This window comes from Somniosus microcephalus, chromosome 12 (genome assembly GCF_052327205.1).
Source record: "Somniosus microcephalus isolate GS21.2 chromosome 12, FLI_Smic_1.0, whole genome shotgun sequence".
Lineage (NCBI taxonomy): Eukaryota > Metazoa > Chordata > Chondrichthyes > Squaliformes > Somniosidae > Somniosus > Somniosus microcephalus.
In genome coordinates, this window is record NC_140998.1 from 193,354,329 (window position 1) to 193,426,417 (window position 72,089).

A 72,089-nucleotide genomic window follows, 5' to 3' on the forward strand; every position below is an offset into this window, starting at 1 on the left:
ATCCAATATGTACCTCTGAGTAACTAAATATAGATACACATAAATTGGAAAGAAAAAGGTTCATTTGTAATTGTGTTCATTGATAGCATGCCTTCGGCAGGGAAAAAATCTACACCGCTTCTTATTTGATTTGGAATAAATATTCATTTGTCATGACTTTTAGCCTGTGATAGATAGATAGATAGCTTTATCACTCCTGTGCAGTATTCGCGTTGATCAGTCACTTGGCAGCCATTTTCAGGAATTATGCAACTGTAGGAGTCTCTGCACTCCTAGCAAAGATACTATAAACTCACTGGTAGTTAACAAACTGGCCTAGAAATTCATTAAGGCGCTGCCAGCTTTGCGCCCAGTTAACGCCTAAAGGGTGAGTTTGCGCCAAAAATGAGTTTGCGCAGATATTCAGCGCAGCGGTATTGGCGGCGGTAGCCGTTAGCGCTGCGCCGGCACCGATGATGTCATCGGTGTGCGCAGTGCCCCGGTTCCGCCCCGAAACCGCGCCGATCCCCATATTTAGTTGCGGCCGCCTCCTCCGAAGCGGCCGCAAACAGCGACCAGAAAACGGGGCCGTCCTGCTGCCTTAGTGGGGCGCTTTCAAGCGGAAGGTGCGGCCGGCCGCTTTTGCGGCGGCAGCCTGCCCTCACCTCCTTCCCCGGCCTCCTCCAGCCCCCCCCCGGCGGCATTGCCGGCTGCTTTCCGCGAGCCCGGCACTTCTCCGTGGTGCCGGGCTCATTTGCCGGCACTATCCAGCGGCGATCTCCCCGTTGCAGGCAGCTCCCCCTTAAGAGAAGGAGGAGGCCTGCAGTACCGCAGCCTGCCGCTGCGCAGCGCCTGGCGCAGCGGCGCCAAGAGCGGTGATATTCAGTGTCAGTGCACCAAGCGGAGGCGGGCACACCCTCGTATAGCGCCCGCTTCCGAATTGGGGCGCTAACAATGAATATCTGGCGATCGCTATAGGCTTCCCGCCCAGCACTAACTTTTGGGCGCTAGCCAGCTGGCGGGGCCATAGTGAATTTCTAGGCCACTGAGTTTAATGCACTAAAACTTTAACAAAACAAGAAAATGCAGGAGAAGCTCTAAACAGGTCTATACACTATCACTCCCCACGAGGACTAACTGGAAATGCCCTCTAACCCTGACGTCATGACGTCATCACGTTTCCCGCCGTTGGGAACGTCACATGACCCACGTGATGACGCCATTGCGTCAAATTGCGATTTTGTCGATCTAGCTCTGTTTAACCAGAGCCAACATTAAAAGGCAATAAACATGATTAAAGGCAATTGTACAAGTTACTGTGAGAGTCTCTTAGTGGCTTTGCCACACAACCCTGTTTTTAAATAATGTGCATGTCTCTTGTCATTACTGTAAAAGTTGTAGAGCTATTATTTACTCTGCATTAAAATTTAAAAAAAATAACAAAATAATTTCATCCATCTACCTTCTGTCCTAAATTAAACTGCAACTTCCTTCATAAGACCCTAACCTCAAACTAAAAGATTTCACTAAACTTCTAAAGATAAATTAAGAGTAGGAATAAATGCTTCTGTAATTGAGGCAATCAAGCTTCATTTGCAATAAAAACAGAAAATTCCCGAAATACTCAGCCGGTCAGGCAGCATCTGTGGAGAGAGAAACAGAATTAATGTTTTAGGTCGATGACCTTTTGTCAGAACTGAAAAAAGTTTTCGAGATATAACAGGTTTTAAGCAAGTGTAGAGACAGGGAAAGGGGGGAGGGGAGGAAAGAACAAAAGGGAAGGTCTGTGATAGGGTGGAAGGCAGGAGAGATTCAAAGACAAAAGGGATGATGGTACAAGGCAAAAGGAGATGGTAATGGGACAAGCAAAAGAACAAAAGATGGGTCTAGAAGAAGAGTAAATGGGAATAAGAAAATCATCAACAGCTGTTGTTGGAAAAAATGGGGGCAGAGGTTATGATCTGAAATTGTTGAAGTCAATGTTGGCTGTAAAGTGCCTCATCGAAAGACGAGGTGCTCTTCCTTGAGCTTACGTTGAGCTTCATTGGAACAGTGTAGGAGGCCGAGGACAGAGAAGTCAGAGTGGGAATGGAGCGGAGAGTTAAAGTGACAGGCGACCGGAAGCTCGGGGTCACGCTTGCGGACTGAACACAGGTGTTCTGCAAAGTGGTCATTCAATCTGCGTTTGGTCTCCCCAATGTAGAGGAGACTGCATCATGAGCAGTGAATACAGTCTACTAAATTGCAAGAAGTACAAGTAAATCACTGTTTCACCTGGAAGGAGTGTTTGGGGCCCTGGACAGTGGGAAGAGAGGAAGTAAAAGGGCAGGTGTAGCATCTCCAGCACTTGCATGGGAAGGTGCCGTGGGAAGAGGAGGGGCTTTTGGGGGTGATAGAGGAGTGGATCAGGTTGTGGCGGAGGGAGTTGTCCCTTTTGGAATGCTGAAAGGGGAGGGGAGGGGAAGATGTGTTTGGTGGTGGGATCACGCTGGAGGTGGCGGAAATGGCGGAGAATGATCCGTTGAATGTGGAGGCTGGTGGGGTGGAAAGTGAGGACAAGGGGAACCCTATCATGGTTCTGGGAGGGAGGGGAAGGGGTGAGGGCAGAAGTGCGGGAAATGGAACAGAAACGGTCGAGGGCCATGTCAAGCGCGGTGGAGGGGAATCCTCGGTTGAGGGAAAAGGAAGACATATCGGATGCACTTGTGTGGAAGATGGCATTGTCAGAACAGAGGCAACGGAGATGAAGAAACTGGGAGAATGGAATAGAGTCCTTACAGGAAGCAGGGTGGGAGTCAGCGGGCTTATAGTGAATATTGGTTGATAGCCTATCCCCAGAAATGGAGACAGAGAAGTCAAGGAAGGGAAGGGAAGCTTCATTTGCACATTCTTAATTCTCTACATTGAAGTTAAGTCAGCATATGTTGCATAAATCAAGCATACAATGCCTTTAATGGTGCAAAATAAATTTCTCTGAATACTTTCCAGGTTACACGGGTAGTATTACTGTGGGTAAACAGTCACTTCAATGATTTTGAAGGCAATCCTGCAATGACCGCATTTCTAGAAGAATTTGAAAACAATTTGGAACGAGAGGTTAGTTATCTCATTTAAGGTAGTTAACACCTGATTATTTTTGAAGCCCCCTCTCTTAAGAAACATTAAACAACTATCATCAGAAGTTGAATTTCAGTTTGTAAATGATATTTTTTTTATGTGGTGTAGAAAATGGGTCGTCAGCTCAGACTGTTGAAAATCGCTTGTACAGTTAAGGCCAAACAGTGGCTAATAACTCTAATGAAGCCATCACAAGAAGCCACTTTGCCATTTATCCTGTTGGGAGGCACTGAGAAAGGTTTTGGGATTTTCCTAGACAGCGTAGAGCCTGGTAGCAAAGCTACTGAAGCTGGGTTGAAATGTGGTGATCAGGTTTGTCTTGCTTTTTCTTTAAATAATTTTTATGGAAAAAAATAATTTCTGCCAACAAATGTATTAAATGTCTGCACAGAATGTCAGCGGCAAAACTTCACACCTCATTGCTGTTGACTGTTGAATAGTCTCTCAGACCTTGTTGTCTGGAGCTCTGAGCTTTTCTGATGCAGAATTAAATATTCCATTGATGAACCAGAATTACTGGAATATGCATCAGTCTATAAGATAACTGTGACAGCCCATTGATACCCAAGCATAATTTTACCACAAGTTTCTGTGCTCCTGCTAACTGTAAGTATGAGATTTGAAAGACGTCATCCCTTGTTATCATTTTCTCCAGGGATGGTGTGGTGAGCTTGTGAAGGAATAAGCCATAAAACCTATTCAGAAAAATACACCATTCGATGAAAGAATTCTGGTCTTATTAAAACATGACAAACTGGGTTTGGAAATCTAGAAACCTTAACTATGGAAAAGCTGTGATAGCATTCTGGCTATAGAGACAAGACAGTTGTTGACACTGAAACAGAAGGTTAAAGGGTCCTGACAGTCTGAATCTTTGGAAACAAACAATGGTTCACCCTGTACAAGGTGTTCTAATTTACACTTCGTAAAGAAGCACAAACATCTGCCTTAGTAAAAATGACATCAAATAAAACGCACCTGCTGTTAAACCATTTTTTATGGTAAACTTAGAACACCTAGAGAAGAGACATGATTCTGTATTGCTACCAGCTGAGGTGACTAAGAATTGCAGAAGTCAGCAGAAAAATGACGAAAGATAATTAGCTTACATCAGCAGAAAACCTTAAAGGAAATACCGCTGGAAAAGGGTATAAATATTGAACTCTCAAATGGGATAGTAGACTCGCTGTAAAGGGGCAAAGTGATTCTCGACTTCAGAGGCAGGCTCTGTAAGTCTACAACTCTTTGTACCTTGGGGATCAAAGGTACTGTATTTGATTTTGGTGGATATCCTGAATAAAACGAAGAACTACAAAGCTGTAGCAAAGTTAAGATCTGAGAGTAAGGATCTCTGATAAGATTGTAAAGCTTTCTCTTTTTGGAACTGTTAATGTTGTGATTGATTCACCAACTGTAAATTACATGCCGGTTCTTTAATAAATCTATATATTTTTAGAATTGTCTCATATAATACTTCTCTATCAAACTCGTGAACTCAATCTCTGTACACTCTTTGGTGAGGAGTTACAGAATTCTGGGGGAGTTTTCCGGACCCTCATAATATCTGGAACGTTATAGTCTAGCTAAACTTATTAAAAGTGTCAGGACGGTAACATTTTCAGGTTGTTCCTTTAGGGAGAGATAGTCTGGACCTTTAGACCCAATTAAGCGTCTTTAGGATTTGGCGAGCACAAACTTTAGTTGAAAGTGAACATCCGAGGAATATGCCTGATCCGGGGTATGACTAGTAATTATCCCTTCAAGCTGACCATTCACTTATCAATACAGGAAACTTTTTTTATCCGGCACGGACGGGACCGACGTGGTGCCGGTTCATCAAAAATTCCGGATAACCGAAAGCTATAGTAAAAGATACGGAGCTGAGAGCTCTGTATAAAGCAACAAACCCTGTTGCTTCAACAGGTTCAAAACAATGGCCACAAGTTGCAAGCGTCTCTGTAGCTTAGCAACAGCTGCAGCCACACCTTTGCACAGCAACACATGGAGGAAGGCAAGTAATAAAAGTTACCTGAACCTACTCCTGAATTTTGCCGGTTGACCGACATTTCCTGTTATTTAGGTGCCGGTTAATCGAAAGTTTCCTGTATATGTTTCCCTATCAGAAAGGTGTCAGCATCGACTATAGGCTCCTGCGCGCCATGTCAAGTCTTCATTTACTAAAGGTCATTTACAAAAGAATAAATGCCAGGGCAAATGCCCAGGAGGATACAAATGGTTGAAGGTCTGGCAAATTTTGGGACTTTTTGGTTGCTGGCATTGAGAAAGATTGGGAGACCACTGATTTGAAAAAGAAATTCTTTGTTTCATTTATGAAAAGGCCTACTATCTCTTGAGGGTCGATTTTCATCTCGTCAACTTCCTTTGTGCACCAGTTCACAGTGCTATGGCACAGAAAAAGGCTCAGAGATCTGCAATGCTGGGTGTCTGCCCCTTTTGCATGTGACATGCATGGCCAGGCAGTGGGTGGTATAATAATGCCTCCCATGTCTTTTTAAAGCCTTCACACTGGGTGCATGGCACTTCCAAATTTTGCTTATATAAATAGACATCCACAGTTCCTAGGGAACTGAATTGCACAGGAAAATAAGTAGAAAGAGCCAGTAAGAGAATTCATTCAGCAGTTTTTAGACCGTTTCTGGCCTGTTTTATTTTCCTTTTTGGCACTTAGCTTGTCATAAGTCTTTGTGCCATTTATTCTATTTTTGTTTCCCCCAGTACCATTACTGGTACTAATGGAGGAAAACCACTGAAGTGATGCAAAGAAGGAAAGTCTGCACAAACGATGATCTGTGCTCACCCACCTATGCAGCTACATCCTCCAAGATGCAGCAAAAGATTGGCGCAGCCATTAGTGCCAGTCTGGTGCAACTTCAGACTTACCTCTAACACCTTTCAGGCATGCTGCAATATGAACTTTAAAGGATGCTGCTGTGGAGTGGCACAGTAGGCAATCCTTCCTTCCTACCATCTTATGCAGTGCTATTTCCAATTAGCAGCCATTAAACAGAGAGTTGGGTGTTGGCTGCTCTTTCACTTGCCTGCAGATTCCTGCCTGTGTATGGGGTTTCTTTTCCTTTCAATTTTCCCTGTCATTTCTTAATCTTCTGTTGGTTAAGTCTTGGCAAAAGTCTGTTAATGGGTTGAAATCATTTCAAGATCGGATGGCCTCGATTTTACAATTCTCCTCCTTGTTTCCAAATCCCTCCATGGCCTTGCCACTCCCTATCTCTGTAATCTCTTTCAGCCCCTGATGCGCTATCAATAACTCAAAAGACTGAGATTAAGCGAGTAATTAACAGGCTTTTATTAACAAGAGAATGAAGGTGTGCCTCGAGTGGTCGACCGGTCCAGAATACAAAGGGGCTGTGGAGCAGTCACCTTTATACCTGGATTCGTGGGAGGAGTCAGCCGAGGCATGTACAGGCATGTACACAGTGGAATACAAACAGTGGTTTACCACAGCCCCACAACCCTCCCGAGAGATCTGTGCTCCTCTAATTCTGGCCTCTTGAGTATCCCCGATTTTAACCACTCAACTATTGGTAGCCGTGCCTTCAGCTGCCTAGGCCCTAAACTCTGGAATTCCCCCCCTAAATCTCTCTGGCTCTCTACCACTCTTCCCTCCTTTAAGATGCTCCTTAAAACCTACTTTTTTGACCAAGCTTTTGGTCATCTGCCCTAATATGCTCTTATATGGCTCGGTGTCCAATTTTGTTTTATAACGCTCCTGTGGAGTGCCTTGGGACGTTTTATTATGTGAAAGGCACTATATAAATACAAGTTGGTATTGAGATATTTTTGAGCCTTTCTAAAGCCTTTCAGAATTTTGTCTCCCTATTGTGACATTTACCTTGAATTGTCCTGTTCCTTTAAAATTCATTTGCATGCAGTTTTCTGCTTCCTAGAATGCTCCATGCACCTGCCCAAAATCTGCATTTGAATCTGTGAATAATTATGCAAATGTGGATCTATGAAACTTGAGTGCTATTAGCACAATCCCAGTCTGGCACCATTAGTACCAATTCCTAACCATTTAAAACTGATTTAGATCAGTAGGCCCTATGTCCCTGCACTCATGAAATGAAAGCTGGAAATTAATTGTTGATTTTATCTTTTGTTTCTAGCAGTAGTGGTGTTTAGAATTATATTTTTGTAAGTACAACCATCACAATCACAAAGTGACATCATAAATCAGATTTTCTTGGGTGACAAAATTGAAAAAGCACTAATTGAAGCATGTTGTGTTTGGAAACATACAAGAAGTATTATGAAGAGAATATATCACGTAGCCGACCATTTGATGTAATTCTGTCACTACCTTCACACTGACTTTTTCACTAATCAACTAGAAGAATTTTGTTCCCATAAAGTAACAGCTACAATAAGCTTCACTTGTGAAGTTATTCATTGTATTGCATGGTGAGCTATGACTTGTCCTCTCTTTATGATACATTTTAAGTTAGGGTCAGTCTTTATTACCTTCTTGAGGAGCCAATGGGCCCTATTTTCCGATTGGAGGCTTCCCGCGTGCGGAAGCCTCCAATCTGGAAAAAATCTATGCACTTACCTGAGGGCTCCCGAGGTTTGTATAGTTCCGATGCTGGGCCTCTCGAACTCCAAGTGTGCAGGGCCCACGTATCCCAGGGGTGCATGTGGTTCGCAAGTGTCCCTGGGATCACGTGGGCCATGGGGAGACAATCAAAGAAGGGAATCTCCCTTCATACACTTGACAGATAGACCTGTCAAATATATGAATGGAGATCACCCCAAAAACACTTCAAAACATTAAATACATTTTTTTTAAAGCACATTTTTAAAATTAATTGAAATTACAATAAATTAAATATTTTAAACAAATAATTAAAGTTTTTTACAGGGCTAAAAATAAATTTAACTTTTTTTTAAAGTATTTTTAAATGATAAATCACTGAAATTTAAAAAAAAAAAAATGTAATCTCTTACCCTGGTAAAATGAGGCCTTACGCCTGCTTTTACCAGGCGTAAGAATTCTAAAGGTTATCTGCGGGCAGAGGGGCTCCAGAAAACTATTTGCCCGCAGAGGCCCTTCTCCAGGGCAGGCGTCCGATCTGTCGAGAGCAGTCTGCATGCCTGAAACAGGCATTTCCGATGTCCCTACGGGTGGGTATACAGCGTGTACCCACCTGTAGGGATCGGAATGTCTGGGCCAATGTTTTTAGAATTATGCTTTTGGGATTTTCTCGCTGACCTATAACAGTTCTGAAGGAGAAAATGGAATGCAGGAATGGCAATGTTAGCTTGTATGACAGTCTTTTGAAATTTAATTACACATTTGATGCCAATCAAGAGTAAAGGCTATCTTGTTTTTCAGATACTGGAAGTTAATGGACAAAACTTTAAGAATATTCAGCTACCTAAAGCCTTGGAAATTCTTAGGAACAACATTCATTTGTCTATCACTGTGAAAACAAACTTGTTTGGTAGGTTTTTATATACAGCTATAATTTCATAGATGCAATTTACATGATCAGTTTTTTTAAATATACATTATTTTCACAGTAGCTGCATTTCTTAAGACCAGCAAAGATATATGGTTGACTGAAATAATGATGCAGTGGTGTGAAGTGATATTCTGTGCTATTGCAGATATTGTAAATTAAAGAAGTATTTATTTTCTGCCTCGTTTCCTGGTCTCTCTGAGGCTCAGTGGATAACCAGTCCCCTTCAGTTGTTGCTCTAGAAGACCCAGTTAAGATTTTTTTGTCCAATCTTCCTTCCCTGTGGTTTAGCCTGTGTTTGGCTGTTGAATAATTTTAATATTTAGCAACTGTTTATACATCAGTTGTACCCTGATACCAAAGCTTTGTTTAGTAGTGATTGTAGTGCATCCAAAAAGCCTCCGCACAGTCGCACTTCGGTTGCTGTGTTTGCAGTGCATTGATAAGGAACGGCCTCAGGGATTGTTCAGCAATGTCTGGACTGGATGCTGCATTAATGTAGCACATAATCATTCCACTTCTAGGACCAGGATTAAAATCCACGCTGGACTGGCGGACTGAGTCGTTACTGCTGAATGTAAGGGGCCTACACAAAATGAATTTAGGCCATCTTGATCCAGTTCCAAGAAGTCTATACCACAGAAAAACCCATCATTCACACCCTGTTGGTTCATCTTTTTGTATTCATTCTCAGGATGTGGGCGTCGCTGGAAAGGCCAACATTTATTGCCCATCTAATTGTCCTTGAGCCACCTTGAACCGCTGCAGTCCATGTGGTGAAGGTGTTCCCACAGGGCTGTTGAGGAGGGAGTTCCAGGATTTTGATCCAGCGACGGTGAAGGAATGATGATATATTTCCAAGTCAGGATGTGACTTGGAGGGGGTGGTGTTCCCATGCGTCTGCTGCCCTTGTCCTGCTAGATGCTAGATGGCACGGGTTTGGGAGCTGCTGTCGAAGAAGCCGTGGCGAGTTGCTGCTGTGCATCTTGTAGATGGTACACACTGTAGCCTGGTAGTGCTGGTGGTGGGGGGAGTGAATGTTTAACGTGGTGGATGGGGTGCCAATCAAGCAGGCTGCTTTGTCCTGGATGGTGTCGAGCTTCTTGAGTGTGGTTGCCGCTGCACTCACCCAGGCAAGTGGAGAGTATTCCATCAGATTCCTGACTTATGCCTTGTAGGTGGTGGAAAGGCTTTGGGTCGTCACGGGGTGAGTCACTTGCCGCAGAATACCCAGCCTCTGACTCTTATGTTCATTAATAAATAGACATTCTTATTATGAACACAGCTAGCTTTTGCTAGACACTTTTATTGAGCCCATGTGGACTAGGTACAGTATCTGTAGAGGCTTCCATCTTGACTGTTGCCTTGTGGGTAGCCTAGTGCCTCATGGGTAATGTAGTCTTAATATATATACAGCTGGGTAGTGTAGTCTTATACATACAGCTATATACAGCTCTACACAGCTCTACGGCTCCACCTAGTGTCCACTATAGAATGACATGTTATTGATCATTACACTGACCTGCTCCTGTAGCCTCAGTATGTGGATGGTCCAGTTAAGTTTCTTTTCAAGGGGGATCCCCAAGTTGTTGATGGTGGGGAGATTTAACAATGGTAATGCCATTGAATGTCACAGGGTAGTGGTTAGACCATCTCTTATTGAAGATGGTCATTGCCTGGCACTTGTGTGGCATGAATGTTACTTGCCACTTATCAGCCCAAGCCTGGATATTGTCCAGGTATTGCTGGATGTGGCCACGGATTGCTTCAGTATCTGAGGAATTTCACTCATTATAGAAGGATAATGCATAAGAAGTTGTTGAATGCAGTGAGTGAGACCACCTGATTCATACTCCGTTTTCCATTCAATTATTATATTGTGCTTTGCACCAGAGCACGTGTAATAAATTGAGCTTCAAGTCTTTTCAGCTTCAATGTCAATGATGTGCATTGCACCTGTCAGCTACTGATTATACTGGCCATATAAATTCTATGTTTCTTGTATGAGTTCCGAATATAGCATTGTACAGATTTTCCCCCCTGAAATCTGTGTTGTAGCAGAAACCTCTTTGGTTATAAAATCAAAAAAATCATCAGTGATCAGAAAACTTCTTTGGTTAATTCAATTTTATGCCTTTTACACAGTATTTAAAGAACTTCTGTCCAGACTTGTAGAAGAGAAGAGAAATGGTTCTCCACACTTCCCTAAAATTGGTGACAAGAAAGGCAGCCGTTATTCCATTCCACATCTTGCTGAACAGGTGATTGGGTTCGATAAAGCAAATAAGAAGGCAAAGGCAAACACAGTGGCAGGACAGAACAAATTGAAGAAAAAACTGGACAAGACTCAAATCCGCATTCTTCCACAAAAACCTTACAAGTAAGTGGATGCTTTTGCTGTGAATTTCAGTGAAAATGACTGATTCATAAATGTTTTCATAAGCACTGTGTAATTTGCAATAAGTTGAGGCTACATAATGGCAACCGTAAAATACTCTGACTGTTCCACAAGTTAGCAAGACCTGATAATTGATAATTCATGAATGACTAAGGTCTTTCTCTGGTGAAATAAATAGGTTATTAGTAAGGTTGAGATGGTCCAGTGGAATTATTTCCAAATATTGATCTTTCAGCAATATATCAAGGAGTTAATAGAATCATGGAATTTGCAGCACAGAAAGTGGAAATTAGACCAATCATGCTAGCTTTTCACTGCAGCTGTCTGTCGATTTCACTGCCCTTTCCCCATATTCTTTTATATTTTCAAAACTTATTCAATTTGCTTTTAAATGACCTTATTGACTCTGCCATAATAGTCACTTGGGGTAAATTATTCCACATTGTAATAACCCGCTATGTGGCAAAAATGTCTTCTAACTTCCTCCTCTATTGAAATAATCCTATCCTTTCCTTGGCTCTAATATACTTCCTGTAGTGGGGTGTCCAAAACTGCACGCAATGTTCCAACTGTGGGCCTAACCAATCTCTTGTACAAATTTTACATTAGATAATCAGCAAATTCTGTATAAAGCTCAATATCCCTTTTGTCTTTTTATCGCCATTTTTCCCCATCGTTGGAGCTCTGTATATCTGCACTCCTAGATCTCTCTGTTCCTTCACTCTGTAAGAGGCTTACTGTTGGGGTATACTTGCTTTCACTTTTATTTCATAGAAATCATAGAAAGTTGCAGCATGGAAGGAGGCCATTTCGGCCCATCGTGTCCGTACTGGCCAACAAAGAGCTATCTAGCCTAACCACACTTCTCAGCTCTTGGTCCATAGCCCTGCAGGCTACAGCATCCCAAGTGCACATCCAAGTATTTTTAAATGTGGTTAGGGTTTCTGCCTCTACCAACCTTTCAGGCAGTGAGTTCCAGACCCCCAAAGCCGTCTGGGTGAAGAAATTTCCCCTTCACCCCCCTCTAAACCTTCCACCAATTACTTTAAATCTGTGCCCCCTGATTTTTGACCCCTCTGTTAAGGGAAATAGGTCCTTTCTATCCACTTTATCTAGGCCCCTCATAATTTTATACACCTCAATAAGGTCTCCCCTCTGCCTCCTCTGTTCCAAGGGAAACAAACCCAGCCTATCCAGTCTTTCCTCATAGCTAGATTCTCTACTCCCGGCAACATCCTTGTAAATCTCCTTTGTACCTTCTCTAGTGCAATCACATCTTTCCTGTAATGTGGTGACCAGAACTGCACGCTGTACTCTAGCTGAGACCTAACTAGTGTTTTATACAGTTGAAGCATAACCCTCCTGCTCTTGTATTCTATGTCACGGCTAATAAAGGCAAGCATTCCGTATGCCTTCTTAACCACCTTATCTACTTGTTCTGCTACCTTCAGGGATCTGTGGACATGCACTCCAAGGTCCTTTTGTTCCTCTACACTACTCAGTGTCCTACCGTTTAAATGTGTATTCCCTTTCCTTGTTAGCCCTCCCCAAATGCATTACCTCACACTTCTCCGGATTGAATTCCATTTGCCACTGTTCTGCCCACCTGACCAATTTATTGATATCTTCCTGCAGTCTACAGCTTCCTTCTTCAGTATCAACCACACAGCCTGTTGTGTATGTACCTTTAAGAGAATAACTGGTCTCAGACTGCAGTACCGGCAGTGACCACCCCTGTATAAAAGGCGCTAGAGAGCCTCTGTTGTTTGGTTTCGTTATTGACTTCCACCAGTAAAGATCTGTTTGTTTTCTCTCCTGCTAGTCCGTGTCTCAATCATTCACGGACTTAACACTGGCGACGAGTAAGAAACGTACTTACCTGCAACTCGGCAGCAGCTCCGACGACGTTGTTGAAGGTCGGAGCCAGAAGAAAAAAAAAATAGAGTCCATTGAAATTCGAGAAACGGGCGGCGACCGTCAATCACCGGGTTCAAAACTTGCAGGAGAGATTGTCCAGAGCCAGGCTGGGTTCCTCGGTCCGTGGTTTCCCAGCTAATCGGGCTGGTGGCAGGTAGTGCTCTGATCCTTCCTGGGCTGCGGCGGGCTGAAGCTCGATCGGGTGGCCTTTCAACGTGGCCGGGCAGCGAGTCGAGAAGCAAAGAGAGAGAGAGAGGGTGGAGCATACAGGGCGCGGCCGGTGTTTCGAAGCCGGGCACCGTTCGGACCTAAGAAGAGGGAGGGAAGTGTCCCAGAGGGTCCGCTCCACGACGGGAAAATAATAAAAGAAAAAGAATCAATATTTAACGCGCAGGAAACCGTGGAAAGCAGCGCTAACAACAGCGGGGAAGAAGGCAAAGCGCGGGAAGCACCATTTTAGATTTGCAAGATGCCGAAGACTGGCTGTATCACTGCTTTTGATAATACATTAGAGGACTGGACCACGTATGTGGAAAGAGTCGAGGTATATTTCGAGGCAAACGAAATAGCGGAGGGGAAAAAGGCATCGATATTGCTAAACTTAATGGGCGCTAGAACATACGGCCTATTGCGGGATCTGATTACTCCAGCCAAACCGAAGGCGAAGAGTTTTAACGAAATTGTTGCTGTTCTACAGGAACACTTAAACCGCTGTTGATAGCAGAAAGATTTAAATTCCACAGGAGAACTCAGCACAAAGATGAGAGCAATGCTGAGTATCTTACGGAACTACGCAAGCTGTCAAAGCACTGCCAGTTCGGAGCAGGACTGGCAGATACCCTACGGGACAAATTTGTCTGTGGACTCCTGAGTGAAGGAACACAGAAGAAGTTACTCGCAGAAAAAGAGCTGACGCTAGATAAGGCTTTCAGCGTGGCAGTATCGTATGAAGCAGCAGCCAGGGGAGCTGCAGAAATTCAACAAAAACCACAGGAATACAGCACCCACGAAATGACACGGGGATTTGCAAAATGTTATCGCTGCGGCAGAACTAACCATGACCAGAAGGACTGCTGGTCCAAAGACAAAATATGCAGACAATGCGGGAAGATTGGACACATTTCATGAGTTTGTAGGTCCGGGAAGAGGACCAGCAACAACAAAAAGGCTACTAAGGAACCGTACAAGAAAATACAAAAGATGACGGACAGTAGTTCCGAAGACCCGATGAGCGATAGTGAATCCGAGAACAGGAGATTAAGCTGTCTCAAACTTCACAATGTAATTGCAAAAGAGGATCACCGAACCATTTGGGTCACCCTCACGATAGCAGGGTCCCAAGTTAAAATGGAATTGGATACAGGATCAGCGCTAACCGCCATGAATCGACGAGACTACGAGCGGCTATTTTCACACATACCCTTGAGAGAGACATCCATCGTCTTGACGACGTATACAGGGCAAAAAGTATACCCCAGAGGAAAAATAAGGGTGCCTGTCGAATACAATGGCAAGAAAATACGGAAATTGTATCTCTACATACTGGCAAATGGTGGACCACCGTTATTGGGACGGGAATGGATCAGGAAGATAAACTTAGATTGGCATTCCATTCATGCAATGACGGTGGACGGTAAAAAAGATGAAGACGGCACTCCTGGACGATTGTCAACAATCTTAGCTAACGCCAAAGAGGTATTTCAACAAGAACTGGGCACGCTTAAAGGCGTAACCGCCTCGATAAAAATAGAAGAGAATGCAGTTCCCAAGTTTTTCAAAGCGAGACCGGTACCATATGCAATTCGCCCAGCTGTCGAGGCAGAGCTGGAGAATCTGGAGAAGGCGGGCGTGTTGTCTAAGGTCGACTGGAGCGAGTGGGCGACACCCATCATTCCTGTCATGAAGAAAACGTTAAGCAATAAGTCCGTAGAGCCAAGGAAGATTCGCATCTGTGGGGATTTCAAGGTGACGGTGAACCCTGTCCTTCGCACAGTACAATATCCTCTTCCAAGGATAGAAGACATCTTCGCCTCGCTGTCTGGAGGAAAGCGTTTTACAAAAGTTGACCTGGCACAAGCATATTTGCAGATGGAGGTTGAAGAGTCCTCTAGGAAGTATCTCACGATAAACACTCACAAAGATCTTTACCAGTATCATCGATTGGTATTCGGAGTAGCATCGGCTCCGGCGATATGGCAAAGAGCGATGGAACAAGTCCTGCAAGGGATTCCGGGGACTCAGTGTTACTTGGACGACATCCTTGTAACAGGTGAAGATGACAGTGAACACCTTAACAACCTAGAACAGGTGCTCACTAGACTACGGGAACATGGGCTGCGAGCCAACCGCCCCAAGTGCGAATTTTTAAAGAAACAGATATCGTATTGTGGCCACGTGATTGATGAAGAGGGGTTACATAAGTCCCCTGACAAAATTGAAGCGGTTGTTAAGGCCCCAGTGCCTGAAAATGTGTTGCAACTGAGGTCATTCCTCGGGTTGGTGAATTACTATCATAAGTTTTTGCCGAATTTGTCGACAATTCTGCACCCACTGAACGCCCTGCTACGAACGGGGGTAGCATGGAAATGGAGCGATGATTGTAAGCGTGCTTTTCGGAAGAGTAAGGACTTAATCACTTCAAAGGAAGTATTGGCTCACTACAACCCAGCACTGCCAATCAGGCTGGTGTGTGATGCGTCTTCCTACGGCATTGGGGCGGTACTGTCACATAAATTCCTTGATGGTTTGGAGAGGCCGATAGCTTTTGCGTCACACTCGTTAATTTCTGCTAAGCGTAACTACGCCCAGATTGACAGAGAGGCCCTCAGCCTAGTGTGGGGGGTGAAGAAGTTCAATCACTATCTGCACGGTCAAAAATTTACTCTACTAACCGATCATCAACCTCTTGTCTCCATTTTCAACCCTCAGAAGGGCGTACCGATAATGACAGCACAACGGCTGCAGAGGTGGTCCCTTTTCCTAGGGGCACACCAATATGACATCGAGTACAAAGGAACTAAGCAGCATGGAAATGCTGATGGATTGTCACGTCTACCGTTGCCAACGGTGGAAGAAGAAGACCTTGCAGTGGATCCAATGGAGTTATTCCACTCGACCATAGTCGAATGTCTTCCTGTGACGAATGCAAACATAGAAAAGGAAACACGGAATGACCCGACACTATCACGGGTCTATGATTTAACGGTGAAGGGATGGCCAGCACATGGCGAACAACTGCTGCCAGCATTCTCGCCGAGAAGAGAACAGCTGTCAGTGTGCAGAGGAACCTTGATGTGTGGATCCAGAGTAGTAATTCCACCTAAGTTGACGGATAGAGTGCTCAATGAGCTTCATGAGGGTCATCTGGGTGGGGTAAAAATGAAGAGCTTCGCCAGAGCGTTTGTGTGGTGGCCGGGAATCGATAGAGAAATCGAAGAGATGACCAAGAGCTGTGCAGGATGCCAGAAGGTCCAAAACGCCCCACCACAAGCTCCTCTGCACCCATGGGAGTGGCCCTCATCTCCATGGCAAAGGGTGCACATTGATTTTGCTGGTCCCTTCATGGACTCGATGTTTTTAATTGCGGTGGATGCACATTCAAAGTGGCCAGAGGTAATAAAAATGTCCTCAACCACCACGGAAAAAACTATCACAGTTTTACGAACCATATTCGCCAGGAATGGGCTGCCTGAACAGATTTGCTCTGACAATGGACCACAGTTTGTGTCTGAAGAGTTCCGGAGGTTCCTAAAGAACAATGGTGTTAAGCATTACACATCTGCCCCATATCATCCAGCCACTAATGGATTGGCCGAGAGGTTTGTCCAAACATTCAAGAAGGCTATCAAGGCAATGTGTAATGAAGAGATACCCCTACAACACAAGGTGGACAACTTCTTGTTTGCCTACCGGAATGCGACACATGCGGTTACCAACCAAACTCCAGCCATGATGTTCTTCAATCGAAGACTACGATGCCGCTTGGATTTGGTTAAGCCAAACGTCCGAAGAGATGTGGAGAACAGGCAGTTTCAGAATATGAATGAAAGGCCGACCAGGAGTTTTAAGATAGGGCAACCAGTTTTGGCCCGGGACTACCGCACTGAGAAATGGCAGCCAGGAACGATTTGTACACGACAAGGACCTCTCATGTATACCGTGGACATTGGGGAGAGCATTGTAAGACGCCATGCTGACCAGATTCTAGAGTCACTGGAAAACGTCAACTCCACACCACGACCTGATACACCTGGTAATGAAATCGACGTTCCAATTGCAGCTACCGCAGAATCGGTAATATTGGAAGCAGATGAACCAAACAACGACATTGATTCCGACTCAACATTGCCAGAAGAACCTGTTACCCCAAAGAGGCGTTATCCAGACAGAATCAGGAAGCCTCCTCAAAGACTGAACTTATAATTGCTTAAACTTAACCAATGTATCTAGCAACAGTAATTGTGATTGTAATTCGTTATCATTTAGTTGTTAAATGAATGTTATGTACTGTTTATCTAAAAGGGGAGGAATTGTTGTGTATGTACCTTTAAGAGAATAACTGGTCTCAGACTGCAGTACCGGCAGTGACCACCCCTGTATAAAAGGCGCTAGAGAGCCTCTGTTGTTTAGTTTCGTTATTGACTTCCACCAGTAAAGATCTGTTTGTTTTCTCCTGCTAGTCCATGTCTCAATCATTCACGGACTTAACACAGCCGATTTTAGCATCATCTGCAAACTTATTAATCATATCCCCTATATTCAAGTCTAGATCATTGATATATACCACAAAAAGCAAGGGACCTAGTACTGAGCCCTGTGGAACCCCACTGGAAACAGCCTTATAGTCACTAAAACACCCATCAGCCATTACCCTCTGCTTCCTGACTCTGAGCCAGTTTTGAATCCAACTTGACACTTTGCCCTGGATCCCATGGGCTTTTAACTTCGTGACCAGTCTGCCATGTGGAACCTTATCAAAAGCCTTGCTAAAGTCCATATACATTACATCAAATGCACTACCCTCATCTACCCTCCTTGTTACCTCCTCAAAAAATTCAATCAAATTTGTCAGACACGACCTTCCCTTAACAAATCTGTGCTGACTATCCTTGATTAATCTGTGTCTTTCTAAATGAAGATTTATCCTTTTAGCAACCTTTTATGTGGCACCTTATCAAGTGCCTTTTGGAAATCCAAATGTACTACAACCACTGGTTCCCCTTTATCTACCTTGTTAGTTACATTCTCAAAAAAATTTGTTAAACACAATATTGGGCTAGAAATTCGGTTGGTAGCGCCATCGATTAGCGCCTAAAGAGGCCGAAAAGTGGGGCGCTAACCAATTTCCGCCCGGGCGCAGTGAACCCAGCGCCTCTCCCCATATTGAGCTGACATTTAGTGCTGGCGCAAATTCTTAGCGCCCGCTCACGGACACAGGCAGATTATGATGTCATTTGAGTGTGCAACGCCTTTTGGGCGCCCCGGACCGGAAATTCAGTAGCGCCCCCCTCCGTACCGCCTGGCGCTAATAAGGACAGCTTACCTGGAGCCTTCCCCAGTCGCTCTCGGGCTGGAGGTGCGTTATTTAAAGGGGACTGGTGTGGTTTGAAAGCGCCAGCCTTTTTGGCTCACAACTTCCTCGAGAGTTACAGAGAGTTGCTGAGCTGCACACTGCGAGCCATTTCACCACTGAGCCAGCGCTGGCAGAGGAACTTCAGCCTTCTGACCATCACCTTGGTGTTGGTGAGCATTGACAACGGGAAAACTTCCTGTGTGCACTTAGTATGGGGGCTGCATTGGAGGGGAACGTCCTGCTGCTGAATCATCGGGGAAGGGCACAGAGAAACATGGAGAGAGGGGCCGGCATGGCCAGACGGAGGAGGGCCAACAGACATCGCCACACCAGACCGTACGCTGGCAGGGTTTTCCGACAGCAGTTTTCCTACATGGATATGTCGGAGGAGCAGTGTATCAGAAAGCTGTGCTTTACAAAGGAGGTGGTGACTGAGCTGTGCCAGCTGCTTCAGCCAGATCTGCAGCCTCAGATAAGGTGCAGGACATCTCTGTCGGTGGGTGAGAAGATGCCTGCTGCCCTGAACTTCTACGCGAGCGGCTCTTTTTAGGCTGCGCGTCAGAGGCTGATCAGAAGTCGCTTCTAGGCCCCTCTCACGGAATGCTTGCTGCCATTCCAAGAACAGGAATGGAACCGGTCTGATACCCCCAAGCCTGTGACGGGCAAGATGCATGTAAATAGCAGACATGGCCATTGTAAATGAAGAAAGTGTTTTATTACACAAAATGTGGTTCCTTCAAACATGAGAAAGCAATGGCAACAGGAAGCAAAACTAACACACTGACACATAACAGTTCTCGTACCCGGGAGACTGTCCAAAACATAAATCACATTCCGACCATCTTCCTTGGCCTTGATTCCTACTCAACAGACGCTTCATCAGCACCTTCTACTGTTTCCCCCTTGAGGGTGATCTGGGTCTCTTTCGAGACTGGCCCCTTCCCTCCCTGCAGCTCCTCCTTAATGCGACCCCAGTGGCTGCAGCAAGGCTTGAGGAGGCCTCCTCCCATCCTCGGGGTACAGAACAGCTCGCTGGCGCTCCACTGCGCCATCCAGAGCATCCAATGCCCCATCAGTGAAGCGCTCCGTCCTCTGCCTCACCCTTTCCATGTCTTGCTAGGCTGGTGCGCCACAGGTAGGCTCCCACCGATTTGAAGGCCTACAAGGCAGTGAGTGTGTCTGGTGATGCTAATTGACCTGCCCCTTTAAGAGCTGGCCGGCGCCAGTGTGTCTCGGGGAAAGTGATTATTGACAGCACCTGCGCTGCGCCCCGCCGCCGCAAAATTGGGTTGCGCCGCCGGGTTAGCGCCTTAAGAGTATCGTGCAGCGCCTGATTTAGCGCCGCAATCACCTTCAGGGGCGCTGCAACCCAATAAATTGCACCTGGCGCTAAACTTTGCGCTTCGCCAGGACTAGCGCCCCAAACGGGGCGATACTGAATTTCTAGCCCAATTTCCCTTTCATAAATCCGTGTTGACTCTGCCTAATCATATTATGATTTTCTAAATGCCTTGTTACTACTTCCTTAATAATGGATTCCAGCATTTTCCTGACGACTGATGTCAGGCTAACTGGCCTGTAGTTCCCTGTTTTCTCTCTCCTTTCTTGAATAGCAGGGTTATATTTGCTACCTTCCAATCTGCTGGGACTGTTCTAAAATCAAGGGAATTTTGGAAGATCACAACCAATGCATCCACTATTTCTGCAGCTACCTCTTTAGAACCCTAGGATGTAGGCTATCTGGTCCAGGGGATTTGTCGGCTTTTAGTCCCATTAGTTTCTCAAGTACTTTTCCCCGACAGATTAATTAGTTTAAGTTCCTCATTCCCATTAGCCCCTTGGTTCCCCACTATTTTTGGTATGCTTTTTGTGTCTTCTACTCTGAAGACAGATACAATATATTTGTTTAAATTCTCTGCCATTTCTTTTATTCTCCATTATAATTTCATCGGTCTCAGTGTCTGAGGGACTAACATTTACTTTTGATACTCTCTTCCTTTTTACATACTTGTAGAAGCTGTTACAATCTGCTTTTATATTTCTTGCTAGTTTACTCTCATAATCTATTTTCTCCCTTTTTATCAATTTTTTGGTCATCCTTTGTTGGTTTCTAAAGCTCTCCCAATCCTCAGGCTTACTACTATTCTTCGCAATATTATAAGCCTCTTCTTATAATCTAATACTATCCTTAACTTCTTCAGTTAGCCACGGATGAAGTACTTTTCCCGTGGAGTTTTTACTTCTCAATGGAATGTATTTTCATTGAGAATGTTGATGTATAAATGGTTTCCACTGCTTACCTACCTTCATACCTTTTGATCTAATTTTCCAATCTATCTTAGCCAACTCGCTCCTCATACCTATGTAATTAGCTTTATTTAAGTTTAAGACTCTCGTTTCAGACTGAAGTATTTCACTCAAACTCAATGTGAAATTCTATGATATTATGATTACTCTTCCCCAGAGGATCCTTTACTTTGAGATTACCAAATAACCCTGTCTCATTTGTCGTGTTTCTGTCAGCCAGCTTTTAAGTCCTCCACTCAATGCATAATTTTTGATGGTTATACATCACTTGTAACTGCTGTTTTAATTTCATATTTAAAATATCCTTAACCCTTACAGGATAAGTTATTTTTAGCGCAAAGTGTACTCCACAATTTTTGATAGTGCATCAAAAAAAGTGTGAAAAATCAAATTTTTCCAGAGGTGGCACGCCCCCAGATTCCCTGCAGAAAATAAATCTTACACCTTCAGCACTTGCAAATGCTCTCCGCAATGTCCAATTTCAGCGCTGTTGCAAAATACATTTCCATGGAATTATATTTTTTCTGTGCACTAGAAGTGATGAAACTTTTCATCTGCAGCTTAAGTTACAAAAAGCAAGTGTCCCATTGCAATTTCAGTACAATTACTTGTTTTCAGACTTGATTCCCTATAATCAGGGGCTGTTCTTGAATTGTCAGCTTTTCTGAGACAACATAATTTTTTTTAAACTGATGGCCAGCTTTTGCTGGTTTTCTAGGTTGGCAGAAGTGCAAAGATATCTAATGAGAGGAAAGAAAAATAAATTAATTTGTATGATTCACAACCTCATCACCCATTACCAGCTAGACTCATACAGCAATTGGTAGGGCCCATGAAGATGAATTTGGTGATTGTTAGAATATCTTAAAATGGTCAAAGTATCCCAGCAAGCTTTGGTTAGCATTTTTAGCTCTCTAGCTAATGTATGACCAAAGACCGTTTGGAAAGTAGACAGAATAATAAACACTAGTACGATAGCAAAATACTGCAGATGTTGGAAATCCGAAATAACGACAGAAAATGCTGGAAAAACTCAGCAGGTCAGGCAACATCCGTGGAGAGAAATTTGAGTTGACGTTTCGGGTTGGACCCTTCTTCAAAACTGGAAAGAAAAGAAACTAGATCGAAGGCAGGGCTGCGATCGGACAAAAGAATAAAAGAAACAAAAGAAGTAAAAGAGATTAGAAGCTAGACGAGATGGTAATAGGCTGGGATTAGGTGTAAAGTGTACTGGCAGGGCAAAAGATAGCTGCCAGGTGTGAGAGAGAAACAAAAGGAAAGGGGGGTGGGGGGAAAGGAGTGGAACAATTACAAGAGAAGATGAAATGGGGGCCGAGCTTATGATCTGAAATTGTTGAACTCGATATTGAGTCCGGAAGGCTGCAGACTGCCTAATCGGAAGATAAACACCCAGGTCAAGAAATGGCCAAGACACCATATACCACAGTAAAGGATAAAGATTGACCTACATACTTAAAAGTACAATAAACAAAACTTGTGGAACAGAATTGGAGGCCGAAAAGATTAGAAGCGGGGTAAACACCTAAATATGCGGCCTCCGCAAACGTGCACCTACATATTATGTTGTACGTAGGCACAGCCCAAGGTATCCAATAGTATAAGAACAGAACCTGTCTCCCTCCGACCTGCTCCTCCCCCCCTCCACGAGCAGAGCATTATCGGGGTGGTCAGGAGCCTGGAGGGCTGGAGCTGGTCGCTTGAGGCCTTAGGAACCAAAATCTGTTGTTCTCTTGGGGTTCGGAGCACTCTCAGGGTCAGTCGGAAGCCACAGCAATGCAGGCAGCCTAGAGAGCCAAACGTGATTACTCCAGGCCTGGGAACCAGTTTATATTATTTGCATGTCACCTTGTCCATTTAATATAATATTGTAGAACAGTTAAATAAAACCTAATACTCTTATTAGTCAATGCAAATAAAGCTTGTTGATTATAATACTACTCGGGCTAAAAGGTGAGCAGTTATTGTTGCTGGACTAACAACTCTTTATTACGACAGTTACTACGGGAAAATCCGCTAACAGTGATCCATTTATATTTTCCTGGTGGGTGGCACAATATACCATGAAGGAGAGAAAATGAAAATTTTCAAATGGGTAAGGCTGCAGCATTTGGTACCATACTAAAGTACTTTGGTGCCATGCTAATACAAAACAAAACTAAGATAGATACAAATAATGATGCAGTTTTAAATTTCATAGGAGAAAGAATTAAATTGCATTTCTTACACCTATAAGCAGAGGTGTTAAATATAACAAATGTTCATAGTATCATCACTAAACTGCTCACAAATTTTCATATAATTCACACTTAAAATTAAACATTTACACTCAACGGGCTAGAAATTTGGTTGGTAGCGCCACCGATTAGCGCCTAAAGAGGCCGAGAAGTGGGGCGCTAGCCAATTTCCGGGCGGGCGCAGGGCGCCTAGCACCTCGCCCCATATTGAGCATGCATTTAGCACCCGCTCATGGGCGCAGGCAGATTATGACGTCATTTGAGTGTGCAACGCCTTTTGGGCGCCCCGGACCGGAAATTCAGTGGCGCCCCCCTCCGTAGCGCCTGGCGCTAATAGTGACAGCTTACCTGGAACCTTACCAAGTCGCTCTCGGGCTGGAGGAGCGTTATTTAAAGGGGACTGGTGTGGTTTAAAAGCGGCAGCCATTTTTGGAGCACAACTTCCTCGAGAGCTACAAAGAGTTGCTGAGCTGCACACTGAGAGACATTTGACCACTGAGCCAGCGCAGGCAGATGATCTTCAGCCTTCTGACCATCACCTTGCTGTTGGTGAGCCTTAACAATGGGGAACCTTCCTGTGGGCAGTTATTATGGGGGCTGCATTGGAGGGGAACATCCTGCTGCTGAATCATCTGGAAAGGGCACTGAGACGCTAGGAGAGGGGGGCAGGCATGGCCAGGCGGGGGAGGGCCAACAGACGTCGCCACAGCAGACCTTACGCTGGCAGAGTTTTCCGACAGCAGTTTTCCTACATGAACATGTCGGAGGAGCAGTGTGTCAGAAGGCTGCAATTTAGAAAGGAGGTGGTGACTGATCTGTGCCAGCTGCTTCAGCCAGATCTGCTGCCTCAGATAAGGTGCAGGACATCTCTGTCGGTGGCCGAGAAGATGCCTGCTGGCCTGAACTTCTACGCGAGCGGCTCTTCTCAGGCTGCGCGTCAGAGGCTGATCAGAAGTAGCTTCTAGGCCCCTCTCATGGAATGCTTGCTGCCATTCCAAGAACAGGAATGGAACCGGTCTGATACCCCCAAGCCTGTGAAGGGCAAGATGCATGTAAATAGCAGACATGGCCATTGTATAGCAGACATGGCCATTGTAAATGAAGAAAGTGTTTCATTACACAAAATGTGGTTCCTTCAAACATGAGAAAGCTATGGCAACAGAAAGCAAAACTAATACACTGACACATAACTGACTCTCACACCCGGGAGACTGTCCAAAACATAAATCACATTCCGACCATCTTCCTTGGCCTTGATTCCACTGCTCCAACCAAAGCATCCAATGCCCCATCAGTGAAGCATTCCGCCCTCTGCCTCACCCTTTCCATGTCTTGCTAGGCTGGTGCGCCACAGGTAGGCTCCCACTGATTTGAAGGCCTACAAGGCAGTGAGTGTGTCTGGTGATGCCAATTGACCTGCCCCTTTAAGAGCTGGCCGGCGCCAGTGTGTCTCAGGGAAAGTGATTATTGACAGCACCTGCGCTGCGCCCCGCCGCCGCGAAATTGGGTTACGCCGCCGGGTTAGCGCCTTAGGAGTCTCGTGCAGCGCCTGATTTAGCGCTGCAATCACCTTCAGGGGCGCTGCAACCCAATATTGCGCTAGGTGCTGCAAAATTGCGCCTGGCGCTAAACTTTGCACTTCGCCAGGACTAGCGCCCCAAACGGGGCGATACCGAATTTCTAACCCGTTGTTATTTTGTAACGGTGACACCCTTGTAAAACTGTATTGGCCTCTGTGTCATTTGAGAACAGTGATATCACTACTAGAATAGTCCAAGCATTTTCAATGGGAATTTTTGAAAATTTATGCTAACAGGTTGCAAGCAAAGGCAAGTCCCCACATACAGAGACGAGAGGACAAAACATTGTCCTTTAAGCTTATGAAGCTAATCTTGTGGATAATTTGGCTGCTTATATAATAATCACACTAATTAAGAGATTTCAGCACTGAGAAAAGCTGAGCTCATCCAGCAATTATTAGGTTATTATGCTATGAAGATGTTCACGTAAAATTCCCTCAAAATACAATGGATCATAGATCCTTTTTCTTAAGTACCATTTATTCATTCTTAATTCCAGGGTGAACAAAAAGCAGATTATTTATGGAAGCACTATTCACAAGTTGCTACTGAACACAATTCTTTATGAATGAAGGAGAACACAACTCATAATGAATTGTACAGGTCTTTGTCACAAGAACAAATATGCAGTATTACATTTATACAATGTGTATGTGACCTTCATTTCAATTTTAAATTTATCTTTTAAAGTCTTGGTCCAGTATGTATTTATTTTTTCTCTTGCATAGTACACATCACCACAAAGCAGTGTTCTCAGATACACTATATAAGCATATGATGGTCACTATATGGCGAGGGTGCTTTGCTTCTGAAAGCGACACCACAGAAAAGCTTATTAGATTGGCACAGCTGCACTTACAGCTAATGTTAGTTGCCATTGAGCACTAACATTGAGCTTCACTCCTTTCTTAAATATATGGTGGCCTGAGGTGAAGTAGCTCCATGTGAGGTTGTTATCTCATGTCATAGAGTCATAACGGCACATCGAGTCCGTGCCGGCTCTCTGTAGAGCAATACAGTCAGTCCCATTCCCCCACTCTATCCCCATAGCCCTGCAAGTTTATTTCCCTCAAGTGCCTATCCAATCTCCCCTTGAAAAAATTGAGTGTCTCCGCTTCCACCACTTCAGTCAGCAGCGAGTTCCAGGTCCTCACCACTCGCTACGTAAAAAAGTTTTTCCTCACGTCCCCCCTGTATCTCTCACCCAAAACCTTAAATCTGTGTCCCCTAGTCCTTGTACCATCAACTAGTGGGAACAGCCTTTCCCCGTCTAGCCTATCCAAACCCATCATAATCTTGTACACCTCTATCAAATCACCCCTCAATCTCTAATGAAAACAAATCCAGCTTCTCCAACCTGTCCTTGTAGCTAAGATCCCCATGCCTGGAACCATTCTGGTAAATCTCCTCTTCACCCTCTCAAGGGCCTTCACATCCTTCCTAAAGGGTGATGACCAGAACTGGATGCAATACTCCAGTTGTGGCCTAACCAGCGCTTTATAAAGGTTCAGCATAACTTCTCTACTTTTGTACTCATTACCTCAATTTATGAAGCCCATATGCTTTGCTAACCACTCTCTCAGTATGTCCCGCCACCTTCAGGGTCCTATGCACATTAACTCGCAGGTCCCTCTGTCCCTGCACACTCTTTAAAACTGTGCCATTAAGTGTATATTGCCTCTCCCTGTTCCTTCTGCCAAAATGCATCACCTCACACTTCTCTGTATTAAATTCCATCTGCCACTTGTCTGCCCATTCTGCTAGCCTTTCTGTGTCCTGTTGCAGTCGATTGGTATCATCCTCACTGTTTGCCACACCCCCAAGTTTGGTGTCATCGGCAAATTTAGAAATTCTACTCTGTATTCCAATATCCATGTCATTTATATATATCAAAAAAAGCAGTGGCCGCAGCACTGACCCTTGGGGAACACCACTGTCTACCATTCTCCTGTCTGGAAAACAGCAATTTACCATAACTTGCTGTTTTCTGTCCTTAAGCCAATTCCTTATCCAAGCTGCCACTGACCCACCTATTCCATGAGCCTCAATTCTGTTAACCAGCCTTCTATGTGGTTCTTTGTCAAACGCCTTCCTAAAATCCATGTGGACAACATCCATTGCATTCCCTTCATCAATCCTACCTGTTACTTCATCAAAAAATTTAATTTGATTAGTCAAACATGATCTGCCTTTTACATATCCATGTTGACTCTCCTTAATTAGCTGAAGCCTATCCAAGTGCCAATGATCTTTTCCTTGATTATTGTTTCTAAAACTTTACTCACCACTGATGTTAAACTGACTGGCCTGTAGTTACTAGGATTGTCCTTACACCCTTTCTTGAACAATGGTATCACATTTGCCACTTTCCAATCTTCAGGCACTTCACCCACATCTAGGGAAGATTGTAAAATTATGGCAAGCCCTTCTGCTGTCTCCTCTCCCAATTCCCTTCACAACCTGGGATGCAAGCCAGCTGGACCAGGTGACTTATCTACTGTAAGCATACCCAGTCAATCTAGTATATTCTGTCTATCAATTTTTGCCCCTTCCATTGCTCTACCTTTTCCACTTCTACCGATATTTTGTCAGCATCCACCTCCTTAGTAAACACCGATACAAAGTATTCATTATGTATTCTAGCCTTGCCCTGTGCCTCTAAGCATATATCAACTTCTTTGTCCCTAATAGGCCCCACCCCGCCTCTTACTCCCCGCTTACTGGTTACATGCCGATGGAAGATTATCGGGTTCCCTTTTATGTTAACTGCCATTCTACTCTCATATTCTCTCTTTGCCAATCTAATTTTCATCTTCACTTCCCCTCTCAACTTATTGTATTTGGTCTGGTTCTCCCTTGATGAAATCACCCTACATGCATCATACACCCTCTTTTTTTGTTTAATCATCTTCTCTACCTCCCTCATCATCCAAGGAGGCCTTGCTTTGGTTCCCTTACCCTTCCCTCTTGTTGGAATGTACCTAGCCTGTATTTGGAAGATCTCCTCCTTAAAAATCACCCATTGTTCTGTTACAGTTTTTCCTGTCAGTCTTTGGTTTCATTTTACCCTGGCTAGATCCTTTTGCATTCCATTGAAGTTAGCCCTATTCCAGTTTAGAAGTTCCACTCTAGATTGTTCCTTGCTCCTCTCCTGCTAATCTAAATCTTATGATCTGATGATCACTCGTATCCAAGTGTTCTCCCACAGACAGTTGGTCGACCAGGCCCTCCTCATTCCCCAGCACCAGATCCAGCAATGCCTCCTATCCTAGTTGGGCCAAGAACATACTGGTCAAGGAAATTCTCCTGAACACATTTCAGAAATTCCTCCCCCTCCTTTCCCTTTTCCCCAACATTATCCCAATCAATATTTGGGTAATTAAAGTCCCCCAATACTACTACTCTATAGCTCTTGCCTATCTCTGTGATTTCCCTATAGAATTGCTCCTCTACCTCCCTCTCACTATTTTGGAGGCCTGTAGAATATCCCCAATAGTGCGATCATACCCTTTTTGCTCCTCAACTCTAACCAAATGGATTCTGTCCTTGTCCCCTCAAGAACATCCTCCCTTTCCAACACTACAATGTCTTCCTTAATCAGCACTGCTCCTGGCATGCTCTTCTGCACTCATCATTGAACCAGGGTTGGTCCCCTGGCTTAATGGTAATAACAGAGTGATGGATATGCCTGGCCATGAGGTTACAGATTGTGGTGGAATACAACTCTGCTGCTGCTGATGGCCCACAGCACCTCATGGATGCCCAGTTTTGAGCTGCTAGATCTGTTCTGAATCTATCCCATATTCATTAAGTATTCTAAGTGGTAGTGCCACACAACATGATGGAGGGTGTCCTCAGTGTAAAGACAGAACTTCGTCTCCAGAAGGACTGTGCAGTGGTCAATCCTACCAATACTGTCATGGACAGATGCATCTGCGACAGGTAGATTGGTGATGACGAGGTCAAGTTGGTTTCTCCCTCGTGTTTGTTCTCTCACCACCTGCCACAGCTATGTCCTTCAGGACTCAGCCAGCTCGGTCAGTTGTGGTACTACCAAGCCACTCTTGAAGTCCCACACTCGGAGTACATTCTGTGACCATTGTTAGATCGAGGTAATTTCAGTGGACCACACTGATCTGAGGTCAACACACTAAAATTAAAGTTTGCGAGTCTGGTGGTAAGTTTTAAATAGTCGATTTATTGCATCACTTGATTTACACTGTTTGACTTCCTTTATCCGACTAACATCATATTCAAAATGGCTGGTTTTTATGCAGCAGCAGATGTACCCGCTCCCTTTATTCTCCAGGAGTGCTGAGTAGTCGTCCGTTGAGCGGGCGCGGCACTGCCACGCCAGTTCGGCGGGTTGGGGGGGGGCCATGGCGCCCGGGATAGGTGACATGGTGTTCATGTCCACGAGGCGGCGCCGAGGCATGTCGACCAACAGGCCGTGGGCGCACAGGAAATCTGCACCGAGGAGTGGGGAGAGCACCTTGGCGGCGATAAACTCCCAGTAGTAGCGGCGGCCTGCGAGGTCGATGGTGACGGTGCGGGTGCCGTACGTCCGGATGTCGGTGCCGTTGGTGGCAGCCAGCGCAGGGCCGCGGCTGCCTCGCTGGATCTTGAGGGCGGACGCGGGGATGATGCTGCGCTGCGCGCCCATGTCACATAGGAAACGGCGTCCGGAGGCGCTGTCCGTAATGTACAGCAGCGCGCCTGCTTGCCCCACGGCCATCGTGTATGCCGGTGTGGGGGCGGTAGGAAACGTGCAGGGATGGCTGCAGCGGCGTGCCCGTGCGCCGAACCGGGTATGGAAGTAGCAGTAGCCCTGGGTCAGAGGGCTTGGGGGACGTGGGGGACTGGGGGGCCTCGTGGCCGAGCGATAGAGGGTGGAGCACGCGCCGACGCTACGGAGGCCAGGTCGGGGGTGACGGCGTGGTTGGAGCTGGCAGACAGGAGCTTATCGGCTTCGTCGGCCAGGGACTCGAGGTCCGTGAGGCTGGACGCCATGATCGCCGGACGGATGCTGGGAGGTAGTTGGCAGATAAAGAGCGTGCGGAAGAGGGAGCTGGGCGGTTTCTCGTCGGTCAGAGCAAGCATGTGTGAGAGCAAGTCTGACGCCGTGGAGTCACCGAGGCCCGGGAGGTCGAGGAGGTGGCAGTTCCGCAAGAATTGGGAGGCTGTGAATTTTTTAATGAGCGCGGCCTTGAGATGTGCGTACTCGCCTTCCTCCGGAGGGTTTTGTAGTGTTGTCCAGACTTTCATGATTGTGGAGCTGCCCAGGGAAGCGAGGAGGTAGTCGTACATCGTTGCGTTGGCGGTGATGCCGCGGAGTCGGAATTGCGATTCGGCTTGAAGGAACCAGGCGGTGGCCAGGTTCTCCCAGAACTCCGGCAGCTTCACAGAAACTGCGTTTGTGTCAGCCATGGTTACGCTTAGGAGTCGTCCTGAGCGTCGGGGTCACCAATGTAGGAGTCTACGTACTCCTAGCAAAAAATACTGAACTCGGAGAGGTTCAACAGAAAAGGTTTAATTGTTGAGGCTGCATGCTGAACACAAAATGGAGTCAGAGACTACACAAAGTATGACTGCCTTTCATCAGTGCACAGCTTCGACTGCTCCTCCCCCACTCTGGGCTTAACTATGTTGCAGATCGAGTTTCTTAAAGGTGTGACCCTTCTTCAAGGCATGACACCTGATTTATAGTCTACGGACCAGAAAGCGGATTGTGTCCTTTCTGTGATCGGTACGCCACAACATCATACTGTGGGGCTTTCTGACTGGAAATAGTCAATTAGCAAGGGTTCCCACACGCTGGAAATGAATTGGCCAATTGAGGGAAAATTGCATCAATCTGGCAGACCCATTTACATTCGTGTGGGAACCCTGACATTCGGGGAACCCGACAATTCCCCGCACCTGCGGGAAAATCGACCCCAATATGTTTGGGCAACCCCTCCCTGAGAATATGAAGTGTAAATTTGACTATGAAAAAGTAACACAAACAATATTGCATCTATATTAGTTAATGTTTACTGATATGAAAGGACTTCTGATGAGAAAAACAGAAAATGTTACAAGCATACATCTGGTCAGTTAGTGTCAGAGAAAGAAAGAGAATTCGAATGAAGGGTCTGACTTGGAACGTTGAGCTGTCTTTCTCTTTCTGATGACCTGCATTTTCTACTTTTCTTTCAGGTTTCCAGCATGCACTGTTTTTCTTTTTAACTGAATCTGCCAGTGGTGCTTATGAGTTATTTCCCTTTCGAACACATGATTTAAAAGCTGTAAGGTATAATTAGAGATACAGCAGTGATATCATCTCAAGAAAAAACATCATTGCATTTTAAAAGTTGACTACAGCTGATTGTATCGTAAGAAAAATTCAAAAACTACTTGTAAAACATCCCCTAGCTATTACTAAATAATCACTGCTGCCATCTTGACATACTGGTTTCAAGGGAATGTGATGTGTTTTTTTATACCTATGACTGACATTTAGTCTTGCTTGCTCCATTGTTAGTCTCAAGTGAAAAGGATTGAGTGGGCTCAATCCAGTTTCCTATGGACATTCCTGCACAGCACTCTGCTACTCTGAATTAGGCACTAATTCAACAATTCTTTTTTAAAGGATAAAAGAAAGACCCAGTGGTAAATGGAAATCTTATACTAACTTAGTAAAATGGTTGCTTTAAGATGCATTTTGAAGAAAGCTGGTAGAAGAGAAGCTGTGCTTTGCACGTGGCCTACAGTGATTGAGGTTGTAATTTTGGTTGAGAAGTATAGTATATTGAACGGTAATGTTCTCCAGTTTCAGCCGGTAAAGTCGATCAATATTAGTTCAGCACTAAATTTATTCTCTGTAAGTAGCTGCCCATATTTTATTCACTATCCCATCCCGCAGACAAAAATAAAAATGAAAAACATACAGAGACAGTAGCAAGAATACTATATTTCAATACTTTTCAAAGAATAATACTTTTCAAAGAATAACTCTTGAGATTATAAGTATGATTGCATAATCTGAGACTTCCAACAGGGAACATTGCTCACAGTGAGTGCATTTCAGGAAATCACGGGCGCACAGTGCATGAGTTCCCAAGATGTGCACCCTGTGAGGAGTGCTGAATCATGGAATTAGACCGTATGGAATCATGGAATTAGCCCGTACGTTCTGAGGGCAAATATCAATCACATTTGTGTCAATCACAGTTAAGGCCATCTCTGATCACTTCCTTGTATCGCTCTCCACCCACATACCCCTTTCCCCTCCCAACCCTACTTCTTTCTGTGTCAGCCCCTGGAATAAGCTCTCTCCCAATTCACTTACAACTGCAATTTCAAAATTCCAACTGTCTAGTCTTTGGTCCTCCATTCACCATGACATTTCTGCAGCTACCGATCTGATCAACCATACCCCCAGCACCACCTTTGATGCCCTAATACTCATTAAAACCATTACTCTCTCTCATCCTGGCCATTCCCCCTGGTATGGCCTGCATCTCCATTCCCTTAAGTCCAAGGGACGCAAACTTGAACAGATATGGCGAACAATTGGGTTAGCAATTCACCGCCAGATCTGACCGCACCACATAAAGCACTAAAGGGTCCTGCTCTCATCTGCCAAAACTGCTCACTATTCCAGGATCATTCTGGGATTTAAAGATAATCCTGGCTTCTTCTCTCCACTACAAACCATCTTCTTAAACCATTCACCACCAGATCTGGCTGCACTACATAAAGCACTAAAGGGTCCTGCTCTCATCTGCCAAAACTGCTCACTATTCCAGGATCATTCTGGGATTTAAAGATAATCCTGGCTTCTTCTCTCCACTACAAACCATCTTCTTAAACCATTCACCACCAGATCTGGCTGCACCACATAAAGCACTAAAGGGTCCTGCTCTCATCTGCCAAAACTGCTCACTATTCCAGGATCATTCTGGGATTCAAAGATAACCCCGGCTTCTTTTCTCCACGACAAACCATCTTCTTAAACCCCTCTCCCCGTCTCTTCCGCACTCACCTCCAACAAGAAGTGTGAGGAGCTCATGGACTTCTTTGTCACTAAGATTGAGACCATCCGATCAGCTGCCTCTGCCACTTCCCTCTCTTCCACTAGCCCACTGGGCCAAACTTTCTCGAAGGTTCCCCCCTGCGCTAGCCCTAAACTCACATCTTTCTCCAGTTTCTCTCCGATCTCCCTTCATGCCCTCTCCGAGCTCATCTTGTCCATGAGACCCACTTCATGCTCCCTCGACCCTATTCCCACTAAACTGCTGACCACCCAACTTCCTTTCCTGGCTCCCATTTTAGCTGATATTGTTAACGGTTCTCTCTCCTCAGGTACTGTCCCCCTCACCTTCAAATCTGCCGCCATCACCCCTCTCCTCAGAAAACCAACCCTTGACTCTTCCATCCTTGCAAACTACGCCCCATCTCCAACCTTCCTTTCCTCTCCAAAGTCCTTGAATGTGTTGTCGCCTCCCAAATCCATGCACATCTTTCACGGAACTCCATGTTTGAATCTCTCCAATCAGGTTTCTACCCCTGCCACAACACCGGAGTGGCTCTTATCAACGTCACAACTAACATCCTATGTGACTGTGACAATGGTAAACTACTCCTCCTCATCCTTCACTGCCCATCTGCAGCCTTTGACAAGGTTAACCACACCATCCTGCTCCAACGCCTCTCCACTCGCCTGGTTCCATCCTTATCTATTTAATCGTAGCCAGAGAATCACCTGCAATGGCTTCTCTTCCCGCTCCCGCACCGTTACCTCTGGTGTCGCCCAATGATCTATCCTTGACCCCCTCCTATTTCTCATTTACATGCTGCCCCTTGATGACATCATCCGAAAACACTACATCAGTTTCCACTTGTACGCTGGCGACACCCAGCTCTACCTCAACAACGCCTCTCTCCACCCCTCCACTGTCTCTAACTTGTCAGACCACTTCTCCGACATTCAGCACAGTATGAGCAAAAATTTCATCCAATTAAATATTGGGAAGACCGAAGCCATTTTCTGTAAGGGGTTTTCCTTGAGAGATTTCCCTGAGGTTTCTCTCTCTGGAGGCCTCTCTCTCTTGCACAGTAAAACCTTGAGTGGTTCGACCCACTCACCCCTTAGATTCTATACTCTGGACTTAGGCGCAGGAACTACAAGGTAGAGAAGACTCTTGTAGACCAAGTTTGATTAATCAAAATGACATTTTATTGCAAATGGAAAAATGTCAAATCAAATGCAACACAGATAAGAGAATACATGGGAGGGAAAAACAAATAATAATAATCAACTTTATTGTCATTGTTAGTGCACAAGTACAAACATAAACAAATCATAACGACATCATACTAACTAAGGCAAATACAGGCATCTTATACTCTACAAAGATCATCATGAAATAAGGAAACACACGGAACATCAAGGGACAACAACTCATGTTAATTGTACCCTTAAATCCACCCCCTTATTAAACCTATCTAGATCTGATTGTGAAGGGCCAGAAACATGCTCACCAATCCCACTAGGAAGTGCAAAGTTTTGAAGTCAAGTCTGTCTTTTGATCCCTTCAGGCACTCCGTCTCCTTGTGGATCGTGGAACCCCTGGGTACTGCGCCACACCTCTCTCCTGAGGTGGGGGTCGGGGGCGGCTGGACACCGGCGGGCCTGGATGTCGGCGGGCCCCTCTTTCCTTGGCTACGGCCCGGGGATGGTCGATGATCTCCCGATGGTTTTTCCCGGGGCGGGACGCTGGCTTCGAACGACTTTCTTTATACTGTCATAATTCTTCTTCCTCCTCCGACGGTGGAGAGGAGTCCGCTGATCTTTCCCCACACCAGCTCCTCTTTGCCCAGCTCAAAAGCTGGACCGGCTGCTGAGGCTGCAATGACTGTCCGACTGCAACCTGTGAGAAGCCCTTTCTCCAAAGCTGCGGGTGAAGTTCACTACCAACCGCCTCCAACTGCCACCACACAGAAGTTCTCCTCCGTGCCTTCCCGTCTCTACCAGTGTGTTCAACTGCCGAAAAAGTCCTACAGATATACAATCTTCCCCAGGCCTCCACTTCCCGCCCAAAATCAGGTTAGTCTTTGTTTTCATTTTGGCGGGCTGGGAGCACAGCGGGGCAGTTATTATATTTTAAAATCATTTTCGATGGCCGGTAAAGGCTCATCTCTGATTTGAAATGGCCCTCATTGTTTTTAATGCCCTGCTGATCTTGTTACCGAGCCCTTGGTGCTGTTCTCATGAATATGAGATTGTCCCCTTTTGTCTGGGTCAACATTTAGATGGCCTCTGTCTCCAGGCCGATCTTGAGTGGATCTGCATCTAATCCATATGCATAGGTGTGGGTCTGGTTTCGTTCTCTCAGAAACGACTTCCAGAACTTACTGTGGGTTGAATCCACATAGCTGTCTGAGGTTGCGCAGGAACCATTTTAAAGTGTCCCAATAAGCTGGTCACATGGTACGGCGGCCATTTTGTATGCCCCTTTTTCCTGGGCTTCTTTTAAAACAGTCTTTAAAATCATGGCCTCTTCTGCCTATTGACCCTTATTAATACAAAATCCAATTTTGCGAATCCTACACTCCCCCCTGATGAGACTGTAACTTGCTTGGAGTATCATAATTCTGGGTGAGCAAAATTTTTTGACCTTCCACAATCTAACCATCCCCAGTATTTACCTATCTATGACCCCATGACACATGCATTTCCCATTTCAGAAAAATCTAGTGTACATTAAGCATCTATAGATGGCAATACCTTGGAGTTAAAACTTTACAACTTACTTCCAGGTGTGGAGGGGGTCCTTATACCCCTACATCACCTAGTACATACACATTATCAAATAATAATCACATCTAATGAACTTCAATAATAAAAATGAAATACATACGAAAATCCAAAAACACATGAATCAAATCAAAAATAATACAGAGGAGGGAGGGAAAACTTTAACTTTATACAAAGCAGCAAAAATCTAAACAGGTGTCTCTTCTTCTACCCGCAGATAATGCTCCCTCCATTCCCCTCTATTCTCATACTTTTGCGAATGTTTGACCTTTTTACAGTGTACAAACAGCAAATAAACTACAATGATAACCTGGCACACTACAAGAATGTGGGAGGCTATCCTAATCCAGGAAGGGACTTCTATATTAGTGAACAGGTCCCACCACGGTGGGGTTACTATATCCAATATGTCTGCCCCTATCTCTAAAGTCTTCTGCTCCAGTGTGTAGAAGTGTTTCTGTGAAACAACAATGGCTTTTAATATCTTGGTGAGGTGTTCAGGGAGAGGGGGAATGATATATCCAAAATGTGCAACGAAACACTGCAGATCGGTGAAATTCTCTTTCACAGTGATGTGAACAGTGGAAGGTTCAGGAATGGGGACAATTCGCTCTTGGGCCACTTGAACTTCTGCCCTGGGCTTGAAACAGAAGCTGCTGTCACTAACCGGACACCAACCGTGCTGTCCATGCTGGCAGTGGGGCACTGCAGTGGTGACACAGTATGTCCCACCTCCTATATGTGCCACCTGCGGGGGCACATGGCCTTGTGCCATTGCCTCCATGGTGCAATTTATAGGCTTCACGCCAGCAGTTCTAAACACGCACTGTGGTTTTAAATGGGCGTTCAAGTGCTGGGGACACAGGATGATGTGTGCTCCCCGGCTCCGGCACCCTGAGAGGTCAGTACCCGTCATTGCATGCTCCCATCGAATGACGTAAGGTGGGACCCCTGTGTAGCGAATGTGCGCACCCCCCTGAATGACTCCAATGTTCTCCACCCTGTATACTGGGGCGGGTTTGGCTGTCTTTCCCATCACCGGCATTCTTACCACTATACCCATAATGGTGTGATTAGACCGTCCACAGTCCACTGGGACTGGGTAGGCCTCTGAAGCTAGTCTGAGCTGGCACGGACTCAATGTATTCTCAAAAGGGTGGAGGGCTGCGAGATGCTTGTTGCTGATCCAGGAGGGGACTAAGCCTTGCTTTAAATCCTCCAGATTACTGCGGCCCTCGTCCAGTAACCACGCCCCGTATAGCACACAAGCTTCGTTCTGCGCAGCCTGATCGGACGCATTCCGATCCTCCCTGATGAGAGCATTTACCGTTTTGGCGTGTTTTTCCAGCTCAGCTATTATTTCTTTTAAGTGTAGTGTCATGGCTTGGTCCTCACGTAACTCAGGACCCACTACCTTATTCTCATCAGTCAGTATCTTTCTTAGCTGTGTTTTTAAATCATTAATTTGGGTTTGCAGCTCCACGTCATCCAAAGTGTTGATGACGGAAGTCCCTGTGTTAAAAGCTGTGAAAATATAATTTGCTGCACCCCTTCTTTGTCTCCCTATTCTGTCCAAGACCTCATGTGGAGTGGTGTACAATTCTGCTCTGTCGACATCGGCAAAGTCGAATTCGTAAAACTGTTTAAACATGTTTGTTAACAGGACTTGGTATAAATACTCCGTTTCCCTGGGGCACCACACTGGCAATCTTACCTCGGTGAGGTTTAAAATCATCGAAGCCACCGCGTAGTGGACCCCTTGGTACAGTACCTGTCCTGTGGGTACCAATACCAATCCATTCCCGGGTCCCTTTGTCGTGGTGGGGCACCCTTCCTTGAGGGCTTTGGCTACCGGAACTGTGGGCAAGGGCTTGCGGGGTCGGGTGATGAGCTCAGTGGCGTTTACTGGGATCTGAGAATATGGGACTCCGCACGCGCGTGTGCTGACGTCCCACCTCATTCCTTGCCCAGCATCCTGCCACTGCCTTTGGAAAAAGATGGAGACGCCTGTGGGGCAAGCGCTTTCTGAACCCCACATACAGATGTAGATCCCCTCACCTGGTTCCCACCATTTGTCCCAACAGACGCTCAACCCCCCGTGAGTTCCCGTTATTGTCCGATGGGTGTTGTTACCCAATCTCTCCCATTCCACAGTGGAATTCTTCATGGTGCTGCTCAACTTGCGCAGCCACCACCAACGGTCCAAAGGTACATGTCCCATACAGTTCAAGCAAATCTTCTTGCCCACGGTGACGCTGATTCGGGGTGCAATGATCCGCACCCTGGGGCACATCAGAGACATTTCTCTGTATGCAAACCCCGTCTGGCTGGAGTATTCAGAAGAGTTCGACCCCAGCCAGCCTGGCCATCTCCCTTCATGGAAATAGGCAGCAGTCTCTTCAGCGTCCCGTGAGCCGGTTCCATCAGTCGCAACGGGACCTCTGTTGTCAGAGCACCCATAAATGGTCGAGTCCTTAGTGCGGCCCCGATAGGCCCAGCTCCACCCGATCATCACGAACGCGACGAGGATCCCTCTCATCTTTACTGGCTCCTGCAATCAATCAAACAATATAGCCAGGCTCCCGAGAGATTCTGGCTTAGGTGACGGCATGATCGGGTCTTTCGACCTCGATCCAAAACAACACACACACTGGGCAGATTTAAAACTACTTAAACTCTAATCATTTTAATATATTTACACACCTTAAAACTTAAACTTAAACTTAACTATGTACAGCGCTGCCCGTCCCCGGGCGGCTTGCCTAATCCCTGATTGGACTGCAGCTCGCCTCTCCCTGTGGTGAGGCTGCAGTGACCTGTGGCTCTGGACTGCAGCTCGCCTCTCCCTGTGGTGAGGCTGCAGTGACCTGTGGCTCTGGTTCCCCACAGCCTTTTGCTGTTAATCAGGGACTGTGTTTTTTCAAGGATTTCTGAAGTCGGCGTCTACTGAGAATGGGGGACTCGGGCCAAAGTTTTACTGGCTGGGGCGTTCGGGTCGACCTGTGAAAAGGTATTTTGGGCGTGGCTCCCTTAGCGAGTGGACCTTCGGGTGGGACCTCAGCTCTCACAGTCCGTGGCTCTTCCACGACTGTGGGCTTCGGCTCCCTCCCCTCAGGCTCCGCCCCTTTGGGATTCGGGCAGGCTCCCTTGGCGAGTGGACCTTCGGGTGGGACTTTAGCTCTCACAGCCCATGGCTCTTCCACGACTGTGGGCTTCGGCTCCCTCCCCTCAGGCTCCGCCCCTTCGGGAATTGGGTCTGTGGCAGACGGCTCCTCCTCACCTGTCCCTACAGGTGGAGGATCTCTGCCCCCAATTTCTACCTCCCCCACGCTCGAGTCGAGGGCGGGATCTCCGTCCTCCGACTCCTCCTCCTCCAGAATCGGGTCGAGGGCGGGACCTTGTTGTTCGGGTCCCTCCTCGTCCGAGTCCTAGGCCATCGGGGAAACCTCCCCCCAGGTGGGCGGGACTGCTTCTCCTTCCAAGCAGGCTACAACGCCAGCTTGTGTGGTCTGTGACTCATCGCGCGCCTCAGGCTGAGGATCTTTACCCTCAGACCTGGCTTCGGTTGCTGATGTTCATGCACCCGGTTTAAGCAGTTTGCACTGATTGATGTGAAACCATTTAGTGCGCCGGGGCAATTTCACTGCATATACCATGGGGCTGGTTTTGCCTACAATCTTGTAGGGTCCCCGGTACAGTGGTTCTGAACTCCCCACTCGGGCAGAGTCTCCTACCATGACCTTATCTCCTACTTCCCACTCCTGGGCTCCGGTGGCGGGGATCGATAGATCTTGTACCGATTCCCGCCTGGCCTTATCTATGGCTCTCTCACCGGCGCGGATGGTCAGACCCAGGAATTTCACCTCCGGCTGGCCGACCCGTGCCTTCTTTGGGTTTACTTTGAAACCCTTTCTTCCTAACAGCTCCAATAACTCGGCCAATAGTGGGCCATGCTCCTCTCTCGAGTCTGTGAACAGGAGCAGGTCGTCCACATACTGCTCTAGCTGATTGGGCTGGCTGAACTCTTTTAAACTCCCTGCCATGCATTGATGGAAAATGCTGGGGCTGTTGTGGAAACCCTGTGGCAAGCAGTTCCAGGTGTACTGTTGCCCTTTAAACGTAAAGGCAAACTTGTACTGATCCTCCCTCCGTAAAGGGATGGACCAAAACCCATTAGAAATATCCAGCACCGTGAACGTGGTCGCGGAGGCTGGAATACTTCCTATCAGGTCGGCAACTGCTGCTACCGTCGGCGTGAAGGCTGGGATGTTGCTATTGAGGACTCTGTAGTGCACCGTGGCTCTCCAGGAATCGTCCGGCTTCCTCACCGGCCATAACGGAGAGTTCACATGGGTGACTATCGGTCTCAACACGCCCTGCTGCACCAGTGAAGATATTGCTGTCTCCATGTCGGGCTCCGCTTCCCTGGGGAAGTTGTACTGTTTTTGGGGTCGGGCCATGGGGTCCCCGTCTACGCTAACCTCAAACCCGGTGACCCTTCTGCAATCGTGCTTGTGAGTGGCAAACGTCGCCAGGTGGTCGCACACGAATGCCTGTAAATCTTGTGGGACACCCGCGACCATGAGCTCGAGGTCGTAGCTCTCTTTTGGCTTCACGGTACACAGGGTCCCCCTTTCTCCTTCCCCTGGGATGACGACTACCTGGCCTGACTCACCCATACCGCTCCCCAAAGACAATGATTTCTTAGGTCCACGAGGATCCCGTGTTCGACCAAGAAATCGGACCCGAGGATCCCTTTCCCATTCTCCACCTCCCACTTCATTAGTATACACCTCCACTTGGTGCGGAGTGGTCCTAAATGAATGGAGAGGGGAATGGAATGTGCGCCAGCCTGTTCCTTGCCTGTGAAGCCCGACAGAATATATGGAACCCCGGTGGACAGAGGCGAGGTGGCGGGGTTATCTGTGTGGATCATGGTGCACGATGCCCCCGTATCCAACAAATAGGTCCCCTTCACCTCCTGCACTTCCATCTCCACGAGGGGTCGCCTCCATATATCGTATTGCAGCGCACACAAGTAAACGGGCTGCGCCGGCTCTAGTCATTTGGGCACAGCGGTCGGGGTTTCGGGCACAACAAGACCAGTGGTGACAGCTACTTTCCCCTGCGAAATCATCAGAGACCGCATTGTCTCTAAAATCGATTCAATCGCAGTGGGATCCACAACTGCACCGGCTTCTTGTGCGGGCAGGAGCTACGGCTTGGGTTTGGGCTGGTGCTGGGGCGGTGGTCTGGGCTTGGGCTTGGACTGCGGGAAACTTCCCTTTATTATCCTTCCACGGATTTCTACAGTCCTTGCGCCAATATCCATCCTTCCCACACCTGTAGCAATTGAACTTGGCTTGGACAGGGCGATTCCCTTCCTGCCTCCACTCCTTCTTGCTTGGGGCTGCGGGTTTTGCCTCATGCACCTTTCCTTTCTGGGGAGGTGTTTCCTGACCTCTACAATTCTTATACGCCACATTTAACTGACGGAGCACCGTCTCTTCCGTGACACCGGGACCTTGGGGATCAAACCAAGGTCTGGCTAGGGCCCGTATCTCTGGCAAGCTGTTGGTAACCAAGCAACGGAGCCAATGAACCCGCTGTTCGTTGCTCATTTGAGCCCGTTCAGGCATACCCGGACAGCTGCGTCGATACATTGGCCACAGCCTTTCTGCGAAAACCCGTGGGGGTTCTCCAGATAGCTGCAGGGTCCCTTCCACACGGTCGAACGGACTACTGTCGTCCACTCCCATTACCTCTAAAACTTCCTCCCTGAGATCCGTATACCCTTTCCGTCCCCTCTTGCCATCCTCTGAGAGGCACTGAAGGATTGTAGGATCCAGGGAGAAAAGCAACAGTTTGACCTGTTCCTGTTCATCGCAGTCATTGATGGCTGCTGTTTCCTCTATCTCCCTGAAGTGAATCGAGGGATCTCCCTTTACTGTGAGCCGTGTGAGGTGGCTCACCATGGACCTTAATTGCGGGCCACCGTAGGGCACCACGAGCTGGTTCTGGTGGAGTCCGATACTGCCATCGGCAGCGTTGGGACCGAACTTCTGGTGCCGAGCGGGACACATTGGTGCCGGTCCCGGCTTTGCTACCAGTGGCTCTTCCTCACACTCCATCTCGGCTACCTCCTCTTTCACTACCCCCTCTTTTTCTGGCCAAGTCTCACTATAGCGCGGCGGTGCTGAGGGCTCGGTGGCTGGTACCACAATTACCTCAGCTGGAATCGGCTGTTTAGAATTCCTTTAAAAAGTCCATGTGACTGGCTTTCGGGCTGACGAGACACACCATGCTTTTTGCCTTTACCAGGGCTGTTCTTAGGTCCTCTATGGTCTTTTGGCAGGGGCCGTGGTCTGTGCTCTCAAACCCGTGCTCGAGGGCTAGTTTGTAAGCTGCCTTAACCTCCACTACTCTCCTCCTGCGCTCTTAGCTGTTGTGCGAGGCGGGCGCTTTTCTCCCGTATCCTCGTTTCATTGATCTTTGCCTCAGTAACCTGGCACTCCAGGTACTCTATCCTAGCCTGATGTTGACTAGCTACCACTTGGCGCTCCTGATTCAGCGCATGAAGCGCTGTGATGAGTTTTTCCCCACCCATGGCCTTTTCCTCTATCTCTGCTGCCTGGGTTGTGATCTTGGCTGCCTGTGCTGCAACGACTTGGTTCAAGATCTGGACCTGCTTCTTGTAACACATCAGCCACACTGCCTTTTCCACTGACTTCTTATGCTCTTTGCTCTCTGTCCACCTGATGGCTGCGTCCACCGGACGCCCATCCAGCAAGAGATCGGAAATCCACTGTTTAGTGAGATTTACCTTGCCAAAGACATAATCCGCTATCCTCTCATCCATTGCATTTTGACCATTCAAACTTGGATCTACTACATTGCAATCCTGCTGCCAGAGTCCCGCCGTGATCGCCATTTTCTGTAAGGGGTTTTCCTTGTGAGATTTCCCTGAGGTTTCTCTCTCTAGAGGCCTCTCTCTCTTGCACAGTAAAACCTTGAATGGTTCGACCCACTCACCCCTTAGATTCTATACTCTGGACTTAGGCGCAGGAACTACAAGGTAGAGAAGACTCTTGTAGACCAAGTTTGATTAATCAAAATGAAATTTTATTGCAAATGGAAAAATATCAAATCAAATGCAACACAGATAAGAGAGTACATGGGAGGGAAAAACAAACACAAACAAATCATAACGACATCATACTAACTAAGGCAAACACAGGCATCTTATACTCTACAAAGATCATCATGAAATAAGGAAACACACGGAACATCGAGGGACAACAACTCATGTTAATTGTACCCTTAAATCCACCCCCTTATTAAACCTATCTAGATCTGATTGTGAAGGGCCAGAAACATGCTCACCAACCCCACTAGGAAGTGCAAAGTTTTGAAGTCAAGTCTGTCTTTTGATCCCTTCAGGCACTCCATCTCCTCGTGGATCGTGGAACCCCTGGGTACTGCGCCACACCTCTCTCCTGAGGTGGGGGTCGGGGGCGGCCAGACACTGGTGGGCCCGGATGTCGGCGGGCCCCTCTTTCCTTGGCTACGGCCCGGGGATGGTCGATGATCTCCCGATGGTTTTCCCCGGGGCGGGACGCTGTCTTCGAACGACTTTCTTTATACTGTCATAATTCTTCTTCCTCCTCCGACGGTGGAGAGGAGTCCGCTGATCTTTCCCCACACCAGCCCCTCTTTGCCCAGCTCAAAAGCTGGACCGGCTGCTGAGGCTGCAACGACTGTCCGACTGCAACCTGTGAGAAGCCCTTTCTCCAAAGCTGCGGGTGAAGTTCACTACCAACCGCCTCCAACTGCCGCCGCCCAGAAGTTCTCCTCCGTGTCTTCCCGTCTCTGCCAGTGTGTTCAACTGCCGAAAAAGTCCTACAGATATACAGTCTTCCCCAGGCCTCCACTTCCCGCCCAAAATCAGGTTAGTCTTTGTTTTAATTTTGGCGGGCTGGGAGCACAGCGGGGCAGTTATTATATTTTAAAATCATTTTCGATGGCCGGTAAAGGCTCATCTCTGGTTTGAAATGGCCCTCATTGTTTTTAATGTCCTGCTGATCTTGTTACCGAGCCCATGGTGTTATTCTCATGAATATGAGATTGTCCCCTTTTGTCTGGGTCAACATTTAGATGGCCTCTGTCTCCAGGCCGATCTTGAGTGGATATGCATCTAATCCATATGCATAGGTGTGGGTCTGGTTTCGTTCTCTCAGAAACGGCTTCCAGAACTTACTGTGGGTTGAATCCACATAGCTGTCTGAGGTTGCGCAGGAACCATTTTAAAGTGTCCCAATAAGCTGGTCACATGGTACGGCAGCCATTTTGTATGCCCCTTTTTCCTGGGCTTCTTTCAAAACAGTCTTTAAAATCATGGCCTCTTCTGCCTATTGACCCTTATTAATACAAAATCCAATTTTGCGAATCCTACAATTGTATTCAGTCCCTGCCACAAACTTTGTTCCCTAGCCACTGACTCCATCCCTCTCCCTGACAACTGTCTGAGGCAGAACCAGTTCACAACCTTGTTGTCATATATGACCCCGACCACATATCTGCACCATCACTAAGACCACCTTTTTCCACCTTCGGAACGTCACCTGACTGTGCCCCGCCTCAGTTCACCTGCTACTGAAACCCTCATCCATGCCTTTGTTACCTCTAGACTTGACTATTCCAACGCACTCCTTGCCGGCCTCCCACGTTCTACCCTCCGTAAACTTGAGGTCATCCAAAACTCTGCTGCCCATGTCCTGACTCACACCAAGTCCCGTTCCCCCATCACCCCTGTGCTCGCTGACGTACATTGGCTCCCGGTTAAGCAACAACTCGATTTTAAAATTCTTATCCTTGTTTTCAAATCCCTCCATGGCCTCGCCCCTCCCTATCTCTGTAACCTCCTCCAGCCCCGCAAGCCCCCGAGATATCTGCGCTCCTCAAATTCTGGCACCTTGAGCATCCCTGATTTTAATCGCTCAACTATTGGTGGCCGTGCCTTCAGCTGTCAAGGCCCTAAGTTCTGTAATTCCCTCCTTAAACCTCGCCGCCTCTCTACCTCTCTTTCCTCCTTGAAGACGCTCCTTAAAACCTACCTCTTTAACCAAGCTTTTGGTTATCTGCCCTAACATCTCCTTATGTGGCTCGAAGTCAAGTTTTGGATTTTTAACACTCCTGAGAAGTGCCTTGGGACGTTTTACGATGTTAAAGGTGCGATATAAATACATGTTGTTGAATGTGACTTCATCTCTGCTGCTTGTTATTTTATAAACTTTTTCTGCTTTGTTATCCTTCATCTTCACGAGTGTATATCAAATTTAAATTTAGTGAGAAAATTGCTATTACCTCCTTAAAATTAGATGATTTCTCTAGAGTAATTAAAAATGAGTTTTACTAAATGCAGACCAGAATGTACGTGATGCTAAAACTGCAGGAAGGTAGCATAGACAATATGGCTTTTTTTTTTAAAGTCTAGTACCAAATTTTAGATGACCGACAAAGGTTACTTTAACAGCCCAGATTTTGAGGTCAACAGCGAAGGAACGGTGCTTGCCGTTCATTACACTTACAGCTGCCCACAGACTTTTCATGGGCTTTTGAGTGGCAACTTACGGTTACTCGAGATCCTTTTCAATATGGTGCCTTCTAGCGGGGATCTGTAGTGCGTGTGAGTAGAGCAAGCAACAGTGTGTCTCTTCATCCAATCGGATTGAAGAATCCTCACCGAGACACACAGACTAAACCAGGAAGTATAAATTAGAAGATTCAATATAAAATCATGTACAGAAAGTGAAACAACGTGAGGGAAAGAAAGATGGGATTGAGAGAGAAAGATAAAAGAGACAGAAGGAAAAAGTTTTTTTTTTTAATTCTAAAATCTGATGGAATGAGACTCTACACTTGTAAAAGTACGTTTTCAGTGCCAGAGAGGTTGTTCAGCAGTAACTAAGATTTATCATGCTGTTAAAATTTTACTTGCACCTGAATGCACAGTGTCGGCGGGAAACTCGAGTGGCAGAGCGGGGTTATAAAAGGCCCCAGAGACCAGGTAAGGCCTCACAGCGTCGGCGGGAAACTCGAGCGGCAGAGCGGGGCTATAAAAGTCCCAGAGCCCAGGTAAGACCTCACAGCGTCGGAGGGAATCCTGAGCGGCAGAGCGGGGTTATAAAAGGCCCCAGAGACTAGGTAAGGCCTCACAGCGTCGGCGGGAATCCTGAGCGGCAGAGCGGGGCTATAAAAGTCCCAGAGACCAGGTAAGGCCTCACAGCATCGGTGGGAAACTCGAGCGGCAGAGCGGGGTTATAAAAGGCCCCAGAGACCAGGTAAGGCCTCACAGCGTCGGCGGGAAACTCGCGCGGCAGAGCGGGGTTATAAAAGGCCCCAGAGACCAGGTAAGGCCTCACAGCGTCAGCGGGAAACTCGAGCGGCAGAGCGGGGTTATAAAAGTCACAGAGACCAGGTAAGGCCTCAGAGCGTCGGTGGGAAACTCGAGCGGCAGAGAGGGGCTATAAAAGTCCCAGAGACCAGGTAAGGCGTACCAATCTCCAGTCTGGGAACTCGGAGGGAAGGAGAGAGGTAAAAAGTAATCCAAGTGTGACGTCACCAGAAAGCGGGTAAGTGATTGGTTGGTAAGTATTTCTCCCTTTTTAAGCTTAAATCTCTTTGGTTTATAGTTTCTAAGGTGTGATATTCACCATCTAGAATCGGGGTAGAGGGTATTTAAGAATAATATTAATAAATTTAATTAATTACATAGAATGGGTGATCAGGTGATGTGTTGCTGCTGCAATATGTGGGAGCTGGTGCTCACGGTGATCACATTTGCAGTAAATGTTGGCTGCTCGAGGAACTCCGGCTTCGTGTTGAAGAGCTGGAGTCCGAGCTTCAAACACTGAGACACATCAGGGAGGGGGAGAGTTACCTGGACTCTGTGTATCACGAGGTATTCACACCAATTAGATTAATTAATTCAGATGTAGTCCGTGGCCAGGGTCAGGATGGTGTGACTAGAAGTGAGGCAGGTACGGGAATCCAGGAGGTAGTGTTGGAGGAGCCGCAGCCCTTGCAATTGGCCAACAGGTTCGAGGCTCTTACTCCCTGTGAGGATGGGAACAGGGACTGCGGGGAGGATGAGCAACCTGAACACAGCACCGTGGAGCAGGGGGCCATTCAAGTGGGGGGAGTTAAAAGAAATGTTGTAGTGGTAGGGGATAGTATCGTTAGGGGGATAGATAGAGTTCTTTGCAGCCGAGAGCGAGAGTCCCGAAGGCTGTGTTGCCTGCCCGGTGCCAGGGTTAAGGACATCTCCTCTGGACTGGAGAGAAACTTGGAGTGGGAGGGGGAGGATCCAGTTGTCGTGGTCCATGTTGGTACCAACGACATAGATAGGACAAGGAAGGAGGTTCTGCTGAGGGAGTTTGAGCAGCTAGGGGCCAAATTAAAAAGCAGAACCACAAGGGTAATAATCTCTGGATTATTACCTGAGCCACGAGTGAATTTGGCTAGGACAAATAAAATTAGAGAGTTAAATGCGTGGCTCAAAGACTGGTGTGGGAGAAATGGGTTTTGCTTCCTGGGACACTGGCACCAGTACTGGGGCAGGAGGGAGCTGTTCCGTTGGGACAGGCTTCACTTGGCCAGTGCTGGGACTAGAGTCCTGGCGGATCATATAACTAGGGCTGTAGCGAGGGCTTTAAACTAACTAGTGGGGGGGAGGTTCCTAGAGAGCAAATAATAAAAATGACAACAGAGAAGGTCATAGACTTAGGTAGCAGTGGGGAAATTAAAAACCAGAGCATGTCAGGAAGGGGCAGAAGGTATGGAGTAAAAGGTAAAGTAATAAAAAGGGCAAAAGCAGGAACTAAGTGTCACAAAACATATTTGAAAGTTCTCTATCTGAATGCACGTAGCATTCGTAACAAAATAGACGAGTTAATGGCACAAATAACTACATATGGGTATGATCTTGTGGCCATTACAGAAACATGGCTGCAGGGTGACAATGCCTGGGAATTAAACATACCAGGTTATTTAACGATCAGGAAGGACAGGCAGGAAGGAAGGGGAGGTGGGGTGGCTATGTTAATAAAGGAAGGAATCACTGTAATACAGAGAAATGATATTGGGTCAAAAGATCAGGATAATGAAACAGTTTGGGTGGAGGTAAGGAATAATAAGGGGGAATAAACACTAGTGGGTGTAGTCTATAGGCCTCCGAACAGTGGCAACTCTGTTGGACGGAGTATCAATCAGGAAATAGTTGAGGCTTGTAATAAGGGAACATCTATAATTATGGGGGATTTTAACTATCATATTAATTAGACAAATCAAATTGGGCAGGGCTGCCTTGAGGATGAGTTAATTGAGTGTATTAGGGATGGGTTTCTTGAGCAGTATGTAACTGAACCGACCAGGGGGCAAGCAACCTTAGATCTGGTCCTGTGTAACGAGACAGGATTAATTAAAAATGTCCTAGTAAAGGATCCCCTTGGAATGAGTGACCATAACATGGTTGAATTCCATATTCAATTAGAGGGTGAGAAGGTTGGATCTCAAACAAGTGTGCTAAGCTTGAATAAAGGAGACTATGAAAGTATGAGAGCGGAATTGAGTAGAGTGGATTGGGAAAATAGATTAAAGGGTAAGACGATACATGATCAGTGGTGTACATTTAAGGAGTTATTTTACAACTTCCAAAAAAAAAATATTCCACTGAGAAGAAAAGGGTGTAAAAGAAAAGACAGCCATCCGTGGCTAAGTCAAGAAATTAAGGATAGTATTCGACTAAAAACAAGGGCATATAAGGTAGCCAAATCTAGTGGGAGGATAGAGGATTGGGAAAACTTTAAAAGACAGCAAATAATAACAAAAAGATTGATTAAGAAAGGGAAGATAGATTATGAAAGTAAATTAGCAAAAAATATAAAAACAGATAGTTAGGGTTTTTATAGTTATATAAAAAGAAAAAGGGTGGCTAAAGTAAATGTTGGTCCCTTAGAGGATGAGACCGGGAAATTAATGGTGGGAAATATGGAGATGGCAAAAACACTGAATGAATATTTTACATCAGTCTTTACAGGAGAAGACACTAAGAATATCCCAACACTGGACAAACAGGGGGCTAAAGGGGGGGAGGAGCTAAACATGATCAAAATCACTAAGGAAGTGGTACTCGGTAAAATAATGGGACTCAAGGCGGATAAATCACCTGGACCTGATGGCTTACATCCTAGGGTCTTGAGGGAAGTGGCGGTAGGGATTGTGGATGCATTGGTAATAATTTTCCAAAACTCCCTGGACTCAGCAAAGGTCCCGGCAGACTGGAAAACTGCTAATGTAACACCCTTATTTAAAAAGGGCAGTAGACAGAAGGCTGGAAACTATAGACCGGTTAGCCTAACAGTTGTGGTAGGTAAAATTTTGGAGTCCATTATTAAGGAGACAGTAACAGGACATTTGGATAATCATAATTTAATAGGACAAAGTCAGCATGGTTTTATGAAGGGGAAGTCATGTTTGACAAATTTGCTGGAGTTCTTTGAGGAAGTAACGTATTGGGTGGATAAAGGGCAACCAGTGGACGTAGTGTATTTGGACTTCCAAAAGGCATTTGACAAGGTGCCACACAAAAGATTATTGCTTAAGATAAAAAATCACGGGATTGGTGGTAATATTCTGGCATGGATAGAGGATTGGCTATCTAACAGAAGGCAGAGAGTTGGGATAAATGGTTCATTCTCAGACTGGCAATCAGTAACTAGTGGTGTTCCGCAGGGGTCAGTGCTGGGTCCCCAACTCTTTACAATCTATATTAACGATTTGGAGGAGGGGACCGAGTGTAACATATCAAAGTTTGCAGATGATACTAAGATGGGAGGGAAAGTAGTGAGTGAGGAGGACATAAAAAACCTGCAAGGGGACATAGACAGGCTAAGTAAGTGGGCAGAGATTTGGCAGATGGAATACAATACTGGAAAGTGTGAGGTTATGCACTTTGGCAGGAAAAATCGTAGGGCAAGTTATTATCTTAATGGCAAGAAACTGGAAAGTACTGAAGTACAAAGGGATCTGGGGGTCCTGATGCACGAAACTCAAAAGGTTAGTATGCAGGTGCAGCAAGTGATTAAGAAGGCCAATGGAATGTTGGCTTTCATTGCTAGGGGGATAGAATATAAAAATAGGGAGGTATTGCTTCAGTTGTACAAGGTATTGGTGAGACCGCACCTGGAATACTGCGTACAGTTTTGGTGTCCATACTTAAGAAAGGACATACTTGCTCTCGAGTCAGTACAAAGAAGGTTCACTCGGTTAATCCCGGGGATGAGGGGATGGACATATGAGGAGAGGTTGAGTAGATTGGGACTCTACTCATTGGAGTTCAGAAGAATGAGAGGCGATCTTATTGAAACATATAAGATTGTGAAGGGGTTGGATCGGGTGGATGCGGGGAAGATGTTCCCGATGATGGGTGAAACTAGAACTAGGGGGCATAGTCTTAGAATAAGGGGCTGCTCTTTCAAAACTGAGATGAGGAGGAACTACTTCACTCAGAGGGTGGTAGGTCCATGGAATATGCTGCCCCAAAAAGCTGTAGAAGCTACATCATTACATAAATTTAAAACAGAAATAGACAGTTTCCTAGAAGTAAAGGGAATTAAGGGTTACGGGGAGCGGGCAGGAATTTGGACATGAGTCTAGGTTCGGATCGGTCATGGCCCTGTGGGTAGCGGAGCGGGCCTGATCCTGCTCCTATTTCGTGTGTCTAATTCTGTTAGATTCAGGAGATGGTTCTGTGATAGTGGATTGGCGGTTAGGATCAGATCAGCCATGATCTTATTGAATGGCGGAGCAGGCTCGAGGGGCCGATTGGCCTACTCCTGCTCCTATTTCTTATGTTCTTATGACTCTTTCTGGCATGTTTAGTGGGTAACTGGTGGGCACATATGGAAACTTCATGCCCTTCATGTATTTTAATGCCGAATCTATCTGCGAGGTACTGGTGTAGTGAAGCTTGTGGAGGAGTAGAGCAAATCGAACAGCAGCTTCTGGATTTCTGCGTTTAATTGCGCATGTGTGGATGCCAGAACTTGCTGTCCGATTTACTCCATCATAGCGGTGAACGCTGATAGTCTTAATGGAAAATCCAGGCCATTATGTATTGGAAATTGGATCTTTAAGAAAATAATTTTATGTAAAGAATGGGTTTACCAAAATAAATTGTTCTGTTGCTAACAAAAAATCGTCTATAACAACATATTTTTATTTGCAGCAATATAGTCAGATATAGAAGTAGCACCTAAATGATGGATTCGTTATTGAAGGTTATCAGCATCTGAATAGAGTTCAAATGGAATATTCAGCCCCATTACCTCACTGTGCCATTAACTGACAAACTGATGTAGTCTTTGTCCTGTTTGTAACTGCGTATTAATGAACAAAAAGAAAATAATATTGTTGTATAATATAGTGTGGGGCAGGCTTGATAAACCAGCTGGTCTTTTCCTGCCCGTTGATTGCACATGTTTGTATAATAATCTTAATAAAGCGGTCTTTCTTTATGCTTCTCACATATTCAGTTTATTTTGTTTTTCGAACAGAGCTACCAGATCAAGTTTTAAGAGTTTTCAAGGCAGACCAACAAAGTCGCTACATAATGATCAGCAGAGATACCACCGAAAGGAAGTGGTAATTCAGGCACTTCGAGAATTTGCAATGACTGCTGCTCCTGAATCATACTCGCTATGTGAAGTCTCCGTTACCCCTGAAGGTGTTATCAAGCAAAAACGACTTCCGGATCAGCTATCAAAGCTCGCCGACCGAATCCAACTTAGTGGCAGGTAAGGATGACTAAAATGCCAGAATCAATGTTCCTGCAAGGAAACCAATTAAAATAAACTTTTATTTACATTGGATTTGGATGGGGAAACACCAAGTTTGAAGATATATTTAGAGCATTATCTATAGGTGTAATGCATACAAGCATATAAGAACATAAGAAGTAGGAGCAGGAGTAGGCCATACGGCCCCTCGGGCCTGCTCCGCCATTCAATAGGATCATGGCTGATCCGACCCTAGACTCACGTCCACTTCCCTGCCCTCTCCCCGTAACCCCTAATTCCCTTATCTGCTAGGAAACTGTCTATCTCCATTTTAGATTTATTTAATGTTGCAGCTTCCGCAGCTCTCTGGGGTAGAAAATTCCATAGATTTACTACCCTCTGAGTGAAGAAGTTTCTCCTCATCTCAGTTTTGAAAGGGCAGCCCCTTATTCTTAGATTATGCCCCCTAGTTCTAATCTCACCCATCAGTGGAAACATCTTCACTGCATCCACCCGATCAAGCCCCCTCACAATCTTATATGTTTCGATAAGGTTGCCTCTCATTCTTCTGAACTCCAATGAGTAGAGTCCCAACCTACTCAACCTTTCCTCATACGTCAACCCCCTCATCTCCGGAATCAACCGAGTGAACCTTCTCTGAACCGCCTCGAGAGCAAGTATATCTTTTCTTAAATATGGAAACCAAAACTGCATGCAGTATTCCAGGTGTGGCCTCACCAATACCCTGTATAACTGCAGCAAGACTTCCCTGTTTTTATACTCCATCCCCCTTGCAATAAAAGCCAAGATTCCATTGGCCTTCCTGATCACCTGCTGCACCTGCATACTAACTTTTTGTGTTTCATGCACCAGGACCCCCAGATCCCTTTGTACTGTAGAACTTTGCAGTTTCTCTCCATTTAGATAATAACTTGCTCTTTGATTTTTTCTGCCAAAGTGCATAACCTCACACTTTCCAACATTATATTGCATCTGCCAAATCTCTGCCCACTCACTTAGCCTGTCTATGTCCTTTTGCAGGTTTTTTATGTCCTCCTCACTCACTGCTTTCCCTCCCATCTTTGTATCGTCGGCAAACTTGGATATGTTGCACTCGGTCCCTTCCTCCAAATCGTTATTATAGATTGTAAAGAGTTGGGGCCCCAGCACTGACCCCTGCGGAACACCTGACAGCATGTCAACCTCTGAATCAAATCGGTCACTACTTTGGGTGAATTATTTTTTGTCTCATTTTGTAAAGTGTTCTTTTCCCCCTCCGATTTCTCCCAACCCAATGTTCCCAGTCCTATTTTCAGGGGCTGGCCACTGGGAGGTGCATAGAGGCACCTGAGTTCATTTACTGCTTGATGTTTTTTTCAGGGCCTGCCCCTCATGGAATTCAAACTCAGTTTGGCAAATCATCAAGAAGAAGGTTGCAGACATCAGGCAAGCTGTTGCTGCCGATGTTGCATAAGAAAATGTATGGCTGCAAATCCAGTTTGAGGATAGCATAGTGGGTGATGTGAGAGAGTTCTAAAAAGTTGTGAGAATGTTAGAGCATCATAGGAAGTTCTGTTTCTGCTCGACTATTGATCTGAATGCAGTGCAAAAAAAGTTGGGATGGGGAGGATGACAGTTAATTGCTCGCTGGTATAAAATAAATTGAAAAGAGAAACGATTTACACACCTGGAATAAGTCTGATCAAAGTGTTGTTGCTGTATTGTTTTCCTTTCAGTTAATGCAACGTTGATTATTTTTGCCTCCCTAAAGTACTACCTGAAGAACAACATGGAGACAGGGATACTCTGCTCAGATAAAGATGCTCAGGAATTGCTCCGGAAGAGTCATATCATGCTGCTACAACTAAGCACTATTGAAGTTGCCACCCAGCTCTCCATGAAAAACTTTGAACTATTTTGTAACATTGAACCCACAGAGTACATAGATGACTTGTTCAAACTTAAGTCAGAAACTGAATGTGTCAATCTGAAGAAATTTGAGAACATTATCAATCAGGAAACATTTTGGGTTGCAACAGAGATTCTTCGAGAACCAAACCAACTCTTATGTTCATTAATAAATAGACATTCTTATTATAAACACAGCGAGCTTTTGCTAGACACTTTATTGAGCACATGTGGACTAGGTACAGTATTTGTAGAGGCATCCATCTTGACTGCTGCCTTCTGGGTAGCCTAGTGCCTCATGGGTAATGTAGTCTTAATATACATACAGCTGGGTAGTTTAGTCTTATATACATACAGCTCTACACAGCTCTACGGCTCCACCTAGTGTCCACTATAGAATGACATGTTATTGATCATTACACCAACTGAAAAGGATGAAGATAATTAAACACTTTATCAAGATGGCACTGTGCTGCAAGAACTTTAACTCCATGTTTGCAATTATCAGGTAAAAAATATATATACCAGTAAGAGAAACTTTTACTTCTAAAAAATGTTTTTTTTAAATCACGTTTAATTCTTGTATACTTTGTAGGAAGGACTAAACTCTGATAATGGTACAAGTTTCTAATCACCTTTTGCTGTAAATAGAATGCAAGTTGCATAAATGTTCGATTTTAGTACACAATCCAACTCTATCATTAAGTTCAGTGAAAATGTACCCCTACCCCAACTACCTTTGGGTTTAGAGCTGTTAACTAAGGCCTAGAAATTCGAGTAGGCCGAAAACGTGCTGGTAACCGCACAGGCCAAAGCTAATGGCCGCCCGCTGAAAGAACGCAGACAGGTATTTTGGTGCTGCCTGCTAATTGACATGAGCAGAGCGGAGAAGCTGTTGTGCAACGTGCTCTTTCCGGCGCTAACATCAGCAGGAGGCTGAAGATCGCGTCTGAAGGATCGGTGCGGGGTTTTGACTGCTCCTGGGTTTTGCTATCGAGTCTGCTGATGGTGCTGGAGAGGGATGGTGATGCACCAGCTTGCAGCTAGCAGTGACAATGCACTAGCCTGCATACCACATAGGTGATTCACTCCCTGTTGAGTGGGTCTTATAGCACAGGCTCAGATCTGGAGTGACTGTGACTGGAAACACCACATAAAGACTGTGATACAGATGTCCTTAAATCGTTGCATGAGGCATCAATGGAAATAAATTTAAAAATGGGGAACATGAACTCTTGGTCAGGAGTTTACTGGTGTAAATAGTGCAGAAGAGAGTTCAATTAAATTTTTAACAACAGCAGACTTTTGAGAAACTCTTGGTGAGAATATGCTGTCAAGCTTTTTAAAAGCAGACTTCCAAACTTTGCATCTCATTTTATCAGTTCCTACACTAGAAAAACCCAATGTTTAAAATTTAAGGAAATGCAGCTTTGATTTTTCTTGATATTATTACAATTGTAGTACAGTAGAGTTTATTTTAAAAGTATTTATCTCCGATACTGTTTGACTGACATGGGGGGAGATTTGATGCATCTCATTGGAAGCAATTTTCACTCCAATAGCGCTGCATAGTTAACAGTTATCCAGCAGCAGCTGTTTACTGTATGGATTGTAGCACACAGCCGCTTTCTCCCGCCTCTACTCGCTGTCAACGTCTTCATGCACTGGCATGCTTTGGAGAGGGCTGTAAGAAGAGTGGCAAGCTCCAAAATGAATAGCGTGCGTCAATTCAGTGTTGCACGGCAATTGACGTCACAGTTCCGCTAATTAAAATACTTGCCTGAGCACAGGCAACGGCAGTGCTGCTGACCTGCCGAAAATGGCATCCGCCGTGGGATCCGCCAGAAGTGGGGTGGCCGCCAATTTTTTCAACAAAACAGGCCTTAACGGCCAGCGCTAACACCTCCAATTTCTAGGCTTAAGTATTCAGCCATGTGGCATTGCAATATCTGTCAACAGAGAAGCTTAAGATGGTTGAAATATGGTGAGGTGTCTGGCAATAGGTACTTTGGAGACAAGTTCAACAGCAACAGCACAACAACTTGCATTTATGTAGCAGCTTTAATATAGAAAAACATCCCAGGGTATAAAACTGAGCGAAGGCTTCATTGGCTTGAACTGAAAACCGTAACAGTCTCAAAGTAGCACTTAATGAGGTGGGTGTTGAGCTGGAGCACAAGGCCTCTTTGTACCGTATTCAGAGCACTAACATTTTTCTCTAAAGTCCTTTTTAGTGTTTTACTGGCATGCATGAATGTTTATTTCCAATTTCACCAGGTACTTTGTGTGATAATTTGTAAACCTTGCAAGGCTTTATTGAATTTAATGGGCAGCAGATTATGAAAGGACAGTGGAATGGTGCAGTTGGCCCAGTAAAGAACCAACTAATACAACTATAAGGATGGAAACAAGAGCAGAAGGGGATTAGGGAGAATGCAAAAATGATGGAGAGGTAGCAAATGGAAAATGAGCCATGCTTGATATATGACTCCGGCTGAAATTAAACATCTACTACATGCTACCACAACACAAAAGCAAAGCACTGCGGATGCTGGAAATCTGAAGTAAAAACAGAAAATGTTGGAAATACTCAGCAGGTCAGGCAGCAGCATCAACATCTACCTCTGCACATATGTAGGAGAAGCCTGCAGAGAGAGCTGTAAATTTAAAATACCTTCTTTTGTAGTTCACTTTGGCACGCTGGGATCCTTGAACCATAACACAGTGCTAGGAGCACTTGCAACCGAAATCTATCGTTATTCTGTGTGTTGTATTAAAAAAAATGAATCATATGTTAGTGGAAATATCACAGAAGATGGAAAGACGTTGCGGTACTGTAGACTTTAATAGCAGTCCTATATTGGTTTGAAATTACTCTGTTGACAAAAATTTAAATGCATCACTATCCTTTCCAAATGACTCTAATGTGAAGCTTGACCTGATGAGTATCATATTTTTCTTCAAATGATGACTTACTAGAGTAATCTGAAGGAGTTGTAATTCTTCACTTACAAAGCTGTAGTAAAGCTTGATTCGGCAAATGTGTTTCTTTCTATTGGAAATGGAATAATGGCAATGATGAGCTTCTAAATGGAGGGACACAAATGTATCCTTTGCTTTTACTATTGTAAGAAAAGGGAATTAGTGTTGAATAGAGCATTTTCAAATGTGAAATGTTATTCCTTTTTATAAGTTTCAAAATTGTATTGAAAAGTAACAAAAGCTGAAAAACATTTAAAAAAACAAGATTTATTGTTAACACTAAAAGTTGTTCAAGTGCATATTGTGCAAAGATTGCAACCCTACTTAAGGATGTTTAGTGTACAAAATTTTAATGAGTTATATAAATAGTAAATCTCTGACATAAGTTAAAATATTTGCTTGGAATATATCTTTTATTATGATTGAAATATTTAGATTATGTAACTAGTTTCAGTTACAAGGAAAAAGTTTGTAAATTGTAGTCCCAGTGCTAGAATATTGTAGGGGCAAAGGATAAGTGGGTTATACCAGCAAAGGAAGTCTCCTGTGTAGGGTTTGCAAAATTCCCACATTCCCCCTAAATTATGGATCAAGGGACCCTGTTTGGACAAGTTATTAAAAACAGGGTACCCAAAATGGCTTCTGTAACCTCGTGACCAAAACCGACAGGATTTTTGAAAGCAAGGCCCTGCAGACAGGCAGGCCCCGAAACAAAACTTCAAATGCAGGAATCTGTGAAAAGGACACTCTGGAGCCAGACAGCTAAAGTATACACAGAATATGCATTCATTCGCCTTGAAATAGATCAAGCGAGAATGGGCCTAGAATCGAGGCCATTAGGTTTCTGCATATTTAATCAGTAACAACTCACAGTAGCCATCAAGTCAGGATGGGGACAATTAAGCGTCATCCATGACAAACAACCAGGACATCGGGGCCATTAGGCCTGGAGACAACCGCTCCAGTAGTCGTTAAAATAAATGGCTGTAATCATTTAAACAAGCCCGCCAAAAGTTAGACAAAAGGACTGACCTGATTTGGCGCGCAGATAAGGAGTTGAAGAACGGGTATAATTGTAGGCCCATCAGTGGTCATCGCTCTCTTGCTCTGCCTTCTTATCGTTTGGCTTTTGGCCTGCTGCCGCTCGTTCTCGTACCCTGGCCTCATGGCGGGCTCTCTTCTCGCTCCCCGCGCTGCTCAACAACCAAGGATGCCCATTACACCGGGGCCAAACGTGGGAGAACAAAATCCGATTCGAAATCGCACAGGGCACACAGGCCACAAACGGGCAGACGAGACGAGACGAAGAAGAAGGTGAACCGGTAAAGGCAGAGAAGGGCAGCAGAAAGACGCATTGGGGGACAAACGCCCAGTTATAAGCTGGCGGTTGGTGAATAAGTTGGCATTGTGTGTATGGACAGTAAAAACCCCAGTGTAAGAGCCCAGTTTTATGAATAAGCTGGTATTTTAAGCATGGGTAGTGAAATCATCTAGACGGTAAAAACCGCTAACAGACCCCCAACCGCAACGTTACCACGGCCGGCCGCCCGCAGAAGAAGACCCATCGCGACTCGACGACGACGGTAGCTGAGGAAAAAGGAGGGTGCTACGCATCAACAACTTCAGCGCCGCGCCCTGAGACCACGTGGCGACAGGATACCCCAAAGGACAGCAAGAGCGGACCTCAAAATCAACCCATTTAAAGCAACAGGTTTTGGATTGGTGAGCATGAATTCCTGGCCCCTCATAGCTTAATCTAGTTAGGTATAGGGGGTGGGATAAGGATAAGGGGATTGTTAATGTAGTTGTTTTCCCTTGATGTGCCGTGTGTTCCCCATTCCCATATAAGTGTAATTGTTTTTGCCTGTATTTCATACAAGTAATTTTCATAAGATTGTTTTATTCTGCTTTTAATAAAATGTTGGTTTTCTTGCACCAAACCACTTGTCTACTCGATTTTCTGTATCGCCGCCTGTACCTAAGTCCGGTGTCTAGAACCCAGGGGTGTGGGAGCGATTGGAACCGCTCCAAGGCAGTCCGAGGTGAAGCTGACTGGGCGCACGCCACCCCCTACACTGGCAATCCCCAGTGCTTGCTGAAAATGACAGTGAGCCAAGGACTCCTCATTAACCAACATTACTGACTTTCGCAATTAATTCGAGGTGGAAATGGAAAGTGGGGTGTAGCGATTGTTACATTTTTTCTGTTCATTGTTAGCAATATTAAAGCTAGAGCTGAATAATACAAACAGAGAATATATTTCTGCTTTAAACTCAGAAAAATGTAAAGTTTATTTGAATCGATCGTGGAAAATATGAAATTCTGATGGTCTAAGTTGTGCTGTGGATCTTCTTTGTCTTATAAAGATGCGGGCCTAGAAATTCCCTTGGGTTTGCGCCCATTTAGGGGCGCAAGAGTGGGTTGCGCCGGAAGTTGCGCCGTCGCCGAAATTAGGTGGGCCTTTAAATCGGCGTAAGCCGGTAGCGCTGCGCCGGCACCGATGACGTCATCGGTGTGCGCAGCGCCTCGGTACCGGCCGAAACCACGCCGATCCCCATCTTCAGTAGCGGCCGCCTCTTCCCTGGCGGCCGCTAACAACGTTTTGAAAACCTGGCCGTGCTGCAGCCGTAGTGGCGCTATTTAAAGCGGAGGTGCGGCCGGCCGCTTTTTCGGCGGCCGCCTGCCCGCACCTCCTTCCCCGGCCTCCTCCACCCCCCCCCCCGCGGCATTGCCGGCTGATTTCCGTGGAGCCCGGCACTTCGCCGTTGTGCCGGGCTCTTTTGCCGGCACTTTCAACGAGGCTCCGGCCGTTGCAGGCACCTCCCCCTTAAGAGAAGGGGGAGGCCTGCAGTACAGCAGCCTGCCGCTCCGCATCGGGTGGTGCAGCGAGACCGGCAGCACTGAAATTGACTTTCAGCGCCCCAAGCGGGGCGGGCACACCCTGTAACAGCGCCCGCTTCCGCTTTGGGGCGCTGAAAGTGAATTTGGGGCGGGCACAACTGGCGCGGCGGCGGGCGCTAAATTTCCGGCGCAAACGTGCTGGCGGGGCATCACCGAATTTATAGGCCGCTGTGTTTACAAATGAGAAATGTTTCTGCAGGACGTGTTCACCGGTTATGTTGCTAAATGTGTGCTGCACCCTTGCTGAATGGTTTTGGCTACTGATATTGTGAATTGAAACCTACCCACAATCTTCATTTCAACCCATAATGGCAAACATTCAATGGTTCATATGAAAAAGGGGATACACATCATTTCTGTCTAGTGTTTTAGAGATTGAAACATTGCGGTTTAATAAAAAAATTTTAAAGGTGGCTAAATTTCAAATTAAGTTGGCGGTTTACTTCTTAAAAGACCTGTTTAGATTTTGTTGTAATACATATTGTAATTTTTTTTTGTCTTCTCTCAAAACCTAGTGGTCTACAGCTTGCACCGGTGGCACAACTGCGGAATACTTGGGAAAAACTTCCATGCAAATATAAGAAGTTATTTCAGGATCCTCAGGATTTCTTGGACCCTTCCAGAAATATGGCTGAATACTGCAATGTTCTCAATAACCAGAACCTGCAGTCTCCCATTATTCCTCTCTTCCCTATGATCAAGAAATATCTGACATTCCTGCATGAAGGTAGCTCTATTTAAAAACAAATTGTGACTGTGGTTTCATTTTTGCAGTTTTCTCTACTTTAAATATCAGTACTTTTTTCACACCATGCTCATGATTTGTCAATTATCTTGTTACGGTAGCACATCTTGCATTACCATTTAATTACTTTGTGGGGAATTTTAACCTGAAAAAACTTGGGGCGAGGGGGAAGTTAAAGTGTTAAAAGTCTAAATCCTGACCCCAACCCACCTCCGACCCGCCCACTTCTGGGTTTAACTGAGGGGTCACGGGCAGTCAACCCACTGCCAGGAGGCGGTTTGGCACTTTAACTGTGATAATGAGGTCTGGAAGCCTCATGATTTAAGCTGGTGTGTAGATTTGACTGTGGTTGGCTGGGAATCCCAGGCCTCAGGACTCCCGGTAGCTGCAGTGAGGCGAGGACCGCCATGACTGTTGCACTGACCCCTATTTATGCCACGCTATTGCGTGTTCAGCAGTAATTTCAATTTCATCTCGGGCCTTAGGTGACTAATATAAATAACTCGAGCTTTATGAATTTATCTGAACCACTCAATTAAATTACTGTGTTGTGATCATTTCTAGTTATATCCTATTCTCTACTAGATGAAGCTATGTCACCACTGGTCAATTTATTTGTTTCCCAATAAAGGTACACTTGTGTATATTGTATCTTGTATACATCGGAATGCTAAAGAAGGGAAATATTGAAAACAAAGTTTTACTCTTGTCATTGAGCTTGTGCAAGCCCATCACTCTTCAAGTATGAGGAAATTATGTAGTCACGATATGACTTGGAATTTATCAATAACAGTCTGTGATATGGGGACTGAAAATAAGAAGAATTTGAGGATCTTTCTTCTATTGGGTGAAGTGGTTCCAGGCCACTACCCTGGCCTGAACCCTACTGATGGGGCCCACATCCACCGATGTGGAAGCCGGTACTCCTCACCTCACTGGGCGTACAACTCTCCACAGATGCACCGGATCCCAACTGAGCCAAAGGTGTAGGTACTGCCGGTGTAGGAATCCCTGCCCCTGGCTTTGTCCCATTGCAGTCAATTGCCTGGTAAGGGTGAAGGAAGGTTTTGCCCCTAACAAGGCCTGGACACTCTGCACTCCACAGAAGAAAATGCCACAAATTCTTATTTTTTTAAGTAAGTGATAAGCCTCCTAACACAGGACATGGCTGCAGTCGGGTGCTTGGGTAACCCCTCCCCGCAGGATGGACAGACATTGGTGCTTCCAGCCACCATCGTGGCCTTTGTTTTCTGGTAGATTCTGCTGGTCTCCTAGCAGAGTTGCAGCAGCAGACTCACAAACCCCCCAAAAGATTTCTGTATTGTTCTTTATCCTTTATAACAGTTAACTTTCAAAGAATACCGAAATATAGACTGAAAGATCAATGACTGTTAAGGTGACTTTTATTTGTCAAGCTGAGAAATGCTGATGGTACTGGAAACTGCACGCCATTGGGCCTAGGTTTTTAAAAAACTAGGCCAACATCCCTGGGCCGCCTAGTTGAGAGGTGATGATAGAACTGAGCTCTGGAGGTTACAAACCCATTAGTTTCTTATGTTTATTTATGATGCCCTGCTTTTGAAATGCATGAATAGTAGAAATGGAAGTGAGCCCAACAAAGCTTTCTGTCCTCAGTGACATTCACTTCTACCATTCTGAGCTGAGTGCAAAACACATGAAAATCATGACTTGAAAGTAGAATTGGTTAATCTTTGCATTCAGCAAGGCAAGGAATGTTAGTGCTGGAAAATGGCTTCTTTCCTGCTTTGTGTATCGTCTCAGCATCAATTAATCCCACATTAGATGCACCACATTCAACTGCACAGTAAAGCTTCCTCTATTTTTTAATTAACTCAAATCTTTGAAGAGAACTTTCGACTGCACTTCATACATTTTTCCAGCATTCTCACCAAACATCCTTGTGTCCCTTCAGACTGAGCTTTGTTGAGTTGAGGTTCCTAAAGCTCATTTTACATAAGAATGTTATAAAGTTGAAGAAAGCTTTCATCCCGTCAGTCTTGGCTGAGCTCAGACCGAGGTTCCTTAGCTGAAATGACTCTATGCTGGTCCATGCTGTTACCAAATCCACTATCAAAACAATTTTTTAACTTTACATTTTTATAGTGTTTGCAGGCATTTGGATGATGTAAAATCCTGGGAAAGAAATTGAGCTTAAGAAAGTAAAACACAGGAGAATCATAGGTCTAACTACACAGTCTAATCTTTCAGAATGCCATGTATTTATAATTACGGTGTGATTTCCCTTTAACCTTCCATTTTCACGAATTAATTTGCAACATCTACGTTAGCATAGCTGCTAACCATTAATAGCTCTATCCTGATTTACAGTCGGTGCCGTCGTCCTCCTACCAACATCCCTATTATTGAAAGCAATACTCATCATGCAGCCTCATACTCTGACTCATTCCTTCACTGTTATAAAACTTTGGAATTCCTTATTTCACTCAGTCTTTCCTTCCTCCTACAATTTTCAGACATTTAAAACTCAAGCTTGCTGTCATCCATTCCCTACTTCCTGATTTACCTTTTCAACCTTGATGGGGTCTCAGTCCTTCGCATGGGGTTCTCTGGATGTTAAATAGACATTTTAATGTGTAAAATTGAAATCTGTTTAGCTGTCCTCGTCAGGAATCATTTTATTTTTTCTTCCCTTAGGGAATGGCTCCAAAGTGGAAGGTTTGGTGAATTTTGAAAAGCTACAGATGATTGCTAAAGAAATCCGTAATGTTGGCTGTATGGCTTCAGTTAATATCAATCCTGCTTTTATGTTCAGAACAAGGTTAGTGCTATCTGTTCACAGAATAATGGAATCCATAGTGATGTAAACTGAGCCAATGAAAATTATTCATTGTACAGAATTAAATACCTCCTCAGAAAGGCTGGATGTGGATAAAATTGCTTTTTGTTCTTAAAAGAATAAGCACAATTCAGATTGTTTCAATCCAGAAAACACAGCAGCATTGGTGCTCTGAGGACACAAACACCTTGCTTTCCATTGAAGTAACCTGCCTGATACCTAAGTGCTAAGAACTGCATAATCAGCAAAAAAAGAAGTGTAATTATGTTACAGTTATTTAATCATAGTTATTTTAGCGCTGTATGTTTTTGGTGTTTCATCCAGGTGTACAGTGTTTCACAAATTTTTTTGAAATGTCTCTTTCTTCTGCAGTGCAATGCAGGTCTTACATTAGCAGTCTGTAGACGACAATTCAGAAGTGTCTTATATTTTATGCTATTGAACAGGAGCTAAATGAATGCATCAAATAGCTCCTATTTGTTACTATAACTGACAAAATTGTGTACAGTCCCGTATTTTGCATATGCACTGTTTTGATTTTCCAAAATCAAAAGTATTAAATCAGTTCAAGTTTGTAAACCCATGATGGTGAGAAATTGAAAGTACTGACCAAAGAACAGCTGTAGTAACTTGAATAACAAAAGCCCTCCCATAGCGTCCTTGCACTCGTTTTACTAGTTCCTCTTGGAACTCTCTTTAAAAAAAGATCGTGGTAAAGTACATACATGTGTATCAGCAAGGACTTGCATGCAGCAAGCTAGCATGTGCACCGTTTTCAAATAAATTAGATTCCGATCCTGGGCCTCCTCCAACTGCCGGCGCGCAGTGCTTGCGTAACCCAGGGGCGCAGTTAGTTCGATGCATCCCCTGGGATCACGTGGGCCATGGAGAACCAATGGTAGCAGGGAATGCCCATTCATAAATTTGACAGGAAGAGCTGTCAAAAGTATAAATACTATAAGCCTCCAAAACATAACTAAAACTTCAAATAATTTTTTTTTTAAATCACATTTTTAAAATAACTATAAATTACATAAAATAACTATTTTAAACAATAATTTAAATTTTTGAAAAAATTAATTACATTTTCTAACGGGGCTAAAAATAAACGTACCTTTCTTTAAAGTATTTAAAAATAATAAACCTGTGGAAAAAATGTTTTAATTTTCATTAATTCACCACTTACCTTGTTAAAAGCAGGCCTTGCGCCTGCTTTTTAAAAGTGTAACTGCTGGAGACTTAGACTCCCGGAAAAACCTGAAAAAAACCCCGAAAGTTCCATGCGCACGCGCTGCCTCTCCGGCGCACGTGTTTGACCTCTGAACCCCTTCAGTTAAGGGAACGGAAGTTCTGGTTTCCCGCGCATGCGCTGTGCATGCACGAAACTGGCACTTCCGTTGGGCCTACGCGTGAGTACCCAGCGCGTACTCACCCGTGGGGACCCGAATTTCTGGGCCAATATATATGATAAATTGTCAGATTTTTAGCCCTGAAAAACAGTAACTGTTTAAAAAGTCTTTTTAAAGATAGACATTTAAAAAAATTGACAGTCATAATTATGTGGAAAATTAAGTATTATAATTACAATATACATCCCCTTTCCTACAGCATTAGGGATTGAGTTTGACTTCTGGTTTCATCAGTGGTTCAGCTTAATGTTGGGTTTGTATCTCCCTTGACAGTAATTGATAGAGATACATTTTAATAAACTTTAGGTACTTATAAATGGAAAATTGGATTTTATTTTTTTAACTTAATTTACTTTTACAGGGAAAATAACCACATATTTATACATAATTTGTTAAATACTTCCATTGTAGTGGAAAAGTTTTATTCTAAATATTTATCTGTATTTATTGGCATCCTGGTAGCTCAGATGATGGGAGTGATTTTTGAAGTCTCAGCATTCAGTGATTTTTGGGCTAAGCTGCTGATGGATTGCAGTCCCAGTATCTGTTTATCTATCTTATGTAGAGGGAAAAGTTCCATTCTTTGTGAGTGGAAGAGATTGGCTGCTTAAATTGTACCTTCCTTCTGATCATAAAGTGGTGTAGAGAAATATTTAGTTAACTTTGTTTTTAATATTGTCAGGATTTATTATAACTGCTATTTAACATCAGTCCTGCATGAGCTTCAACTCCTGCTCCAACTGTTCTGCCGGAGTAGTAGCTTCTTTTAAACCAGTGGGCAGAGATGCTTATAGTGCTGTAAAGTTTGATTGCCAAGTTGAAGCAGGATAGAGCTATCTGCAGAGTAGTTGCTGGTTTTTATTTCCCTTTCACTCTTCATTCCTGTTAAGTCTGTGTGTTCCAGTTGTATTATGATTAATTACTGACACAGACTACAGAATAAAGTTCAACAGGTCTTTACTAGTTGGAGGTCAGGACTATACTAAATACAATATCACTACACAGTACTTATATACCGGTGGTCACCACCGGTATTACGTATACAGCAGCCAGAGAAAGTAGTACATCTCTTAAGGTGGAACAGGCTTAAGTTCTCTTAAGGTGGAACAGGTTACATACACCACAATCCTCCCTTTTTAGCTTAACAGTCATATCCCCATTTAACATAACATCATAACATATATACATATATAACTTCAGGTATAAACAGTTCAAAGGTTCAGTCTCTCAGGAGGCCTTCTGATTCGGTTTGGATAACGCCTTTCAGTGGTCTCTGATTCTTGTTGCTGAGGTGGCTCTTCTTGTTGGTTTCCTATGTATTGGACGTCATCATCAGGTACAGTCCCTGCCGAGGTAAATGCTTCAGGTTCATTAACGTCTTCCACAGTTGTCTCTGTCGCAACCATGGGTTCGACCCTTGCTCTTGATTCTACCAGTTGATCCGCATGACGCCTTATCACATTGTTACCAATATCTACTGTGTACATCAGAGGTCCTTGTCTGGCCCGAATTGTTCCGGACTGCCATTTTTCGTTTCCATAGCCCCTTGCCAACACTGGTTGTCCTACGTCGAAACTTCGAGTGGACTTGTTATTAATATGCCGGAACTGTTTGTTTTCCACTTCCCTCCGCACATTTGGTTTTAACAAGTCCAACCTGGACCGCAACCTCCTGTTATAAAACATCATGGCAGGACTTTGGTTAGTCACTGCATGAGCGGCGTTTCGATATGCCATTAGGAAATTGTCCACCTTGTGTTGTAACGGAATCTGATCATCGTTCATGGCCTTTATTGCCTTTTTGAATGTTTGGACAAATCTCTCGGCCAACCCGTTTGTCGCCGGATGATATGGGGCAGAGGTATAATGTTTCACCCCATTCTTCTTTAAGAATTTTTGGAATTCTTCCGACACGAACTGTGGTCCGTTGTCGGAACATATCTGTTCTGGCAATCCGTTCCTTGCGAAAATTGTTCTTAACACCGCAATTGTCTTTTCTGAAGTAGTGGTATTCATCTTGATCACTTCTGGCAATTTGGAATGTGCGTCCACCGCAATTAGGAACATGGAGTCCATGAATGGACCAGCAAAGTCAATATGTACACGTTGCCATGGGGCTGAAGGCCATTCCCATGGGTGTAGCGGTGCGATCGGAGGTGCATTTTGCACTTTTTGGCACCCAGCGCAGCTTTTTGTCAACTCCTCTATCTGTTGGTCAATGCCCGGCCACCATACATAAGCCCTAGCAAGACTTTTCATCTTAACTCCCCCCAGATGACCTTCGTGCAGTTCCTTTAGAACTCTTTCCCGTAACTTGGGAGGAATAATCACTCTTGTCCCGTACATCAAAGTACCATGGCAGACGGACAGCTGGTCTCGCCTTGCTGAGAATGCCGGTAACAGAGGATCACCATGTGTTGGCCATCCCTTCACTGTCACCTCGTAAACTCGGGACAGTGTCGGGTCGTTCCTGATTTCTCTTTCAATACTTGCATTGGTGACTGGTAAACACTCGATGATGGTCGAATGAAATAAGTCAACAGGGTCAACTTTCGTCGTCTCTTCTGCTTCAGGTAGTGGCAGGCACGACAGCCCATCAGCATTGCCATGCTGCTTTGTACCTTTGAGTTCTATTTGATATTGATGTGCCCCTAGGAAAAGGGACCATCTCTGGAGTCGCTGTGCTGTCATCACCGAAACACCCTTCTTAGGGTTGAAAATGGATACCAACGGCTGATGGTCTGTCAGAAGTGTGAATTTTTGGCCCTGCAGGTAATGATTAAACTTCTTCACTCCCCATACAAGGCTGAGAGCCTCCCTATTGATCTGCGCATAGTTGCGCTCAGCGGAGGTCAATGATCTGGATGCAAACGCGACTGGCCTTTCCGTGCCATTTGGCAACTTGTGTGAGAGTACTGCCCCAATACCATATGGAGAAGCATCACAAGCCAACCGAATAGGCAGTGTCGGGTTGAAGTGAGCCAACACTTCCTCTGAGGTGATCAATTCTTTGCTTTTGCGAAATGCCTTCTTACAGTTTTCGCTCCATTCCCATGGTACCCCCTTCTGTAAAAGAGCGTTCAGCGGGTGCAGTACCGTGGATAGATTCGGTAGAAACTTATGGTAATAGTTAATCAATCCCAGAAACGACCTCAACTGAGAGACATTATCCGGAGCGGGAGCCTTTACAACTGCCTCTATCTTGTCAGGAGACTTATGAAGCCCCTCCCGGTCAATGACATGACCACAGTACGAGATCCGCTTCTGAAAGAACTCACATTTCTGCCGATTAACTCTAAGTCCATACTCTTTCAGTCTGTTGAGCACCAGTTCCAAGTTTGCGAGGTGTTCTTCATCACCATCACCTGTAATCAGAATATCGTCCAGGTAACATTGTGTGCCTGGAATTCCCTGTAATACCTGCTCCATGGCCCTCTGCTGTAGGGGGTTTCTCTTGCTCGTTCTGGTCTCCTGCCAGGTTTCGTGCAATAATTATCCTTGAGTGGTTCGACCCACTCCCCCTACGGTTCTAGACCTTGGACTTAGATGCAGAGAACAGTAGTGCAGAGAAAGAACTCAATAGACCAGGTTGAATAGCACGAAATGGACGCTTTTATTTTTAAACAGTTTGAAGCATTACAAAATACATGTCATAGGCACAGATTAAAGTTACTACTATCATACACAAATTTATGAACTTAACTCTATGGAAATGGGGAACACACGGCACATCGTAAAAGGAGAAACACATTACGATTACCCTTAACTCCCTCCCCTATACCTAAACTAAGTTTCGACCTGGGGAACTTGGGATCATGCTCACCACTCTCGAAATCGTGAAAAAGGGGGTTCGCAGCCTTTTGGCACCGCTTTCCGTCGTCACGTGGATTTGGAAACTTCTGGCGCAGTCGATATTCTCTCTCCCTCGAGGCGATGGGGTAGACACAGCCTCGATGAGCGCTCGTCAAGGTTGAGATCCACTATCGTGGATTTGGGTTCATGGAGCAGACTTCAGATGCAGGCTGTTGAAGAAGTGCATGCACATGGAAGAATCTTTCCGGCCTGGATCGCCGGTTCTCCAGAGGGTTTCTTCTCCGTCGGCCTGGGTCGTCGATGATCTCCCGACCCCAGTACCCAGGCCACCCTCGTCGTCTTCTCGTCGTGGCCGAGCCTTGTTTGGCTGAACACCGACCACGTTGTCTTTTCACCGAAATCGTCCGTCTTTAAAAAGACGAAACATTTTTATCGATTCCGCATCTACCGAAGTGGAAGAGGCGCCGATCCTGGCACCGTCTGTCCTTCGTTCGTTCCTTGTAGAAGAAGTCCTTGAAGAAGTAGAAGTCTGAAGTCGCCCAGCGTAGCAGAAGTCGAAGAAGAAGTCCGAAGTAACTTAGATGGACTTTCAATCCATAGTTATACTCTTTTGGGACAGTCTTATCTCCCGCCAAATCATAGTCCTGTCTTTGTATTAATTTTGGCGGGCAGAAATCTCTGCAGGGGCGCTTTGTCCTGTAACGGAGCCGGTGATAACTTAAACTGGCCTTCCTGGCCGATAATGTCTTTTAATGTCTTTTACATTGTCATCGCGGCTCGGTTCGCATATTGATCGGTCCAGAGATTTTCCTTGATGGCCGCTAAACGGTTTCTCCTTTGTACAATAAATGGGTATAAGTGTTTTTGCATGGTCCGCCCATATCTTGATGGGCCCCATCCTGTACTTAGAATTCATTGAATATGTATGCTGTTTCTCTGAGTTTCGGTTCCCAGATACTGGCTTTCGCAGGCTTACTGTCTTCAATCCACAAGCCTGTCTGGCTTGCAGTAACAGAAATAAAATGGTCCAGAAAAACTGATCACGAGGCCTGGCGGCCATTTTGTATGCCCTTTTTGTTAAGTCTGTGAATTATTTAGTTAATTAAGACACAGACTAATGAGTAACAATAAAAACAGGTCTTTACTGGTTGGAGGTAGGGACTATACTGAATACAAGATTACTGCACAGTCGTTATATACCAGTGTGTTCACCCCCGGTATTACGTCTACAGCAGCCTGAGAAAGTAGTACATCTCTTAAGGTGGAACAGGCTTAAGCTCTCTTAAGGTGGAACAGGTTACATACACAACACTTTTATCAAAGGTATTTCTGTGCAAGCTTATCTTGGTCAATAAACAGTCTTATTTTATCCGGTTTTCTTGCGTGATTTTGCTGAAAATTTCGAAACTTACACTGCCAAATTGCCGGAGCCGATGCCACTCCAAAAACCAGCCTATTATACCGGTACAAACCTCTATGCGGGTTGATCGTGAGGTACTGGCGTGACTCTTCTTCAACCTCCATCTGCAAGTACGCCTGCGCCAGGTCTATCTTGGTGAAGTGTTTCCCGCCAGACAACGAAGCAAAAATATCCTCAATCCGCGGAAGCGGATACTGCACCGTGTGAAGCACCGGATTAACGGTGATCTTGAAATCTCCACAGATGCGAACCTTCCCTGGTTCTCCTGGCTTGTTGCTCGAAGGACGTTTCATAACGGGAACAATGGGCGTAGCCCACTCACTCCAATCTACCTTAGACAGTACACCTGAACGTTCTAGCGCTTCCAGTTCCGCTTCTACAGTAGGTCGTATTGCATAGGGTACCGGTCTGGCTTTGAAAAATTTTGGTTGTGCATGTTCATCAATCTTGATGTTTGCCGTAATTCCTTTCAGTGTTCCCAGTCCTTGCTGGAACACCTCTTTAGCATCATCCAATATTTTGGACAATAGTTTAGGTTTGACATCTGTTTCCCCGGAATCTACCGTTAGTGCTTTTAAGGAGTGCCAGTCCATATTCATTTTCCTAATCCACTCCCGTCCCAGTAGTGGTGGACCTCCTTCAGGTAGCACATATAAGTCCATTACTTGGCTTTCTTCGCCCTTGTGGACCACTTTTATCTCTATCTTTCCGATGGGGTACACTCTTTGCCCGTGTATGTTTTCAATATAATCTCCGTATCCCGTAGGGGAATATGTTGGAATAACCTTTTGTAATCTTTCTTATTCATGACCGTCAATGCCGATCCAGTGTCCAATTCCATCTTTACTTGGACTCCTGCTATCTGAAGAGTGGCCCAAATTGTCTGGAGATCTGCATCCTTACCAACGTTGTGTACTCTTAAGCTACCCAGTTCATTACTGCTAGCATCTGAATCTGACTTCTGTTCGTTCGAACTGGTCTTTGTCACCTTGTGCACCTTTATGTATTTTCCTTGCGGTGACTTTTTGTTGCTGGTCTTCTTTCCTGACCGGCATACTTTAGCTATGTGGCCAAGCCTGCCACACGTTCTGCATTCTTGGTTTTTAAACCAACACTGGTTCTGATCGTGTGTTGTCTTTCCACAACGATAACATTTTACAGTACTCAAACCCAATTTATTTGTACTGAGTTCCGGTGACCGTAGCTGCATTACTGCCGTGCCTCTCACTGCGGCTTCGTGTGCTGCTGCCATAGTGACCACTTTCTCAAGCGTCAGCTCATTCTCCTCGAGCAGTCGCTTTTGTGTATCTTCTTTTAATAATCCACACACAAACTTATCCCTTAGCGCGTCTGTCAGTCCCGTTCCAAACTGACAGTACTTTGCCAGCTTACGCAATTCCATTTAATATTCAGCATTGCTTTCATCCTTCAGCTGCCTTCTGCTGTAAAATTTAAATCGTTCCGCTAGCATCAGCGGCGTGGGGTTTAGATGATTTTTCAGGACAGTAACAATCTCCTCGAACGTCTTATCCGCCGGTTCATCTGGTGATAAAAGGTGTTTCAATTGCCCGTATGTCTTCGCACCCATTAAGTTCAATAACGTTAGTGCTTTCTCTGCATCTGGGATTTTATTTGCTTTACAATAATTTTGTATGCGTTCTACATACATGGCCCAATCTTCGATGTCGCCATCAAAGGTATCAATGTTCCCATGTTTAGGCATCGTTGCAATTTATTTTATCCCAAGATGGCGGCTTCCCGCTCTTGTCTTCGTCCTCCGCCTACAAAATGGCGGTTTCCCCGCGCTTGGTGGTCTTCACCCACTGGCTGCAATGGCGTTTGGCGTGCCGCTGCTGCTCCCCTTTCCCAGCGGTTAGTAACTCCCCCGACGCTGTCTCCGGTTCACCGCAGCTCCCTCGGGCATTCGCGCTTCCCCGATGTCGCGCCTCGCAGCCCTTCTTGCAGCCCGGTTATTAGCACCGGCTGCGTTCGCCTTCACCATGGCTCTCGCGCCTTCAGTCGCCCCAGACACTGTGCCTTTTTGGCCCGAAAGCGGCCCGGCCCTTATCACCAGCCGCGATCGATGTCCCCGCGCTGCGCCTTTCGGCCCGAATGTGGCCCGGCCCTTATCTCCAGTCGCGATCGATCTCACCGCCCTTATTCCTCCGTATTCCTCCCCCCGTCTGTACAGCCAACGTGGCCAACTTTCTGCTCGCGTCGCTAACCAGCTTACCCACCACCGAGGTAGAAAGAAGATAGCTGACTGCCGCTGATGGAGGCTTCGAGTTCAGGATGTCTTCTGCACTCCGGGTTATCGATGCCTGCCGCGCGACGTGTCTTCCAGCAGGGTGATGAGGGTGGATGCCTCTCTTCGACGCCCGTTCTGTGGACGAAACCGCCGTGGATATAAACTGCCGCAGGGTAAGAATCGGACTCGTCACCACTGTTAAGTCTGTGTGTTCCAGTTGTATTAAGATTAATTACTGACACAGACTACAGAATAAAGTTCAACAGGTCTTTACTAGTTGGAGGTCAGGACTATACTAAATACAATATCACTACACAGTACTTATATACCGGTGGTCACCACCGGTATTACGTATACAGCAGCCAGAGAAAGTAGTACATCTCTTAAGGTGGAACAGGCTTAAGTTCTCTTAAGGTGGAACAGGTTACATACACCACAATTCCGTTTCCTTCATTTTTGTCTGTCTGACTTACTGGAATGAGGCAGTGTTATTTTGAGCTTGAACAAGACTGACCTCAATCTGACTTTTGCATGCCCCAGTCATTGACCTTCCATGCTGAAACCAGCGGCATCTCTCTTTCCCCTG

General features: G+C 45.4%; 1 long non-coding RNA gene across 1 annotated transcript; it reads left to right on the forward strand.

The window, feature by feature from the left end:
• The first annotated feature begins 8,469 nt into the window (after nucleotides 1-8,469).
• On the forward strand, nucleotides 8,470-53,393 carry LOC147109826 (uncharacterized). Its single transcript, XR_015080357.1, has 6 exons — nucleotides 8,470-8,576; nucleotides 10,740-10,974; nucleotides 34,206-34,713; nucleotides 42,865-43,372; nucleotides 51,039-51,278; nucleotides 53,032-53,393. It is a non-coding gene; the product is annotated as an uncharacterized LOC147109826 (long non-coding RNA).
• Nucleotides 53,394-72,089: the final 18,696 nt, after the last annotated feature.